The 71,485-nt window shown below is 39.4% G+C and overlaps 2 protein-coding genes across 7 annotated transcripts; one reads left to right on the top strand and one right to left on the bottom strand.

Annotated features, from left to right (window-relative positions):
• Nucleotides 1-1,768: 1,768 nt before the first annotated feature.
• On the top strand, nucleotides 1,769-37,731 carry Myef2 (myelin expression factor 2). 6 transcript variants are annotated; one of them, XM_038329689.2, is made up of 17 exons: nucleotides 1,769-1,973; nucleotides 8,294-8,502; nucleotides 9,703-9,755; nucleotides 11,152-11,159; nucleotides 11,259-11,352; nucleotides 16,133-16,324; nucleotides 16,913-17,066; nucleotides 17,519-17,568; nucleotides 17,670-17,733; nucleotides 26,517-26,618; nucleotides 28,065-28,115; nucleotides 28,392-28,460; nucleotides 28,766-28,864; nucleotides 29,146-29,217; nucleotides 30,750-30,958; nucleotides 31,142-31,193; nucleotides 37,404-37,731. In XM_038329689.2, exons 1-17 carry the CDS (start codon nucleotides 1,840-1,842, stop codon nucleotides 37,565-37,567), a joined length of 1,776 nt encoding a protein of 591 aa, XP_038185617.1. In that variant the 5' UTR covers nucleotides 1,769-1,839; the 3' UTR covers nucleotides 37,568-37,731. The 6 variants fall into 6 exon arrangements, with proteins under 6 accessions (XP_038185617.1, XP_038185618.1, XP_038185621.1 ...); XM_038329690.2 differs by lacking the exon at nucleotides 28,065-28,115 and having other exon boundaries at nucleotides 1,770-1,973; XM_038329691.2 differs by lacking the exon at nucleotides 29,146-29,217 and having other exon boundaries at nucleotides 1,772-1,973.
• A 418-nt stretch (nucleotides 37,732-38,149) lies between these two features.
• Nucleotides 38,150-58,337, bottom strand: Slc24a5 (solute carrier family 24 member 5). Its single transcript, XM_038331377.1, has 9 exons — nucleotides 58,206-58,337; nucleotides 57,438-57,617; nucleotides 45,452-45,535; nucleotides 45,260-45,363; nucleotides 44,836-44,936; nucleotides 43,250-43,530; nucleotides 40,819-41,025; nucleotides 38,942-39,043; nucleotides 38,150-38,472 (listed from the first exon to the last, which is right to left on the bottom strand). Exons 1-9 carry the CDS (start codon nucleotides 58,324-58,326, stop codon nucleotides 38,150-38,152), a joined length of 1,503 nt encoding a protein of 500 aa, XP_038187305.1. The 5' UTR covers nucleotides 58,327-58,337.
• Nucleotides 58,338-71,485: the final 13,148 nt, after the last annotated feature.

Below are 71,485 nucleotides of genomic sequence, written 5' to 3' on the forward strand. Positions count from 1 at the left end.
TCTGGCAGGGCTCTAGTATTCCTCCGGTACCTTTTATATACCGATTATGCTTCGGTCACAAAGAACTCTTAAAAAGCATTGAAATGAGGGGGCTGGAGAGATGGCTCAGAGGTTAAGAGCACTGGCTGCTCTTCCAAAGGTCCTGAGTTCAATTCCCAGCAACCACATGGTGGCTCACAACCATCTGCAATGAGGTCTGGTGCCCTCTCTGGCCTTCAGGCATATACACAGACAGAATATTGTATACTAAATAAATAACTTTTTTTTTTAAAAAAAGTATTGAAATGAGAAAAAGGTCTTGCAAGAATCTACTAGACCAGGGACTGCCAGACTGAGTTTCTTGGTGAAATTCAAGGATAGAAAAAGAATAACGGGATGATGAATACCTGGAAAGGCATGGCAATTTACCAACTATTTAAGGGAAACCAATCTGGCTTCTCCTTGACTGAAACGCCATGGGAGTCTTAAGAGATAGAGACCGGAATACTGTAGCAGTTGGCTCCTCTGTGAATGCTTTCTTTAAATCCTTACCCTGCAAGGGAGGTATTGCTATCCTCCCTGCGAGGGAGGTTGAGAAGCAAGGAGACTTATCCAAGGAGTTAGAAGCAGAAAGAGCAGTGGTGGGCTCCAGCTCCGACTGTCCCGGCCTGATTCCATCCCAGCACCTCTCTAACTGCGAACACTAGCCCCCAGGGGTGACTGGAGAGAAACACAAGCTGAGCGCGCAGTAGCACCGGCTGTGTTAGGAGACTATGTGGACAGTGCCGTAAAGGCAGCATTTTACAGAGCATTTCATCGCTTATAAAATATGCTTGCAGTGTGCCACTCACTTTTTAATGGAAGGAAACGTTTGGAGAGGTCTTTGCATTTTTCAACTGAAAAGTTCACTTTAGTGTGAAGTCCAATTACAGCACTGAAGTTAAATTTGTGTTTTTCATAAGGAAAAAAAATCTATAATCAAAACCCAGAATGTACATTTGTAGCTAATCTTGTAAAATTCTTTGTTTCGAGACAGGGTTTTTACTGTGTAACAGCGTCAACTGGCGTGAACTCGCTCGGTAGACCAGGCTGACCTTGAACTCACAGAGATCTGCCCGTCTCTGCCTCCTGGGTGACAGGATTAAAGGCGTGTACCACCACCGCCCGACTTTGTTTTATAAACATTTACTTTTATTCCACGCGTACGCGTTTTGCTCGCTCTGTTTACGTGCACCAAGTGCACGCCTAGTGCCTGTGGGGTCAGAAGAGGGAGTTGGCGCTTCTCCATGTGGGTGCTGGGAACCGAACCTGGGTCCTCTGCAAGAGCAGCCCGTTATCCTAACTGCGGGGCTCTCCCTCTGGGCCCCTTGTACAACAGTTCTTAAGAAAATTACAGATTGTCGGCTGCTGCCTCGAGAATTTAGAAACTTCAACTTCCTAGCTGATTGCTAAGGTCTACAGAGATCTTGAGACCTCAAAGAAAGTAGTCAACCGGTGCGGCCACCAGTCACGGATGCACCGGACTGAAGGTCCCCGGGTGACCCGGGGGCACGGCGTCTACGTAGAGCATCCCTCTCCAGAGACGACGCTGGCGTACTTCCTGTATCCAATCGCCCCTCCCCCGGAGGACCCCCATGCCCGCGCCCCTTGGCTGCCGGCGCGCTCTCCGCAGGTGGCCGCGCAGGAGCCCCGCCCCCCGCTCGCTCCCTAAGTCGCGGGGCCTCGTCCGCTCGCTCTCGCGAGATCCGGGCCGCCGAGCGCTCGGGGCCTTTTCAAATCGCGATCCGTTACCGCTCCGCCGGCCGCCGCCATTGTAGCGCACGGAGCCCTCAGCGCGGCCGAGGCGGAGCCCGCGGCGGGATGGCCGATGCCGACAAGCCCGAGGCGGCCGCGGGTGACGACGGTCCGCAGCAGCAGCCGGCCGAGCCGCGGCGAGACCCGCACCCCGCCGAGCCCGAGAAGCCGCCGCGCAGCAGCGCCAACGGCGTTAAAATGTATTGTCTCCCCCGGACGGGCGGGAGGGCCGGCGGGCGGGCGGGGCGGGAGGCGCGGGCGGCCCCGGGGCGGGAGCAGGTGCGGCGCGGGCGGCCCCGGCCTCCGGCGCGCGGAAAACGGTCCCCTTTAAAGGCCCGAGGTTAGCCTCATCTCGGGGGAGGACCTAGGGATGACATCATCGGACCTTTCCCCTCCCGGCCCGGTTCCGAGCCCCGCTGGGGGCCGCGTGTGCCGTGGTGGTGTCTGAAGTGTTAGAGCTCACCGAACCCATTGTGTTCCCCTTGATTGGCGCTCTTTAAAAGGGAGACTCGGTCTCCTCCACTCACCCGATGATGTTTGCCGTCTATGCAGGCTTTTTTAAAAAACACAAACTCAGTGTATGGTGGCCTTCATTTTACTATAATGCAGCATAAGGTGATACAATTAAATTACTAGAATATAAGTGTTTTTGACAGAGCTGGAATGGAACCCTGGGCCTTGTGTATGCTAGGCAGGCGCTAGGCCACAAAATGATACCCCCCCCCAACCCACGAAATACAGTGTTTTTTAGAAGAAGACTCTCGACTTTAAGGTCGGATCTTTCACTGTAGAGAATTCAGTTGGCGTTAATCTATAAATACGGCGGTAGGATAGAGGCATATTGCATTGCCTCTCGTCACGTGGGGTGATGTGAAGGCAAGCATTTTCTATGTTCCGTTCTATGAAGTTAAATATGTCTGTAATGTAGGGAAAACACCCTGCACTCTGAGTTCTGCCTCGATAGAAAACAGTGAACTCATGAGCTTATGGGGAACGTCTGGCCTTTTTGTGTGGAAATACTTGCGATAGTGATGGTACCCTTTGGACCAGTTTCTTGGAATGCACTTAATTGATTTGGTTGCACATTAGATGGGGTAGCTCTCTTCAGCATCATTACGACAGTCTTGCTCTTTGGATGACATCATTGGATATTTTCTCTTAACCACTGACAGTGTATTTAAGAGGAATTATCCCATTTCCCTGGGGCCCATCCTGAACTTTGGAAGTTCAGTGGTTGGTGTTTGCTGAAGCGTATATTCGTTTTTGAAATGATGTATGTTGAGAGGCATCTTACTAATGTGCCATTATTTAGAATCCATTGTGTTACCTTTAAGTTGGCTAGACATTAACTGGGGACTTTAGCGTCCCTACCATCCTGGTGACATTTGGACAGGCAGCATTTTCAGAGCAGAACCGAGTTTAGCAGGTATCCAAGATTAGAACTCAGTGCAGTTTGTTCCTGGTTGGAACGTGTGCATGTTGCTCCACCATCGAGAGGTCAGAGCACAAGTGAGGCTTAGAGCTGCTGGATTGTGGGCCTTCATGGACTTGCCATTAAAATAGAAAGAAAAAAAACATTGGAATAAGTACTAGTCAGCCTGCGTGCCTTTGGATTCTGTCTCCATAGATTTGGTCATGATTTAAAAATACCCCCATATTGTATCTGTATGGAAAGTAAGCATAAGAAACAAAGAGCTTAGAGTATGTGCTGTGTTTTAAGTCACATGTAAACACTGCCATTTTGGGTAAAGGTACTAGAGCTTATGTGAACTTTGTCTGTGGGGCGGAATGGGGCTCAGGGATGGCAGGTGTGTATCATTAATTTCTGTCTTAAGCATGGGAGTGTCACCCCTTTACTCTGGAAGAGAATAATTTTTGAATCCTATGATGTTGGTACTTGTGAAGCTGGTCTCTACACCTCTATTAGATCTGAAAACATAGCGCCAACAACAGTTGTATTGCAGGATGGGAAAAGGTGGGAAAGAACCATTTTCTAATTTCAGGAGACAAAATATGAGGGGTGGGGTGTCAACAGTAAATATAGAATGTTTCCATTTTCTAATTCATTCTTTCCCTTTCTTCCCAGTGTTGAGTAGAGATCAGTATGCTCCTGAAGGATTTATTGTTATCTGATGGGCCATCATGAGATACTCATAGTGAAAAAGTAGAGTCTTAAATCTTAATGTCCATCTACTGAGAACCTTAGGGATGGTTGACAACCCTAAACCTTGGGCTGATTGCCATGCTTTTAATGATAACAATTCATTAAAATAATTGTGATGACCAGATGCTGCTTTACAACATGCGCTGCTTAGAAGTGAACTAAGTGCTACTGTCATCAGGATTGAATTTAAATTAATCCATAGTCTTTTTCATTGTTGTACCTTGAGGCCTTAAATGTTAAAGGTCCAGTGAGTATCTGTTGAAGACATACAGGGAGAACTTTTGGGATCATGAAGCTCATGTAAAAGATTTAGTTGGCTTGTTCTTTAGAAAGGAATTAAAGATACTTGTTCCCTTCCCCAAACTAAGTAAGTTGGAAGAAAAGCAGCAATTGTATTGTGACTCTTCATTAATTTTGTGTAATTATAAATGTATTTCTGTTGTGCTACTTAAAATATCCAGCAATGTGAAGTGTTTACTAATAAAGCATCAGTTTTATCATGAGTGAAGATCACAACTGTGATCTTTGTCCCTCAGCTTTGCTGAGTTATAATTAGAAAATAAAAATTGTGTATATTGAAGATAAATAGCATGTTTTGATTTGCTCTAAATATTAGCTAATTAATATAAAAGTGTTGCAAATATTTATGATGTATTCTCTGATTTTCTAGTGTACAATGTATCATTATTAACTAGTTATTGTACTACATATTGGCTCTAGAACTCAATTTGGTAACTGGAACTTTATTTTCGTAGGCAGACATCTTATACTTCTAGTAATGATCGTTGTACTCTGATTTAGTTATCATGCAATATTTGGTTTTTCTGTGTCTGGCTTACTTCACTTAGCACATGGTCCTCCAGGCTTTCCTTCTAAAGACTGGATCTCTCTCTCTCTCTCTCTCTCTCTCTCTCTCTCTCTCTCTCTCTCTCTCTCTCTCTCTCTCTCTCTCTCTCTCTCTCTCTCTTTCTCTCTTTCTCTCTCTCGTGTTTGTATGTGTGTGTGTGTTTGTTTGTGCCTGTATGTATACATCCAGAATATATACATTCTCACACCTTTCTTTTCTTTAACAATTAATGGATTAGCAGACTTTTAGTTCAGTTTCATATCTTAAGTTACTGTGAGTAATACAGTATGAGTTCAGAATGGTGAGATGATTTTATTTCCTTTGTTTATATTCAAAAAGTGGGATTACTAGGTCCATTATTTAATAGTTTGGTTTCTGTTTTTTTGAGAAACCTTTAGTTGCTCCCTGGTTATCCTTTAAGTAAACAAAAAAATTCCTTAATAATATATTTTTTTAATGAATGACCAAGAGCAAATGGTTATCACAGTCATATAACCTTCAGCAAGGTGAATAAGGGAGGAAGTTAGTACTTCAGAATTCTGTGCATTTTTTGATTTCATCAAGGATAAAAGCAGCTTGGAAGGCTACTTATCAAAAGGCTAGATATCTTCTTACCTGACCCCAGACTGGAAACATTCAGTGAATTCAGTGGAAGCGCATTATTATGCAGATAGTTCTTCAGGGGAATTAAAAAGAAAGGTTTGTTATGTCTGCTGGAGCTAGGAACCAGAGAAGAGGCCTTGTACATTTTGGCTGCTTGCTTCTATTCTCAGAAATGCCACTCTGTTCACACACAGATATATTCTAGAATTGAACAGTGAGAAGACCCCTTTCAGGTCTTGCCATTTTTTTATGAAAGAATAAGATTGATAGGGAAATGTCCCTGTCGAAATAAGAATAGGTGGTGAAGCAAGTAGTTTGGTACTAATGTTTCTTTCTTGATTGTTTGAGCATTTCTCTCTTTGGCTTTTTTTTTTTTTTTTTTTTTTTTTTTTTTGGTTTTTCGAGACAGGGTTTCTCTGTAGCTTTGGAGCCTGTCCTGGAACTAGCTCTTGTAGACCAGGCTGGTCTCGAACTCACAGTCTCTCTTTGTTTTTGAGATCAGGTCCTGGCTAGGTTGGGCTGCATAGTCCAGACTGGCCCTCAACTCTTGGCAGTCTTTTTGCTTCTACCTCTTGAGTGCTGGTATTACTGTCATGTATCACCATTTTCAGTGAGTTTGGGTGTGTGCTTGCATGTGTGTGTGTGTGTGTGTGTGTGTGTGTACGTGTGTACAGGTGTACTTTCTGAGGTTTCTCACGGTACCTAAAGCTCACTGATTTGGCTAGCCTGACTGGACAGTGAGGTTCAGGAATCCATCTGTCTCTACCCCCAAGCTGTGGAGTTACAGATGTGTATTTCCATGTCCAGTTTCTTATGTGGGTGCGGGAGAGCCAAACCTTGGCACTCAGTTTTGCTTATCGAGAGTTTACCGACTGAGCCAGGAGCCGTCTTCCCAGTCTCCAAAGTCTGGGTCTTTAACTGATAATAGAAAATTGCAGTTTATCCAGCACAAGTCATAGTCAGTCACCATGCTAGATACAGTGTGGATACCAAAGGATATAGGTTTTATTCTCATAGACCTTATGCAGTTCATTTATGGTAGTATTGTTACCCTTCAGGAGAGTGGTGTCTTAAGAAGTAAAATTCCCATATTAATGCTGTAAGAAGTTTGTTTATGGCTTTCTAAAATTGCTCATCTTAGACTTCATAGCCTAGATTATGATACTTGGTTTGTTGTTAGGATAATCCATTAAGTTTTTAAAAATCTGTTTTCTTGCTCATTATTCTTAGAGATTTTGACACATTAAAGTTCATAAAAATTGCCTTAAAATGATTTTGTTGACGAAGTTATCTTAGATTGACTAAAGCAATCCGTGAGTTAAATCCACTGTTGTTTATGTAATATGATTGCTTTCAAGGCTTGGGGAGCTAGCCCAGTTGAAAAGTGCTTGCTTTATGTGCAGTGAAGACCTAGTGTGAGCTCCAGTGTCATATGAAAGTTCTGGGCATGGAAGTGTGTCCTTGTAATGCCAGTACTGGGGAGAAGGAGACAGGAGGATGCCTGCATCTCCCTAGCTAGCCAGTCTAACCAATTTGGTGAGCGTCAGTCCAAAGGCAGACATTATCTCAAAGACAAGAATGATATTCCTGAGGCTGGCTGTCTTCTGGTCTCCATATACTTGCTCACAGGTGTGCATGTGCACTTGCATACTTGTACTTGCATATTACTTTAAAAATATAAATTGTATTTTAAATCTAACCCAGATTTTTATCTGCAGGGATTGTTTTATATATATACCCATATCTTATCTATTCCTATGTTGATACGTGACATCATAAAACTTGCATTGCAAGAAAAGTCTTATAAATTAATTTTTCCCAATTAGCCCCATTTAAAAAATTGGTAGATTCTGCCTCATGATGTGTTTAATTATCTCCCCCTCCTCAACTCTATCCTTGCATTATAAATAGCATTACTAGTAAAAGAGATAATTCTATCAAGTGTCCTAGCCTATGTTCAACATGAAGATATTAGGATACCTTTTAAATTTTCTGTTTATCAAAGTAGGGAATAAATAAAACTTGACATGTAGTGAATATGAGTGTATGGATGTATTAAATAGGTAGATAGAGGTGACTGTATTTTGATTATGGTTTTACGGGAAGGAGAAAATTCTAGGGAAAATTTACTAATCTGTAAGTAATAAAAATTTTCAGATAATCATCTTAGTTTGTTTATTCATTTATTTTCTTTTGGAAAGAGGGGTGCAGAATCTTGACTATCTCATTGTTTGGCTGACTAGCTTAGAACTTATTGTGTAGACCAGGCTGTCTTGAAACTTGTGGTAGTCTTTCTGTTTCTGTCTCCCTGAGTGCTGGAATTATAAGTGTCACCATGCATCAAGTAGGAGCTAGTTTTTAAATTTTCATTTAGTTAAAATACTAATTTTTTATCATTTTGCACATTTGTGTGAGTGGGGGTGTTTGATTATATGATGTATGTGTGTGACGTATGAACATATTGACACCAGAGGAAAGATTTGTATAGTCAATTCTCTCCTTCCATCTTTTACATGGGTTCTGGTTTTGAACTCAGGTCATAAGGTTCCTGCTTAAGTGTCCTCTTGATGGCCCTAATTGGGTTTAGAGTTGAATGAAGCCCCAAATTAATTCTTCCGTAAATGTGATGTTGAGATAACTCACATGCCTCTGCTTTAGGGTCTAATAATATTTATTGAATAGTATGCTGGGAAAAACTGGGTTTGGGGATGCTTGCAACAATTAACAGAGAAGAAAATTGCCAACTGTTAACTGAAAAATTGATACGCTTACACAGCATGGGGCCCCAGGCTGACCTCCAGCTTCTAGCTTAAGTGAGATTTGTGGAGCCACAGATGTGAGTGATTGAAGAGCTCCGTTCTTAGAAGTTCAGTTGAAGATGCTTTTATTTGTCTTATAATTCACAGGGAGAATGATGAATCAGTGAAAGAAGAAAAATCTGATTTAAAAGAAAAGTCGATGGGAAATAAGAAGGCCAATCGATTTCATCCCTATTCAAAAGATAAGAATTCGGGTACTGGAGAAAAGAAAGGTCCAAATCGGAACCGAGTGTTTATTAGCAACATCCCCTATGACATGAAATGGCAGGCTATTAAAGACCTGATGAGAGAAAAAGGTAACGGTTTCTGCAGTAACTTACTGTTGTAATCGTCATCTAGGAGGGGGAGGAGATAAGCAAACTTTTTATTCCTCTTAGCCACACAGACTCAGAAAAAAAAAAAAGACTTTTCTTTCTTGACATGTGAATTAATCTTTTCTTTTTCTTCCACTTGGCAATTTCGTTACAAGGAAGTATGGATAAATGACGTATTTTTCTTTTTGCCATTTTAGTGGATAGTGAAGCCAGCATCTGCATGCCACCAAGAATTTTGTTAAAGTGATTGCTTTGTCTAGTTGAAGTTTTTATAGATTTTAAAGGACTGTTGCTTTAGTTAAGCAATGCATCTCGCTTGTTAATGTATGTATAATAAGGTCGATTCTTTTTTTCCCCCAAAGATGTTTTTGGTGGAGTCTGGAATCTGGCTGTGGAATTCATTTTGCTTGCATTGTTACGACTGCCATGATGCTGTCTTTGCAGTTCTGTACTAAATTTGTGTTACTGCTGCTGCAGTTGTTTTCAGGATAACCTGAAAACCTTCATCTTATGCACATGCTTGGTTTTGGGGGAAAATAATTTCAATATTTGATCTTGTAAAAGTTAGTTCTGTTATCTCTTGAAAAATTGAGGTTCAACAGTCCTGCAAACTATGTACTTGGCTTTGAGGGTGATCTTCTCTAATAATTTTTTTAATTGCATTGGTGTATCTGTTGTAAGGTGACAACTATTTGACTGGTTTTATTCACTGACTTTATTTAGAAGTGTGTGGCTTGCTGTGAAGCATGACTTGTAAATTTAGTTTACTGATGGCAAACATGATTGAAGACATTCAGGTAGGAAGTCACCTTAAAACAGCTGTTGTGTGTAGGCTGACCAAAGCTATTTGAAAAGTGCTAATGTTGTTAATATGACAGGCTGAGGGGTCATTTGTATGTATATGTGCATTTGTTCACCAACCACATCATGCTGGCCAAATATGATCTGCTGTATGAATTGGGTTAATATGGTTGTTAGCTTTTTTAGAGAATGTGGATGATGTAATTTCTGAAAATTAGTTAAATTTCTATAGCTATTGATAGGAGGTACGTTGATCTGGTCCTGATTGCTGGTGAATAATAGGTGCTTTCTGTAGAGTTGTGCACAGGTGTGCAGTAAAGCAAGATACTGGTGTTTAAATGTATTGTTTCTTGGTATCTTCCTTTTGTATGTCTTATGTAGTTGGTGAGGTTACATACGTGGAGCTCTTTAAGGATGCGGAAGGAAAATCAAGGGTAAGTGCTATGGGCCACAATCTGCTCGAGGTTTAAAAGTTCCTCAGCAGTTTACTTTTGTATAATACTCTATCAGACTTTTGGAAACTTAAGTTTCATTTTGTTTTACTTTAAGATTTGAGGTTTTTATACTAGCAAGTCTGACATGCCAACCAAACCAGCTTCCTGAAAGGAATGATGGGTTTTGCAAATATTCATAAAGGGCATTCATTTTTCTAATGCTTTAAGGTATGCTTTTCTTAGCTAATAAAACTTTAATATAGTTATTTTTGTTGTATTTTGATGTCTTCAGGGATATTTTACAAGTCACTGAATTGATAATATTTCTAAGAGTTTCATGAGAGGCCTGTGGCTTAAAGGTGTTAATTTCGAATATAATTTTGAAACTTTTTTGAAAAGCTTAATTTGGTAGCCTTCAGGACCATACAAGCGGCAGTGCTCTGACCAATTGTTAGGAATGATGTCTATGATTAAGTTGACCTAGAAGGCTGATGATAGATTTTGACTTAGCAGCATGTGCATACGGAAGAATATAATGGAAAACTCTTCTAGCGTCTCATCATATTCATAAAATGATTGGGTACATGAGAGATACAAACTTTGTCATCACATTCAAATGGCACTTTGAATAGTAATCACAGGAATTGTTTTTAAAGAATGATTTTGTACATTCCCTTAGCATGGGTAATTTGTTTTACATGCTTCCAACTACATGCTCCTCAGTTGTGTGCAGCCAGTTTTAATCTAATAGATAACTTTATTTAACATAAAATTCATGGGGGCTGGAGAGATGACTCATCATTTAAGAGTACTGGCTGCTCTTCCAGGGGACCTGGGCTCAATTTCTAATACCACATGGCAGCTCACAATCATCTGAAACTCAAGTTCCAGGGTATTTGACATCCTCATCCAGCCTCTCTTGCCACTAGACCCATATATTGTGTATAGCCCTACATGCAGGCAAAACATCCATACACATAAAATAATAATTTTTTTAAAAAATTCATGTTTATTTGCTATTTTAATTAGATTTCAATACATATTGTATGCATTGCATCTTTTTGAAATACTCATGTGTAAGAACATGTATACTGGAATCTTCAGTTTCTTCCTTTATTTATTGTTGATTGAATTTGTACAGTGGTACTAGTTTTAATTTTAAGCAGAGTCACTTGAAAGTAGAAGTGTACTCCAAATTTGTAACATATTAGATGGATTTAAAAATTTGTAGAAAATGCATGGTCACTTGCCTATTACATTCTGGAGGTATATAAAAAAAGAAAACATGTTCTTGATTACATGTAATGACTTAAATATTAGAGTCTTCCAATAACTTCAATTACTGACCTAAAATGTTTTTTTTCTTTTGCATATATTGACAATCTACTGGATATAGGGTTGTGGGTAAGATTTTTTTTAAAGTATCTTAAGTCAAATTAATCTTGTGATTAGAATAAGAAATCTTTTTACATGAGCATTTCTTATATATTTTTCCCTATTAAGTGTGGTTGAATTCAAAGATGAAGAATTTGTAAAGAAAGCACTAGAAACTATGAACAAATATGACCTTAGTGGAAGACCTCTGAATATTAAAGAGGTGAGTTATTTTTTGTATTTGGGATTTAAATATTATATGGACATGCTTCCTTTCACTTTTCATTTTTTTTCTCACTTAGCTCTGGCAACTCGTCTTTTAAGGATAGAATCTTATTAAAGAATTGTAGCTAGTGATAGTTTCTCTTATAGATGATTTGCTAGTACTCCTAATAAGAGTTATGCTGTATATTTAATTTTGTGTCACAGGTAAATAGAGGCCCCCAATTAAGAAAATAATCAGGACCCATAAATTTTAAGATGATAAACTTAAGATGAAGACTTTATTTTCTGTAAACATTTTTAGTTTTAGACTATTGTTTAATTTGAAAATCCAATAGGTATTATAATTGATTACTGGTTGCTTGATAATACACTAGCTTGTGGATTTGAATAAGATTGGTGTTCATCTTGAATAAAATTAATTTAGATTCTATAAGATTAGCATATAGAGTCTAGGATTTAGAATAATCTATAATGGGAATTTTCTTGTAGTAGTATGAATGAATTGAAAAATGACCAGAAGGTCCATTACATAATACCACTTACAGGGGTCATTGATCTTGGTGGTAATTAGCTTGAATAACTCTCAATTTCATGAGTTCTTTTTTTTATGTTGTTAATTTTACCATAATAGTTAGAACATAGGTGCGTTTGCATACATATCCTTGCTAAGTCTGTGTTGAAAGAAATAGGCAGCCTCGTGATGGGGTGCACACCTCTCTCTGATCCTAGCATTTGGCAGAGGCAGGCAGATCTGTGTGAGTTTGAGGCTAGCCTGGTCTACAGAGTGAGTTTCAGGACAGCCAGGGTTACATAGAGATATCCTGTCTTGAAAAACTGAAAGAAAAAAGAAAGAAGGAAGGAAAGAAAGAGGTAATGTTATTTTGAGTATTTGAAATGTTGTGCTAATACTGATTCTGCTCGTTCATTGACTGGCATTCAACAGGAGAACAGTGATTTTGAGTTCCAGCTTACCCTTTTCTTGCCGGGTGACAGGGTGTATGACTGCTCTTCTCTAGTCTCTAGTACTTATACCACCACCAATAATACCTGTGGGAATTGTATGCAGATGACGTGTGATAAGTAGGTTGTAACTCACTCTCTGTCACTAGAACAGCCAGGTGACCCAGGCAGAGCAATTCACTTAACCTTTGTGAAGTTTCCTTGTCACTGAGATAGGAGAAATATTAGAATATCTCTGGAAGTGTTGTAAAGACTCAAAGTGTTAACTAGTGTTTTCTAGTTACTATACTTGTGATATTATATAAAGTGTTAACTAGTGTTTTCTAGTTACTATACTTGTGATATTATATAAAGTGTTAACTAGTGTTTTCTAGTTACTATACTTGTGATATTATATAAAGTGTTAACTAGTGTTTTCTAGTTACTATACTTGTGATATTATATAAAGTGTTAACTAGTGTTTTCTAGTTACTATACTTGTGATATTATATAAAGTGTTAACTAGTGTTTTCTAGTTACTATACTTGTGATATTATATAAAGCTGTTAGCACAGTGCTTAAAATAGTCTAACTGTATTGTAAATGTAAGCTGTAAAAATTATTCCTGTTAGTGATTGTTGATATCTTGTTCTTTAGAGTGATGATAGTTTGAATGGCTTGATACCAAAATATTTGTGTGTCCTGTATTCTTTACTGGAATTAACTTCCAAATTCCTTGAATCCTGTTTGATCCTGGGATTATGATTATAAAAAAAAAAAACTGACAGAGAGCTAGAGATTTCGTAGGGAGTGTTTTAAGCTTTGTGCTTTGACTAGTCATTTATTTGCTGCTTTTATGAATAAACCAGGGCTAAGGTTTTAGAAATGTGCTGGCATCCTAAATAATTTGTCATAATTTATAATCCTCTAAGAATTTAATGATCATAATTTGCTATTTTATGATCCTGCTTCTCTTTAAAGGAAACGAGTATCATAAAGGCTCCATAGAGACACTATAGGCATTAAGCATACTGTGTTTATAGTATCTTTCTTTCTTTTTTTTTTTTTTTTTTTTTTTTTTTTTGTTTTTTTTTTTTTTTTTTTTTTTTTTTGTTTTTCGAGACAGGGTTTCTCTGTGGCTTTGGAGCCTGTCCTGGAACTAGCTCTTGTAGACCAGGCTGGTCTCGAACTCACAGAGATCCGCCTGCCTCTGCTCTATTTTTAATTGACAAAATTTGATTGGGTGTTAAAGGCTTAGGTCATGTGATTGTTGCAGCATATTGTAGAGCCCAGATCTGTAGTGGAAACCCTAGAATGAAGTTGTAGGATGCCTCTATTTTTAAGTATTTTAGAAGGTTATAAAGAAAGGTCAGATTTAACTTTACTAAGTAATGAAGGGTTTATTTAACTCTTCAGCTAATGTTCAGTAAAGGTAGTCATTTTCCTGGGAATATCTGATTTACAAACTAGTGACTGGTAAAACTGCTGAGGACTGCTTACATGGTTATCTAATGAAGGGGTATTTGCAGCATTCTCTAGCAGGTCTTTAGAATTCTCTCCAGTTGCATGAAGATCAGTAGGAGTCATACATGTATTATTAGTAGATCCACTAATAGCATTAACAGTTAATGATTGGCAGGCTGGACAGCAAGGAGAAAAGAGGAATAAAAACTAAGTGAGATGATAATGCGATTTGTTTATGTGTAATGTATATAGTGCTTGCTTACGTGTGACAAGACAAATGTACCACTGTTAACACAGACAGCCTCTGTGCTTTAACAGTTGAAGGAGCTTCCTCTCTTTTAATCCTCCTGTGTAGGTAACAATTTTTTTTGTACAAGTTTTTCACTTTTCAAACCTGAAACATTTATGGCTGTCTTAATTTCTTTTCTGTCACTGTAACAAAATACTCAACTAAAATCAACTTAGGAGAGTTTATTTTGGCTCTCAGTTTGAAGTGTGGTCTATCATTATGGGGAGTTGAAGGCAGCAGGAGCCTGCAACAGCTGAGTTCATAGTCAGGAAGCAGAGAGATATGAATGCATGCTCTGCTCACTTCCTTCATTCTATGTGTTTCAGGAACCAGTACAGGAAATGGTCCTGCTCACAATTAAAAGCAGTTATTAGTCTAATCCAGTTTATTCCTCACAAGCATGCCCAGAAATCATTCCCCAGGTGATTCTAAAGCCTGTCAAGTGACAGAGTGAGCAGTAACAATCCTATTTTTTTTTTTTTTTTTTTTTTGTTTTTTTTTTTTTTTGTTTTTCGAGACAGGGTTTCTCTGCAGCTTTTTTTAAAGCCTGTCCTGGAACTAGCTCTTGTAGACCAGGCTGGCCTCGAACTCACAGAGATCCGCCTGCCTCTGCCTCCCGAGTGCTGGGATTAAAAACAATCCTATTTATTAACTGAAAATCTTAGAGCATTCTTGGGTAACAGTTTCTTTACTTTTGTAATCCTTTTAATTTTTTCATTATGAAGAAACACATTAGAGTCTGGCATACTTTTATTCTTCCGTTCATTCTTTTTCCTTCTTTTGTTCTTCCAACTATGCTGGAGAATTTCTTAAAGTCATCCTTCCTTATATTATTCCACTTTTTTTAAAATCAGTATTTACAGACTGAACACAGCAGGAAAGATTTTGATAGAATATTTTTATTCTTTGAGAATTTCATTTAATGTATTTTGATCATTTTTACTTCCTTCTCCCCCAGCTCCTAGATCCACTCCTACCTCCCTGCTCTCCCAGCTTTCTTTGTGTCCCTCCCAAATAATTTTTAAAACCTGAGTCCGATTTGCACTTACCATATTCTCCTGTGAGTGTGTGGTGGTGGGGAGTCATCCACTGTTACATGACTGGCCTGCCAGGGATTAGACCCTTTAAGAAAACTGAGTCTCTTCCCCAGAAGCTGTCAGCTGCTGCTGATAGATCCTTCCTGGTAGGAGCTCTGAGTCCATTATCCTTGATATGTTAGAATGTTGGCTGGACTGATCTTATGCAGGCAAGCACAAGTGCTGTGAGTTCATGAATGAGAAAGTAGAATTTTTGGCATAATAATTTACATGCAAATGATAATCCTCTCATTTTACGTAGTCTTAACATGAGTTTTGTTGTTGGCTTTCCCCTTAGTGGAATGAGTGGGCGAAATAATTTGTACTTGCCTTTTGTTTTAATAAAAGATATTTCTTTTATTAGAAGATATTTCTTCTAATGAACCTAAAAATATTCGCTATAATTCTTTATTGGATACTTGGTCTTCTGATATCCCTCCCCTTTTCCTGTCACAGGTCCTTTTCATTGTTGAGGAAGCTATTATAAAATGGATTATTGTGTTTTGTTCAGGAGTGATGTTAACCGGTGATATCTCTGTATTCCTGAGTTTACAGCAGTATGTTCTTCTAGGCAGAGGCTGTGAATTAGTCTGAATCTATTTTGACTATCTAATGGTGAGAGTTCACTTTTGCTGTATTGTGCAAAGAAGAGGCACAGTAAGTGTTTAGCTACTCTTTGAGTTAAGGGCATTTATATATGTTGCAGCACACTTCTGCATCAGTATAAGAACAAAACAAAACTAATTTCAGGTTTCTATGTGGCCTCAGTGACAGGAAAAAAGTACTTGAAACTCCCAGCTTTTGAGTCTGAAATCTTTTGTCTATCCTTAGGTTTTTTTTATGAGACTCACTTCCTGTACGGGAGAAAAAAACGAATAAACAAAACCTTAGTCCTCAAAGATGTCAGTACTTTGGTCCAGATGGGTTAGCTGTTGTTGAGTTTAAACCACTTGAATTATATATATTCACTGATGTATTTGCTAGCAATTAACATTTAGTGTGCGTTGTAGGATCCCGATGGAGAAAATGCTCGCCGGGCACTGCAGCGAACGGGAACATCATTTCAAGGATCACATACCTCTGATGTGGGATCTGGGTTGGTGAATTTGCCACCTTCCATTCTCAATAATCCAAACATTCCTCCTGAGGTTATCAGCAATTTGCAGGCTGGTAGACTTGGTTCCACAATTTTTGTTGCTAATGTAAGTTTAAGCTTTTGTTCTTCTGATACTTAACTCTCATCATGATATTATTTTGTGAGATGTATGCTGATAGGTTTGTAGGTCATTCTGTTTATTTTTAGCTTAGGTAAGTAAAAACATAACTATTCTAAACTCAAACCTAAATTATGTAAGTAGTCTGAGGTTAGACTTTAAATGCTAAGCGATTGCTTAACATTTTAAGACAGAACTGTGGCATTCTTAGATATTTAACTTTAAGTCAGTTAGGTGTTTTGTTCATCTTCATAGTTTTATTTTGTTCTTGTAGTCTTGGTGTTTTAAGTGCCTATTGTGGTTGGTTTGCCATTTGTTTTATGCTCTTGAAAGTTAGTGAGATGGACATATGTTTTCCAAATACAAATTTTCCTTAGTCAAAATAGATGCCAAGTTTCATGTGTACCCAACAGGATAGAGGAATTTAAAGATTGGGGGAATTTCAATGAAGGTAGATATAGGTGATTTTCAGCAAGACCTTTTTTAGTTTATATTATTGAAGAATTAGTTTATAGTTTTATAAGTTTGTAAAAGATAATTTTGTTTGTAAGTAACTTTATACAATTTTATATTAAGCTTGACTTCAAAGTTGGTTGGAAGAAGCTAAAAGAAGTGTTCAGCATAGCTGGAACTGTAAAGCGGGCAGATATTAAAGAAGACAAGGATGGCAAGAGCAGAGGCATGGGCACTGTCACTTTTGAGCAAGCAATTGAAGCAGTTCAAGCAATTTGTATCCTGATATGTATTTTAGCATTAAATGAAGTTGGTGAGGCTTAATACCTTTGCATGTTTCTTGTTCATGTTGTGTAATATTGCATCGCTTAGAAATTAGGCTTTTATCTGCAGTTCTAGGACTTGTTCCTTGTTAGGTACTAGAGTCCTTCTTCAAACTTGAACTAGCCATGCTGTCGAGGGCTGTAGGAACTTGTTTTCTGCTCTCCCTTCCTGCTGCAGCATGGGTGTGTGCATACTTTGACACTCCATTGTATGTCATTTCAGTGGCTTTTGATGAAACCTAGTCAATCTTGGTGAATTAAGGTATAAATCAAAGAAAGAGACTAGTATGAGTAAAGTCTAATAATAAAATAGTAGAGAAAGTTTCAGACTCTTTAAATATGAGAATTTTTCTGCAAGCATAATTTTGCTGTCATCTTAACTGGCTTTCCTTGACTGACTCAACAGCCATGTTCAATGGGCAGTTTTTATTTGATAGACCTATGCATGTGAAAATGGTGAGTTTCTCCTTCTCATCCCGGCCTTCACTGCTTCAGACGTAGCACAGCAGTTCTTAGGAGCTGTGTTTTAACTATAATAATTTTTCTTTTATAATTAGGATGACAAATCTGTCCCTCATGAAGACTACCGTTCACATGATAGTAAGACATCACAGTTACCACGTAAGTAGAAACTGTTGTTAGAAAACAGCCGGAGTTTTTTGTTTGTGTGTTTGTTTGTGTTGCACTATGTACAAAGCAGAAGTTTGTTTTTATGCCCAGATTGAAGTCGCTCTCACACTCCTTTGAGATTAGTTTCAAATTTTGCACAGTTTGCTGCTTCTCATTAGGTAAAGAGTAAAAAAATAAATATGAGACTTACCAATGAATTTTTAAATTTTTATTTGTTTGTTTTTGACTAGCTAGTTAATAAGTACTAATGTATTTGGTGAGTTCATATACAAGAAAGGGAAAAAAAAACCTATAATTTTACCATAAGATATCTACCATTTTTAACAGTTTTTAACATATATTCTTGCTATCTTATGTGTTATGTATATATATATGCATTTAAGTAGCTTCAGACTATTATATCAGTTATTTAGAGGTTGGGCTTAATAATAAATTATAACCATTTTTCCATGTTGAAAATTCGTCCCAGATATTTTTTTTTAAGATTTATTTATTATATATACAACCTTCTGCCTTGATATATGCCCGCATACCAGAGGAGGGCGCCAGATGTCAGTACAGATGGTTGTAAGCCACCATGTGGTTGCTGGGAATTGAACTCAGGAACTCTGGAAGAGCAGCCAGTGCTCTTAACCTCTGAGCCATCTCTCCAGCCCCTCGTCCCAGATATTTTTATTGGTGTTCCATGATCATTTTGCTGTTCTGTGTTTTACATGTTTTAACCTTTATTTCTCTAATAATCAACAGAGTATGATGCAATCTTATGAATATACTTTGCATTTAAAGAGAGTGAACTTTTATTGGACCTTAATTCCCCTCATGGACTTTAATACTTGTACTTAACCTGCTCTCCTACTATGTACTCAGCCAGATTTTTAACCTGTCTTTAAGAGATTAGTGCAATAACCAACCTCATTATACACTGGATCTCCCGTGCAATTTTACAACCTAACCTACCTTTAATCTTAAATTTTGTATTCTTTCATGTCCTTAATCCAGAATGTGTCTGTAGATACTGTGGTAATCATTTCTGAAAGTAGCCAACAGGTTGAAATCACCCTTAAAACAAATATCCACCATAAAAGTTGGAGCAACATAGGATATTGTTTGATAATGTATGTTTGCAGTGTTGTTTACTATTCTAGGTCAGTTAAGTCTCTTTCTTTGTACAAGTTCTGTTAAAGATTTCTGAAGAACCTTTTATCCCATCCCCATTCCATACTTTCTGTGTTGGTTGATGAATACAGGGCAGAAATCTGTGTTAAAGACAGGCAGACAGGGGTAATCAGACATCAGAACAGTGTTCAGGCAGTCACAGACACATAGACAAACTGTAGACAGTCTAGTGACTACAAACTGCAGACAGATGGAAGGTACAGAGACAAGTGGAGAATTCAAATTTGGTCTCACTCTTGGTCAGATTAATTCAAGAGAAAGTCTGTGTTTAATGTGACATTGATACATTTTCTTATCTCTGAGATTATCTTAAATATAGTAGCCAGCACAACAGTGAATTACACTTTTTTATATAAAACTTTTCATATTTTTTTTTTTTTTGGTTTTTCGAGACAGGGTTTCCCTGTAGTTTCTAGAGCCTGTCCTGGAGCTAGCTCTTGTAGACCAGGCTGGCCTCGAACTCAGAGATCCGCCTGCCTCTGCCTCCCGAGTGCTGGGATTAAAGGCGTGCGCCACCACCGCCCGTCATATTTTCTTTAGATGTCCTTAGCCATGCCTTGCAGCACAGGCCTATGATCCTTAAGAGGCTATGACAGGAGAATCTAAAGTCTGCCTCAGCTGTAGAGTGAGTTCCAAGCCAGTCTGAACAACTTAGTGTGACCTGGAGCTGGACTCAGTGTAGAGCTAGCACTTCGAACAAAGTGTCTGTTGAGATAGTGCTGGTATTCGTCAGTGGTAGAGCACTTGATTAGCATGCATGGGGTCCCGAGTTCAGTCCCAGTAGTGAAAACAAATCTTGGAGTAGATTTAGATCTACAGATTCTCAAGATTCCTCTGATTGCTATATTCTAAAGCATTATAAAACAGCAATGTAAGTGCTCTGTGGTCGCTATTGCTCTTGCAACATTACTGGACGTTGCTGTTTCTCTTCATGTTCTTTCATCATCATCGTCATCATTATTATTATTATTATTATAGCTTTTAACAAAATATTTTAAATAAGCAGACAGAAGTAAAATTATTTTTGTAACTCTTGTATGGCATACATTTATTAGATTATTCTAATTAAATAAAATTTTATCAATAGACTTGAAATGCCCCAACTCCACATTTACTTCTCAATGTCTTCCTCTTAATGAGAGGACAACTGATGAATTGTTTATTATATAAATTTTAGTAATGTGAGTGCATATTTGTACATCCATAAACATAAAAATAGCTTCCCTGACTTTAAGATTTAGTGTAACATCATATGTTATTTCATGATTCACTGTTTTGTGTTTTGTTCTTGATTCTGTTTTATTAATAAAGCTGATATCTTCATTTTAATGCATGATACTCCTTTTATACATTTTTCTGCTTTTCAGATTGATTTACATTTTAAATTATTAGAAGTAATACTAAATTAAAATATTCTTTTTCTTTAAGAATTACCTATTTTTTAATATTTGCTAAAAATTGTGTAAACTGGCCTTTACATATGTTTGGGGGTGACTTATTTACTGTTAATATTTTTTATTGCTGCTTGATATCTTCTATTTCTCTAAGGCTTTCCCCCACTTTTGTCTATCTTCAACATTAAAGTGCTTACTGTTTTAACCATGGATTTTGTGTATATGCTTGCTGTGGCACATGTGGGAAGTCAGAGGACAGCCCTTGGTAATCAGGTCTCTTCTAGTTTATGGGTTTCAGAGATTGAATTTAGGATCTCAGGATTAGCAGCAAGCACCTTTACCCACTGATGCTTGGTGTTAACTTTATTAGTATAGCACTATCTTAAATTTTCTCTATATTCATAGTTCTATTTGCTCTTGATGAAGATGTTATTTTAATTATGTGTATATATGTGTGTCAGTACATAGGTTTGTGCATATTATTTCAGTGCTTGCAGAGGCCAGAAGAGGATGTTGGATCCCCTAGTGCTGGAGGTGCAGGTGGTTGTAAGTGGTACAATATGGATGCTGGGAACCAAATTTGGGTCCTTCTGTAAAAGCACCACATGCTCTTTACGGCTGAGCTGTCTCTTTTGCCCAATATTGTTTTTCCATTTACTGGCTCATTATCATTAGAAATTGCCAGTTCATTAGTGTTTGTGAAGAATGAGCTTTGTTTTCAGTATATTTAATTTTTGAATTATTATTTCTTCCCTTCCTCTTTTTTAGGTTTAGTCTAATTTTTGCCCTGATTCTAAGTTGATTGCTTATTTCACTAATTTTCATTCTCTCTTTTCTAACATAAGCAATTAGGATTATAAATTTAACTACTGTACATAGGTCCTTCTATGGATTAATTTTTATTGTAGTTCAGTGTTTAAAAATTACCACTACAATATTCTTGTATCTTGTATATTTGAAAATATAAAATTTGAATTTCCAAATGCATAAGTTATTTATTTTCTTTATTTTGTACTAGTTTCTAACTTAGGTTCAATATAGTAATATAACATAGTTGATATAATTGTGATTCTATGAAACAGTTAAATTTTACTGTGGGTGGCATACCATGGGCCCCTTTTTATGTCTTCTATGTTTACTAAATCAGGCTTGTTAATCATTTAAATTGTTTTCTGTCCTTTCTCATAAATTTTATCTTTTTGGGTTATCAATTATTGAGAAGTGTTCAATGGTAAAATTTCTTAGTACATTGATAGATGTACCCATTTTTTTCTTGTTGAAAATATTTTGAAGGTAAATTATCAAGTGCATCTAAGAATTGATGAATAGAGATTAGAATTGATAAATAATGAAAAATTCTTGGTGAATAAAATAATTTATTATGAGGTGATTTTGTAATTACTCTGTCCTTGTATAATATTCAGTGTAATAGTTGTGTGTTGTTTCTTCATTTTATTTTATATTACTGTTTTTGATGTATATGTATGTAAATTTTAGTTATAATATTTTTTAAAAAATCGCTTGAGTCTTTATGTGATGTTGGATTCAGTGTCCTCACATTGGTCATTTTGTTGGATTTGCATTTTCTTATTTTGTGTTTCACTTTTGGTACTTAATAAATACTTGTCTTTCTCTGTTTTTGTTATGTATGTATAAATCTTGAAGTTAGCTTTCATGCCCTCTTTAATTCTAATGACTTTGCATGCGATTATCATTCAGGGTTTTCATTCTGTTACTTTTTCAGATCTCATAAAGTAGATGTTATTTTTATTTTTTCTGTTATCGTTTCTCTACCCTTAGGCCTGGTATTACTCATTTTCTTTTGGAGCATCTAGTAAGCTTTTTATTTTTTCAGTGAGGAGTTACTATAGGTTGACTGCTCTGTAAATGTTTCTGAAATAGTTTGACTTGTTAGAGGGTTTAAGGTAAAGTTACTATGTCTTAACACTTTGAAAATAGTTTATTCTTCTGGTTTCCATTGTTGAGAATTCATAGTTCAGATAAACTCCTTGTTAAATTGCCCCTCCCCCTTTATTGGTCGTCTGTTGTTCATGGAGCCATTTTGAAGTTGTGGTCTCTGGTAGACAGCTTCACTGCAGTGTGAGTGTGACTTGCTGTTTATCGAGATTTTACAATGGTTGAAGATTTAAAAGATAAATTCTGGAAAAAATGACCAACCACATGTCGTTGAACACTGCCCTTTCTCTCTGTGAGGCGGCCTTCTTCCCTCCCAGTTACCTGGTCAGCGTCACCATACCTCCATCAGCAGTAAATTGTAGTGCTCAAGCCCTGCCCAGATCTCAGCCTGGTGATTGCTGAAGGAACACATGCACCCCACCCCAGCTGAGTAACTAATGGTTGCTGGGGAAGAGAGAATTGATTTTCTTCAGGAATGCAGCCCCTGAGAGAATTCCCAGTCTCCAGTGGATGTCCTACACCCACGCCCATACATACGAAGTAAACAGTGGGGTTAAACAACAACAAAAGATGTGATGTTGGGAGGGAAAAGTTATGGGGGAGTTGGAAGGCCACTGGGGTAGTGATTTGATCAAAGCATGTTTATGAAATTCTCAAACAGTAAATGAAAAAATCTGTCCTATTATGTGTCCTTTACATTTTTAAGTAATTTGTATTTTCTTTTCTCTTGAGATATGAGGTGATGAACTTTTTTTGGTTTTTCGAGTCAGGGTTTCTCTGAAGCTTTGGTGCCTGTCCTGGAAATAGCTCTTGTAGTCCAGGCTGGCCTCAAACTCCCGAGTGCTGGGATTAAAGGCGTGTGCCACCATCGCCTGGCGAGGTGATGAACTTTAAATAGGTTTCTTAAGATGATTTTCAAACTCTTTGTTCTGTTTTTTCTTCCTTTCTTCATCTGTTTCACTCAAATTTTATTACAAATTTGAAAGTGGGAAGTTTCTCATTTCACATAACTCTCATATTAAGATTTTTTTCTTTTTTATAACTCTTTGAGATTAATGTAATTACTGAGCCGTCAAAGCGACAAAATGGTGCTTGTACATATGAGCATGACTGTGCTGTTGCTCCAAGTGGGTTGCAGTTAAGCGTAGGAATACATTTACTTCATATTGACCTGTGCAGTTTAAAATATGTGTCTATTTTTCTTATCCTCAAGCCCTAATTGCTACATTAGTGAGAATTTGAAAAAGATACTCAGGTTTATTAAATAGCCAACAAGAATTTAGTTTTTCTATCTTTAAGCTGCCTTCAATCAACTTAATCCTCCCTCCCTGCATCATTCATAGCCAGGGTTCAAAGTGGGTTTTATTAAGTCATTTTCTATCTCTCCTTGTCTCCCTTTATCTTCTCTCACTCCTTGTCCTCTCACTGGCCCTCTTCCTTGTCAGATAGTTTGTCTCCTTTCGTGCCACACATGTGTATGTTGTGTGTATGGAGAATTAAATTTGTATTAGACATACGAGAAAAGACCTGCAGTGTTTTGTCTTTCTTTCCCATTACTTTTTTTAGTCCTCCTCCTCTATAGCCTTCTTCTACTTCATATCACATGTTTATCTTTAAAATCTTCATGAAAGAAAAGTGTGGTATTTATTCGAGTCTAGTTTATTTCCTTTAACATGATAATGTCCAGTTCTGTTATCCTGAAAATAATTTCCTTCTTCTCTGTGGATGAGTAAAACTTCATTGTGTGTCTGCACCGTGCTTTTTCATTTCAACAAGAATCTCCATACTCTGTCTACAGTGGCGCCATTTTTACCTTGGACAGCACTATTAATAGAGTTTTAAAAAGAAGGAAAAGAAAGTTTTCATTCTGGTTACAGATCTCCATCCCCTAAAAAAAAAAATTGTAAATGGGTCAATGCAATGTAGCTGATAGACTTAGTGACTAGTCATGTCTGCTTCCTTTTGCGTTAGTGACCAGCGGCATTACAAAAATCCCAACCTCCATAATTATTGTCTCAAGGGAATAACACATGCTGGACTCTGGGAATGCATGAATGGTTATTGCTACCTCAGTGCACAGAAAGTTGGATCCACGTACACATCTTGAAAAATAGGAAATAGCTTTATAACCTCTTTCTTAGCTGATGTCTATACTCTGTCTCCCTTTGTCACCTAATATTACCTTTTAATAATAGGAAATTATTTAGTAATAACATTAAATATTTAATAATAGTTAAATATTCACTATATAATAATATTTAACTTATTAAATATTAAATATTTGATATTATTTCTGCAGTTTTGACTTGACCCCGCTTGCCTATCTACTTTGATCATGTTCACAATGTGGGCTGGGGTCTGCTGATGAGGGAGAAACATGAAGGGCTTGTTGTTCTGAGTTGGCTCACTACATTTAATATTAGACTTTACAGGGTCGCCAGGTTTTATTTCTCCAGATTTCATTTTTCTTTACAGCCAAGTAAATCTCCATTGTGTATATTAGCATGTTTTTATTATCTGTCTTTTGGTGGATATTTAGGCTGGTTTCTTTTTCTATGTTTATTTTCTTTCTTCCCATGGTGAATAGAGCAGTAATAAACATGGATGTGCAAGGATTTGAAGTTCTTTGGATATATGTCCAGTAGTAGTTATAGCTCCGGTTTTCTAAAGTTGCTTTTCAATATCTTTATTTACTTAAAGAGTATCAGTACAAAACAAAAAACCTGAATTTAAATATAAGACATAAAATCTAAATTTAATCACATTGGTAAATGGCAGTGTTCAGGTAACTTAAGGTCTCAAAAATTTCTTATATTTGCTTCATAGATATGAGAACATTTATTTTGTAAGTATAAATAAATGTTCATGATAAAGCCAGGCAATTAATGTTGGGTTTTTTTTCAATGTTATGGGTTTCTAAAAGATGTTTTATGTATATGGGCATTTTTCTCCATCAGCTGTGTGCAGTATCTGTGGAGGCCAGAAGAGGGCATCTGACCCTCGAACTGGAGTTATATATACTTGTGATCTGTTAAGTGGGTGCTGAGAACTGAACCTAGGTCCTCTGCAAGAGTAACAAGTGCTCTTAACCACTGAGCCAGCTCTCTAGACCCTCATTATTACGAATTTTAAAAGTAGATTTAGTGTTGGTTGATTGAGATGGGTCTTGTTAATGTATCTCTGGCCGGCCCTGAACTCACAGTTGTCTTGTGTCTCTGCCTTTGAGAGTGCTGACTAGAGGCTGTTTCCACTGCACGAGCTCAGTCTTAGGTCTTCAGTCATTGCCGACTTTTTCATTTGTACTATTTTGAAAGTAATACTGTTTTAGTGGTTCTAAAATCTGGGCAAGATGCTCATTTTCTGATGTGTATGTAATGCTGAAAATGCCTGACAAATCTCTCTTCACCCCAGAGAGGGTACCAGCAATAGACAAAGAAATTTACCCAAAGACTTCAACCCAAGTCTTATTTGGTGAATTGGTGAATTTAATTGTGGTTATTTACAGAAGCGCAGAAGGAAGAGGAACTTGCCAGCAAGAAATTGTCTTGTGTGTTATCCTCCCTTCCATTTCCCAAGCCAGTGGGTAACTCTTGTGAGGTATAAGTGCCGTTTTGTGAGGTCTCTTCCTTACACAAAGGAGTGTTAGTAATTTTGAAGCATCTGCAGTAATCACAATTGCTCTGACCTTAGGGCGCCGATGGCCCCATCGGCCTGGAGAAAAGCACAACAGTGGGGCACGAAGCAGTGTATTTCACATTTTCCTGGGGTGCATGTGTGTATGTGTGTGTTTCAGGGGTTAGAAATGAACAAGTGTGGAAGTAAGGCCAGAAAACAGCCTTCGGTATTTTTTCTTCAGGCAATGTCTACTATGTCACTCCCTGGAACTTGCCAAGTAAGCTAGACTAGCTGGCCAGCGAGTCCTAGCAATCTGTTATCTTACTAGCACTGAGAGTACACATGTCTAATACCATTTCTGGCTATAAAAATGTGTGCATTCTGGGTATTTAAGTCAGGTTTTCGTGTTTGCAAGGCAAGCCCTTTACTTACAGAGCCATTTCCTCAACCCAGCTCTTGTGAGTTTGTTAGGCCTCTCTTAGTACCTTAAACTGGAACATAAGCTGTACCTGCTTCATAAAATTCTGTTCATCTACAAATGATATTACAGTCTTTTTATATGGTGTTTTGTAATTGAACACAAGAACCCCTGCTATTTTTATGTAACCTTTTAGGGTAAAAGTTAGTAACAGTTTTGTATGAGTCTCAGTAATGTTGTTGTTTGTGATTTAGGCGGTCTTGGAGGCATTGGAATGGGACTTGGTCCAGGTGGACAACCTATTAGTGCCAGCCAGTTGAACATAAGTGGTGTAATGGGAAATTTGGGTCCAAGTGGTAAGTTTTTTCCTAAAACATTTCTGATTTATTTGCTATTTAATAAAGCTTATATGTATTAGTTCCGTTTTTCTAGGGAACTCTGTTTTAGAGATGTGGAGGATGTCAGTTGAGTTTAAAAAAGGAAACGAAGAAACCGTGAGAGAGCAGCTGACACGAAAAGAGGGCAGATGCAGGTGGGACCGCCTCCGGGGTCAGGCGCGAAAGCTAGCCCTGGGGCCTGCATATTGAAGTGCTTTAAGGTAGATGAATTCTTAGCAAAATACTATGCACATTGTGGAATACAGGGTTTGTGGAATGGGTAGCACCATGCCATAGCACAGGCTATTTGAATTTATTACATTTGGAAGGTAGCTTTGAAGTAGCTATTTGCCTGTTCCTTGGACCCAATTATCTTTAGAGATTGGTTTTCCAACTTTTAATTTTAAGTTCAGCAAACTTTATTCTTTCAGGTTTGAAAACTGTAACATGATTTTGCTAATGTTATGTTTCTTAATATTTACTGTATTTTAAAAAACTTAAAATTGTAAAAATTGACTTATTTAAAAGTCGTATTTAACCCTGATGCCAATCTTAGCCCTAAAAACTAAGTTTAAAGCATATAATATGAAACATGTAATTAACATAAGTACTATTTTTAAGAAAATAAAGTATTTCTAATAAAAAAAGGAAGAGTGATTCTGTTTTTGGCATCTCTATAGTGTTTGGGTTAATGTAGATAGCTGTACTGCTTGTTGTGTCTGCATCTGTTTGCTGTGATAGCATGCTCCTTGTAGTTTATGGAAAGTTCCACATTGTAGTTGTGAGAGGATGAGAGGAAGCAGCCCTGTAACCCAGCAGTATTTAGTGATGGAGATTATTTTGATCTCTTGGCCTTTCAAGGGTTCCCAGACCATCCTTTGAGAATTGCATTGCATTTTATGGGCAGATAAACTTGTCATAGTCTCCTTTTTGTTGAGTTGATACATATTTTATAAATTATAAGGTAGTGATGGAAATCATTCTCATTCTGAGGCAAAAATCATGTTCTCTTGTTTATTTTAGGATATCATACCGTTCCCTCCTAAACATAGGCTGTTTGTTATTTGACCAGCCTGTTAACTGCTGTGTTTAGAGGAGACTTTGCTTTGTACTCTATTGCTAATCTGCTATCGTGACATCACTGTATCTGAAAGAGTGCACACTGGTTCTAGATGCTCTCCAACTGGATGTTGTGTGTGACCAGTAAACTCCTTTTTTTTTTTTTTGTCTGATGTTCAGAGGCCTGTTTTGAAGACTGGTGACTAGTCAGCCACTATGACATAGCTCTATAAACCATCCTATAACCTGCACCTGCTTCTCTAGTGTTCCATTGTGACTAAACCAATGGTATTTATTTTGCTATAATGTCATTCGTTAGTCACAAAGAAAATTTACTGAAAGTACATACTGTGTATTTTATTTGAGGTATGGGAATGGATGGTCCGGGTTTTGGAGGAATGAATAGAATTGGAGGAGGTATGTATAAGTATTTGTTTTTGCATGTACTCATCGCCATTTTAAAGAAACTAGAAACTGTTGACAAATCTAGAAAAAAAGTCATAGTTTATTGTTGGCTCATGTTCTAAATGCTTTTGACCAAAACTGAGCGTAATATACCCTTAAAGGAAGGTGATGTGTTAAGTACCTGCAAAAGGTGGATGGAGGAAGCACTTACTGGTGACTTAACATTTCTAGAATGTACTGTTTATCTACAGAGCTACACTCAAGTTTCAAAATTACTCTATTTCATAGGAGTTGGGTTTGGTGGTCTGGAAGCAATGAATAGCATGGCTGGATTTGGTGGAGTTGGCCGAATGGGAGGTAAGAGAATGTACTCAGGGAGTTTCTGTTATCTTTACTTTCCCTTTTACTGAGATATGTACCTTCACACGCATGTAGGAATAGATTCTGTAGGGTCTTCAAAAGGCAGTTTGGCACTAGAGGACACTTGCAGGGAGGGGGGTGGGCTGTGTAGTGAGTGTATGAGGTAAGTTGGTATGCTACAGACTGTTTTGTATTGATAACTTTTGCTTTTTTTTCTTCAGTTTAGCTTAGACGTATTCCTGAATGGTTTTCCATGCATTGATGTACTTGAAGAAGGGTTAATTTGTTGCACATCTTTTCAGAGCTATACCGTGGTGCAATGACTAGTAGCATGGAGCGAGATTTCGGACGTGGTGATATTGGAATAAATCGAGGCTTTGGAGATTCCTTTGGTAGACTTGGTAGGGCTGGTTGCATACTTTTTTTCTTTTGCAGGTCATATTCTTAAAAGCTGATCTTTTTGGTGAAATTTTTTTTTAAAGTTATGTACATAGTTTGTTACTAGAAGAAAACACTTTAGGATTTTATTTTCATGGCTGTCTTTCATAGTATTTTAAATACTTGAACTTTTATTTCCAAAAAAATTCATAAATGTTTAGTTATTTGTGAGTATAGTACCTTGGGCATTTTGAAGTGTCATTATTTAAATTAATTAGTATATTATCTTTCCATCCTTGTTTAGGCAGTGCAATGATTGGAGGGTTTGCAGGAAGAATAGGAGCTTCTAACATGGGTCCAGTAGGAACTGGAATAAGTAGGTTTAAATTTTAATAGACTTACTGAGTAGTATTTGAGTGCTTGCAAGGAATTTGCAAGAGTAGTTACTGTAGTGCAGTAAATGTGTTAATGTGTCTTATCATATTTTGAGAAACTTTAATGAGTTAAAACATTTCTGTTTGGTTGTTTGAAAATTAACTTTGTTTTTGGTATTTCTCAACTAACACCAGAATGTGTATTCAGTAGCCAGTCCAAGAACTGTCTTTGCACGTCCCGTGTCACAAACAGCTGTTGCTTCCACACTGGCCTACTTCTGTTTTATTCCGCACAGCAGCTACTGGCTTGCTTCGTCTTTAAGCCTGATGCCTTCTGGCAGGTGGAGAAAAAAACACCAAATTTTAGGGACTTCCTGAAGTTGAGGGATAAAAATGAAGAGATGATTACTTTCCTCTCTTAGACCCTTCAAAACCTTGAACGTGTTGCAGCACGAGAGAGTGCCAAGTACCTCCCCTCAGCCTCCACGTAGTAAACCTCACATAAAGCCTGCACACATGACTGAGATTCTGACCGGTATTGCCAACTTGGCTGTGCCTGAGAAATCTCCATACTGTACTAACTTCCTTTGGGTGCTGAAATTTCAGGAAATAGGAAGCAAACTTACTAAACAGATTCTAAAATTCTGTCCGCTGGATACATTTGTTTACCATGTGCTTCTCATCTTATTTCTTGCTCTGCCATCTTTCAACATTCATTTTCCTCTCGGTAACATCCTTCCCTTCCCCTTTTATCTCAGTGTTTGCATCTCTGTTTCCCCAGTTACATTTGTTATTAACAGAAAACCACTTGGAAAGTCACAGTACTGGATTTTCATGTAGAGATAATAGGTATGAGAAAAGAGCTACATTTTGAGGATGAGATCAGGATAATTAAGGGAAACAGGAATTAATCCCACCACATAAGAAGATGAATGAGGAAATAAATTCTCAAGCTTTGTTTAAAGGAGAGTAATAATAGTTTTTGTTTTTCACTTTGCAAGTTCTGTGTAATATTGAGTTACTGTTGTCTATGATTACTGAAAGTTGAATTGATAGCAAAGTAGAAGTGTGGGAAACAGAGGTGCACATACTGCGGTACAGGGTGAGCAAGGAAAGGAGTGATGTGTAGGGAGTGTGATGTGGGAGCAACATGTGTGCTAAGTTAACAATTTGTATTATCTCTAAATTTTGTTTTCAAGTTGTTATATTTGCTATTATTGCAAACATAAATATAAGAATTAAAAGTATTATAATATGCAAGTAATAGAGGATTTAAGTGTTTGTGTGATATTTTTATTATTATATTGTGACTAAAGTTAACTTTTCTCAACTAACCAAATGTATACCAAACTATTACTTGTTTTGTTTTCTGTGTGAAAATAATTTCCTGTTATAAAAATGAATTTTTCTCACCTTTTCAAAAACTGATTGTTCTTTTTCCTTTTCTCTTGTCTTTCCTTTTAATGTTTTTTTTTTTTTTTTTTTTTTAAAAACTTGAAACTCCCAAATCCTCCCGCCCTTCTCCACACTGCAGGTGGCAGTATGGGTGGCATGAGCAGTGTGACTGGAGGCATGGGGATGGGACTGGACCGCATGAGCTCCAGCTTTGACAGGATGGGGCCGGGAATTGGAGCAATACTGGAAAGGAGCATCGACGTAGATCGAGGTTTTTTATCGGGTCCCATGGGAAGCGGAATGAGAGACAGATTAGGCTCCAAAGGCAACCAGATATTTGTTAGAAATGTAAGCAAATAAATATATTGGAAAGTTAAAATTCTTTTTATATCTTTACACACACATGCACACACACGCACACAAATTTGGAGACTATTGTTAATAATTGTTCATTTTATTTCCATATGTATGGAAAATATAAGTATTATGTATAGAATATATATATGTTACTAATTTCTCTTTTCATTCCAGCTGCCTTTTGACTTGACTTGGCAGAAACTAAAAGAGAAATTCAGCCAATGTGGTAAGTATACCAGTAGCTACAGATTATGCTGATATTTTGGGGGTGGGACATTTTGAATCCTAAACTTTAAAACACCATGATTAGATCTTGGCTTATCCCAGTCGTATTCCTGTCTGACTCAACTTTAGATAAGTAATAGTTTTACTGTCTGGTGACTTGGAACAAACAACAGGGCTTAGTGCAGACTTGGCAGGATAGCCCATCATTACCTGTTGTAAAGAAGTTTTCTTAATTACCATATTTTAAAGAGGTTGATATGTTTTTCCATTAGAATATTTTTTTCTCATAAGAAACATTAGTAAAAGGCATGTTTACTTCCTTCCTGTTGTAGTTGACGGGACAGTCCGTTCTGTACACTATATTGCCTGCATAACATAGGAACCTTAAGGTAGTAAGAAGCATAGAACCCAGCTAGACACAGATAGATTTTGGTGGCTCTTCTAGTCCTTTGGGAACTCTTTTTGGCTATAAGGAGACTAGCTACAGACCTTAGTTATTCATCAGGTCTGTCTATTATTGGCTGGTTGATTACTTTCAAATAAAGCTTTTTCTGTGCCATACTCATAGGTAAAGTGTCCCCTGTCCTTCCCCTGCTCCTCCTCCCGGTGTATGGTAATGGAGTAATAGTGTGATATGGGGTAATTAATTGTGTGACTCACCCAGCGCCACAGTTTTCTTTCTATTATATAGAATCCCCAACTAAAATCACAATAAGATACACATGCAGTATGTTACATTGAAAGGGGGGCTGAAAGTAGTGCATTTCCCCTCTTACAGTTAACAGAAAACTAAGATCTATTCACCTGCCTCTTCTCCAGAGTTCTGGTATTAAAGGCATGTGCCTTCATGCCCAGCATCTTTAGTATTTTAAGGCATAAAAAACAAACAAACAAGTAAGTTTAGTGTTCTTCCACAAAAACAACCTTTCTAGTTGAGCCTGGTGGTACAGCCTGTAATTTCAGCTACTTGGGAGGCTAAGACAGGATGCCACAGGTTCAAGACGTGCCTGGGTTACGGAGTCAATTCAGAGTTAGCTTGGACAGTTTATTGAGATTGTCTCATAAAAAAACAACACCAAGAGGGAATGGAGGACACCAGAAAAACATGGCCTATGGAATCAACTAAGCAGGGCTTACATGAACTCACAGAGACTAAAACAGCAGACCTGGGGCCTGCATTTTGGCTGTTTGGTCAGTGTTTTTGTAGGACTCATAACAGTGGAAGCGGTTGTATCCCTGACTGTTTGCCTGCTGTTGGGTTGCCTTGTCCATCCCCTATATAAGGGCTTTTGCCCTGCCTTGCTTTATTGTGTCTTGTTTTGTCCTGTTTGGTTTTTGTCTCTCGGAGGCCTGCTGTTTTCTGAAGAGGAAGTGGAGGAGGAGTGGATCTGGAAGAGAGAAAGGAGGTGGAGGGAAGGTTGGGAGGAATTGAGGGACTCTGATTGGGATGTATTGAATGAGAGAAGAATCTCTTTTCAATAGATAAAACAACAGCAAAACGTTACTCAGAATAAAAAAATTAGGTAAAAAACCAGGAGAGACTGGATGTTGCTCAGTGGTAGGGTGTTTGCCTATCATGCACGACTCTTGAGCAGTTCCTAATACTGGAGGCAAAGAAAGAAAAAAGTAAAAAAAGAAAAAAAAGGGAAAAGTCTTTGTAGACTACTGTCAGGAATACTATTCCTATATATAGTTCTTTATATTTAATTTCCTTTCAGCTTTTCTTATAATGATCTACTAATTTTCTTTCACCCCGGATGAGGCTCTTTAGGGTAATTCTCACCTATTTAAGCGAGCACCTTTTATTTCTGTACATATAGAAGAGTTATAAAATGTTCATAAGCACTCTGATTAAATCTTCATTCAGTTACTCATTTACTCATTAAATCTAGGATCATTGGTGTTTTTGCAGTCTGCTAGACCTTTGGAGAGGAACAAATTCAGATATTGAAGTTTTTAAAGAACTTGCACTATGAATCTGTCTAGGATGTTCTGTTGATGACCCTTTTATTTTACATTAACTTAAAATTTGAAGAAGAGACAGTTCTTACAAAAACCTTGTTAAATACAAGTGACTTGGCAGTTGTTCACTACTGAGAGAAAGAAGCATAGTGCATTATTTGGAAGGGCGTTGGGAGCTTGTGTAGAGGAAGTGCATATGCTGAAAGCAGGCACTCTCTTGAGGTCAGGCAGGAGTAACATTGAACAGCCAAAGCTAGGGCTGGGGTAGCATTGACAGTAATGGAAGGTATTTTGTAAAAAGAGAAAGTATCCAAGTCTGCATTTAAAATAGTGACTCACTTATATAGGAGTCCTATTTCCCTCTCTTCTTTCCCTTTTGAATTATCTGATAGTTAAAAGGTTAATGAGTTTGGTCTTTTACTTCCAAATTAGTATAAAAACTGCTTTTCAATTTTATATTTAGTGCCATACTTACAAATCTCCATATCATTCCATGTTCTAATAGGAGTTACATTGATGGCAAAGAAAATAATTTATAGTAATACAGAACTAAATCTCCATTATTGCCAGAGTACTATCTAACATGTTTGAACTGAACCATCTGTTTCCTGCCATCTTACATTATTTATAAATATTAGAGTTTTTCTGTTTTAATAGTGTTTTTAACCTGACAAACAAATACTGACCTTTAGCCATAAAAGCAGGTTTGTTTGATTGCTGATTTGCTGTGTTTTGTTTTCCTGAGCCCAAGCTAGCTAAGTAAATGTTTTTCCTTTCTTAGCAGGAATCTAGTGGTACACTAGACACATCCGCCAGGAAATAACTCACTGGCAGGTGTCTTACTAATATAAACCCCAAAGGCAACATTCCGGATAGAAATGTCATAGTTTTATTTTGACAGACTTTGTTAATTATTTACGAATGTATTAATTTGGCTTATATTTAGTTATGGTCTATGCCAGCATTTCCCCAAATATATGCCATTTTCAAAAGCAATAGCCTGGGCTAAATAAAGTGGAAAGCTTTCTTTCATTGTGTACTAAGTAGTTCTCACACCTGCTCTGTGACCGCAGTGTGTCTGATCTCCTTATGGTAGAACTTAGTTCTATACAACTGATAAAATGCCGGTCTGGTTGGTTTTGTTTTTCCTTGAAATTTTGCTAAACAGTAGGCCATTTGAAGACTTCTTCAGCATGTAAAAAGTTAGGCAGATTAATTTTAATTATTTGAAACTTTCCCTCCTAAATTACTTTTTTTTTTTTTTTTAAAGAAAGAAAATACTTTGTGTTTCCATAGATAGGGTCAGAAAATGTAGAGTCTCACCTCAGTGTGGCCGTGAATGTCTGTAGTCTTAACACTCAGAGTGGCTGAGGTGGGAAGGCTGCTTGGGCTGTTCAATAAATTACAGACCATCCTGGGCATGTTAGTGAGACTGTCTCAAAAAGTTAAAAAAAATTAAAACGAATCCAGAAGTTGACACTGTCACGTGGCTCAGCATTTTAGCATTTGCCTGGTGTGTGCAAGGCCCTGATGTGTCTCAATCCCCAGGTTCTAGAAATAACCAAGCCAGCCAGCAACTTGGGATTCTTTTCCTTCTTGGGGTAGTCTAACTGTAAATAGGTGTGTATGGGCTGACTCTAGAATCTAAGTCTCCAAACTGAGAAGGTTCTGGTGCCCTAGCTGAGAGGTCAAGGGGAAGGTGAAACCACTGTGAGATGAGGAGTTTGGATGCCTAAATGATGACTTCCTGAGCTGCATCAATTTAAGAGGAAAGTGAAATAAAATTTTGTCTGAAATATTGAAAGATGGTTTATGCAAAAAGATAGTAACTTGTTTTCAAGAATCTAGATCAAGTAAAACCCATTGTTGATTATCACCCTATGCTGTAGAACTCAGAAAAATTAAATTTTTAGGTAAAGCTAGCATAGCTTCAAAGCTTGTAAAATTACCATGGCCCTTGGAGATAACTGTAAGTGCCACCACGTGCCAAAGCATTCTGCCTTAATGGAGTTGCTTCTTCCTGGTGCCAGTTCCCTACATGCTGGTGTATTTTGGAAGTTGCTGTGATTACCACTGTACTGGCTAATTTTGTGTCAACTTGACAAAAGCTGGAATCATTTGAGAGAAAGGAGCCTCAGTTGAAAAGTGAGTGGGCTGGAGGCAGCCATGTGGGGCACTTTCTTAATTCGTGATTGATGTGGGAGGGCCCAGCCCATTATGTATGATTTCATCCCTGGGCTGCTGGTTTTGGGTTCTGTAAGAAAGCAGGCCGAGCAAGCTGCAAGGAACAAGCTAGCACCCTCCATGGCCTCCACATCAGCTCTTACCTCCAGATACCTGCTCTGCTTGAGTTCCTTTCCTGACTTTGATGATGAACACTTGTAGCATGACTAATAAAAACCCAGATATGGGGGTTCAAGCTGAAAGATCAGAGAAACAAAGCAGCCAACCACTAAAGCACTTTTACCTCTACAAAATCTTTCAGACTGAAAGAGGATGTGTTCCTGTCTCATCCTGTCTTATCTTCCTCTTTAGTGCTTGGACTAAAGGTGTGTACCACCACTGCCTGACTTATATGATTGACTAGTGTGACTAGCTTTGCGCTCTGATCTTCAGGCAGACTTTGTTAGATCATAAATAAAATATCACTATAAACAGTGATTTGAAAATACAAACTAAATAAATCCCTTTTCTCTTCAACTTTCTTTTGGTCTTGTGTTTCATTGTAGCAATAGTAACCCTGACTAAGACAACCACTAATGTTTCTTTTAGCATATATCTCTCAGTGCCATGCTGTGGGGTTTTTTTTGTTTTGTTTTGTTTTTCCACTAGAAAATATGATTACCATTTTTCCTGTTTTAGTAGTTGTAGTCTAAATATTATTTCAATCTACTTTATGTAATTTTTCTGGGATTAGTATGTTTTACAACTCTTAGGGGTATACTCAAGAATTTCCTGATTTGCTTTATAAGACATGGTTTTGAATCAGTCTGACATTGTCTTTGCATATTTAGTGTTCAGAAGGTAAAAGATTAGTTATCAGTTGACTTTGAAAGGAAATGCAATAACAGGAAGTGAATGGAAACACAAAAGTAGCCTAGGATCATGTAAATCAGAGGTCCCTCAGCTCATTCATGCCCTTAACAGGAAAGCAGTCTAGCTTATTCATTCAGAGTAATACTCATTTTCTTCATCTGGAATGGTCTTTACTTGACAGACCCTTGCCCTTTACTTTTCTCTTTCTTCTTTTTTGTCCCTTTTGGCCCAAAATATGTTTGATTGTCTGGTTTGATTGAGAGACTAAAATTAACACATAGTAATCTAGCTGCTGTAATATTCAAAGTCTAGCATGATTTGATTGATAACAGGTACATCCTGGGAGGGGGAAGTATTACATAAATAGTTGTCCCCTTAAGTTACAGTCTGTTTGGGTTGGTTATATGCATCCCAGTTGGCCTGAGCTGTGGTCTTACTGCTCTGTCTTTGCTTACATGTGCTTATCACTCACTCCTCTTTACTCTTAGGCGTACTCTGCTTTCACTGATGGGTTTTCAGGCTACTTTGTATTTCAGTGTTACTGATCATACAGAAACTATAGATTTATTCTAGAGTTAACAGTGATGTTAATTGTATAAAAACAGTTGTCCGGTTTCGTTGTCCTTTCCAGAAGTTTCTTTGAGATTTCTCTTTTAACATCATTTTTATCTTTACTATTTTAAATCTGCTGTCTTTCATAATCATTTTCTTATTTGATGCCATCTTTAATATTTGAATACAAATTGTGATACTGAATAAAAAGTAGATTTGATGGTGGAACTTAGATTTATGAATATTTGCTCTTGTAAAGATAAAAGTGAAATGAAGATAAAAGAGAAGGAAGAAGATCCAGGAGTTTGAACAGTGAGCAACTGTATAATTTTGATTAAAAGTGTCATCTTGTTAGGGCCATAATGAGTTGGTGGTATTTGTGCTACCTAGCCTTATTGTTATAACATCCACTTAAGAAATTGGGAATTTAAAATCAAACTCAATGTCCAGTCCAATTTTGTGTAATATGTATGTATTCATAGTCATTTTATAGGAATTGTATTCAGAGTATAAATTGATAATTCTCATATATATATTTTATATTATTAATATGTTTAACCAAATTACCAGTGATCTCCATTGCTATGAGGAGTTCAAAACTTGTCTAGTGAACTGAAATCCATTTAAATGGACTAGTAATTGTGTAACTCTCGTTTTACAGGTCATGTAATGTTTGCAGAAATAAAGATGGAGAATGGCAAGTCAAAAGGCTGTGGGACAGTTAGGTTTGAATCCCCAGAGTCAGCTGAAAAGGCCTGCAGAATAATGAACGGCATCAAAATCAGTGGCAGGGAAATCGATGTTCGCTTGGATCGTAATGCGTAATTTCAAGCATGGGTGGAACATTCCTTCATCTGTTTATTGAATCTCCTAGTAAAAGTCATTTTTTAGTAATGTTGTATGCTTACAAATGCTGTAAAAATGAACTTTTAAAACTCCCACCAGCTTTTAACAGTATAATGTTGAAAAATATACTGTGATTTTCGTTATCTCAAGTTTGCGTTTCTAAAGTTGGCAAGTCTGGTCATTCAGTTTCAATGGATGGACACATCATTTTTAATCAAATAAGCCATTTAATTGTTCCCAGTAATAGGGTTTGTTTGTTCCAATTTTCCCAATCTTATTGTAAGTTATCAGGACGCCCACCCCCCACGCCCAGTCTCTGCTCTATATCTAGTTGTTAATGAAAAGAAAGGGCTCAGACAAATTAGGATGTGGTTTTGGTTTGGTGTGAATCACTTTTCTCTGCCTATAAAGAATAATAGTTAAGGGTTACACTATAAAGTCAAGAGTGTTTTTTATTTGACCTAAATGAAGACATGGGGTTTTTGTTTTTGTTTTTTCTTTTTTTTTTTTTTTTTGCCCCTCTACCACTTCCACCTTTCCCACATAACACTATTATAAATATCAATCTCCACAGCCCCTTATTCTGTTACTTCCAATAATTCCAAGTTCATATAGAACTGATAAGGTAGCAAGTCCTAAGTATAACATTAGGCAGACCACCCCCAACTTTCGGTCTAGTTTCCAGCCATTAAAATGAACTGCTAAGAACAAAAAAATAATGGAAATGTTGAGAGAGATGGTCACATAAGTGAGTCCCTTGCTGTTCACCTCTACAGGAGCAGATGCATTCGTAAATACAGTCTTAATAAACCAGGGAAGACCTAGGCATAGCATATCAAACACATTGGATCCCACGATGTTAGATATAGCCATGTCTCCTTTACCTGCAAAAGAGCAGCATGTTGTTAAAATGTGCACACCGATACTATATTTTATTAATAATCTTCATAAGACAAACACTGGATACTTTTTGTTGGTTAGTTTTAGAAAACTGTTATTGTTAGAGCAAGACTCTTACTGAATTTGTATTTCCTTGAGTTAGTATTTAAAGTTTTAACATTTATTTAATAATTACCTTTATTTATTAAACCATTTTTAATAAGGTATGCAGCTTATTTGTTGCTTTTCATTCTCATTTGACAGTGAATTACCATCTAATGCACATTTTAGGTGAGCAGTCTTTGGGGGACTGGGTCGTTGGAACTAACCTGCTGTTAAAAACTAAATGCTTCCCGTGAGTCAGTTCTTTTTTCTTCAAAGTATGCTACTGAGGAAGTGTTATTTACTTTCACTTGCCTTGTGGTAATCAAACTTAAAGGCCAGCCAGTGCGTCTGGGAGACCTCCAGTCTTACCTTTTCTTGCAACTAACACACTTGCGACTGTGTCTGGTATGCTTGTACCTGCTGCCAATAAAGTAAGGCCCATTACTGTGTCTGGGATTCCTAGTATTTCCCCTGTAATAGGCACAGAGACTACAGGTTACAAATCATAAATCTCATATGAACCAGTTTTTGAAGACAGCTTGAATGCTTCCCTATTCAGGAAAAATATTTAGGTATGTTTAGATTTTTACCCAATATATGTTTGTGTAGCTTCTAGATGGCAAAGTATTTGAAACAGGTTGATAGTTTGGGTAACCAGAGCAGCACACATTTTTAATGACAGATATCAGAAGATACCAAACAACCAAAATTCTTTCAATGAGAAAATCCTCATATTTGGTATCTGGGGGAAGCTATGGGTGTCACTGTTTGTTGCTGTATGGTGAAACTGATCTTTTACTTATTTTCTCTTTGCTTGAGGTTTCTTAGAGTACTTGACAGTTGAGTGTCTCACCCCTATTTCATCCATTACTGGATTGAAGTGAGGACTTTGAAAGTGCTACTTCATTTACTGGGTCTTTGTTTGTTTGTGTCAGGGACTCTGAGGTAGACAGGGACCTCCTTTCCCGCCTGAGTCTTCACATGTCCCCAATCTCTTAATGCTTGTGTGAAACAGTTCATTCTGAGAAATAAAACCAGAGGGCAGGTAACTTTTCTCTTAATGTTGTAATTGAAAACATGGTTAGAAGTAAGTGGAGTGTTGTTTTTCATCTTAGTTACTCATCTGTGATCTTGTTTGATTCTCCTCTCTTCCTATTGTCAAATATTCTTTTTTTTTTTGTTGTTTTTGTTTTTGTTTTTTCGAGACAGGGTTTCTCTGCGGCTTTAGAGCCTGTCCTGGAGCTAGCTCTTGTAGACCAGGCTGGTCTCGAACTCACAGAGATCCGCCTGCCTCTGCCTCCCGAGTGCTGGGATTAAAGGCGTGCGCCACCACCACCCGGCCTGATTGTCAAATATTCTTGAATACAGTGAATATGCAAGCTACCTGGACATTCTTATCATTTCACAAAAAGAAAACTATTCTGTTTTTGTTTGTTAGTATACAGTTATAAGAAAGTTATCTGGGAGAAGTCAGAGTCAGACAGTTTGGAGAAGGGGCCAGGTAGTAATTATTTCAACTTCGCAGTCCTTGTGGTTTCTGTTGTAATTCTTTAGTCCCACCAGTGTAAACCAGCAGTCTATACACATGAGTAGATGACTGGGTTCAACTCTGGTCAGTGAGTTTCATTGCTACAAACAGATTGGGTAACTTAGGCATGGCAGAAGGAGATTGTTCATTTCTAATGTAAATTAGTTCAGCTTAATCTTTTTGAGAGAAAGACCCTCATTTTCTTTTCTATTTATAATCAGTATTTCATGGGGGGGGAGCAAAACATATGGCTAAGCATTAAAACTTATTTGCGTAGATACTAGAAACCTAAAACAAGACTTTTATACTCAGTCATCTGCATTGTATTGCCATTGCCATATTGTAAAACAAAATACCATCTAGTTAAATAGCAAGCACCTACCTCTTACCCCAAACCCAGTTAGTTTCTTTCTTTGTTTTCCACGTGAATCTAGAATTCAGTATGAAGAGTTCTTATGAACCCTGTGTAATTATAAAGATAGCCCATGAATTATACTCTAGACTGTGTAATAGTGGGAAATGCCCTTGGTATGTAACTCACAAAACCTGAATGAACTTGTTGGGTTGTGATATTAAACTTTTATCTTTTGTAAAACAACACCAGGTTTTAGTCTTGCTGAAAAGATGTATGCTCCCTAGATTACTTTAAATGAATATTTGCAGTTTCTTCTTACATGAAGTAATTTTCTTGTTGTGCTGTTATACTTAAAATACATACCTGTTACTGTGACCATCCAAACCAGGATGTATGTGAATGCAGATATCCATAGTGCAGACATGAAAAAGGTTATCACAAAGTAATTTTTCCAAAACTTTCTTCTGCAATCTGGTGTTGTCAGAAAAAGTAATGTAATAATAGGAAGAGAGAGTACCCAAAAAATTCTTTTCAAGTCTGCTTCAGGCATGCTGAAAACACTTGGTGGATCTGTTGTGGAAAAAAAATTAAACAATTTTGAGTTTTCTCAATGAACAGTTATGTTAGAAAGGCCCATTTAGAGGCTGTGTTGAAATAATTTCACTGTATACGTTTTTGAAAGACTGTCTACAACAGTGGTTCTCAACCTGTGGGTTTTGACCCCTTTGGAGGATGAACGACTTTTCATAGGGTTTGCCTAGGACCATTGGAAAGCACAGTTATTTATGATTCATAATAGTAGCAAAGTTATCGCTATGAAGTAGCAACAAAATGTTTAAGGGTCACCACAACAGTGAGGATTAAGGGGTTGCAACATTAGGAAGGTTAGAACCACGGATCCTAGAACATTTGAATACTTCATTACTGTTATTGCTGGTCAAAAGAAGCTTAATTGAACTACGCAGACAACATAAGCTGTGATGCTCAACTTCTTCTTCACCGAGGGCTTGACTCATATGTCTTGAACTGTGTGCTGAATGTTCTGTGACATTGTTTACAGAGTAAGAGTTAAGACTCCTCACTGCTATGTGCATCGTTAGGATTAACCTGCCTCCAGCTGTTTCACCCCCTCCCTTTTCCAAAATTGATGGGGCTTATGGTTTTTTATATATTAGTACATGCTTAGGGAATGTTCCCTGTATTTCTCATTGTATCTTATCATTTACTAAATTCATGCTTCACAGTTGCTAGAAGGAATCTAGAGAAAGTTGGGCGTAGTAGTCTCCTGGTATAGTTCCAGAGTGTGTGCTCAGGGGACAGGATGAAAAGAATGGATAAAAGTGGGACCATGCTGTGGACTAATTTATATAGTACTTACGCAAAAACTGGGTCAAATCACACAAACAATGCACCATGAATTTAGATACAATTTTAGCATGAACAGTTTGACTGGTGCTTTTGAGGTTTTGTTGTTGTTATAAATCTCTTCTTCCTTAAAGATTGCAAAGTATATTTTGTAAGGATGAAAAAAGCCATGTGTCATTTTTTTTTTTAAGTGATAAACTAGAAGCTTCCTTCCTAATCACTTAACTGAAATTGGAATTGCTTTTATAAAGTTTTCTGGTCAGGATGTCATTGTCATAGTGAACATACCAAGCTCATGTTTAACTTCCGCTCCACACGTTTCAGTTTCATCTGCTGTTTTTCTTTCTGCTCATCCCAACCATTCCCTTTTCCTCAACTGTCGGTTGTTACAGAGATGGTCTCATTTCTCTCAGTGAAGATGCACGTCCTAGCCTTATATCTTCTCCTGCTTCTCCTGCTTCTGCCAGGTCCTCTTTTTTGCTGCTGATGTTGGGTGATGCTTCTCCATGGTCTCGCCTGGGTTTGCTTTGTCCCCACTGCCTTCTCTGTGTGGTTCATGTCCTATCATTTCAGTTCAGTCCCCTGTGAATACTGTGTGCAGCTCTGTGACTTCCCTCCTCATAACCTGCCTTGCTGTGCTTCCCTCCTCTCAACCCGTTCCTGTGCTTCCTCGTTGTGCATGTGTTGCCTTAGCTCTGTCTATGCCCACGTTCAAGCAAGTCTTTCAGTGTCCACTGACCTCAGTCCATAGAGTGTGCTCACATCCCTGGATCATCTGGGCAGTAAAGGTGCCAGTTGTTGCTTCCTGACTACAATATCAGATTCTTGAGTTAAAACCTTTTCTATCCTACAAGACCCAGTTCAAATGCTCTTTTCTCCATGTGTTATCTAAGTTTATTCACTGCCTAAGGTATGGACCATAGTAGTAACAGTTTATTTTTTATGGTACTTAAACTTTGAAATTTTAGCTGATTTTGGATCTGGGGAGGTGACTCAGTAGGTAAAAGTGTTTGGGGCATTAGGCATATGGAGTTTAGCTTCCCATCACCCATGTTAAAAGCATGGAAGCCCATCTGTGTAATCCCAGTGCTCTGAAGGCAGAGACAGACAGATTTCTAGAACTCGTTGGCAGCTGGTCTAGCCTAATGAGTGCGCTCCAAGCTCAGTGAAAGACTGGTCTCAATGAGGTAGAGAAAGATTGAGGTGCAGCATCCGGTACTGTACTGACTTCTGTCCTCCACATCTGTGTGTACTCCCCTTCCCCCACTCTTTTAGCTGATTGTAAAAATGTTTATTGGAAGCTCTTAAAAGACCAGGATTTACACTTCATTATCTTTGACTCCAGAGTGTGTTTCATAAGCATGTGCTAATTACTAACTTGAAATGAGAACTTTTTCTAGTGGCTGGGTGGGCCAGATGTTGTCATTACCTTCAGAAGCATGACTAAGACCATGTAAACTTAGAGAAAGTTGGGAGTAACCAGAATCTTCCTGAAATATTCCACTGTCTGTCCTTGATTGGCGACGAGTGAAGAATTGGCTCTCGTCTTCCCATCCCAGCAGGGTCTGTTGTTCACTTCTCTCCATAGTTCTGGCAAGGCAGGGACAGCAAGGACTGCATTTCCTCATGACACATCGGCTGATCTTAGTGTCAAAACACAGCAGCAAAACATAGAGCCCATAAATCAGCAGCAACAGCGCTCCTTCGTACCTATAAATGAGAAGTTTGTGTGTGATTGAAACCAATCTAGAATAATTTTAAACAGTATTTTCTAACAAAAACAGCATTAAAAAAAAATCAAGGAACCATTCTGAAACACTTTTATTTGCCTAGCCTTGTTTATACAAACTCATTGTTAAAAGCCTGGCACTTTCTTTTTTTAAAAAAAGGATTATAAGATCCATTGTCTATCTTTACAGATTCCTTTTTTTTTAAATGCCTTTGAAAATAGAGATTTTTTTTTGAACTAAAACTAAATTTTTGAACATTTTTCAACATTTCTTCATTGGCACACTTAATACCTTCCCTAGATATTTAATAATTAGAAAAGAATACACTTATATTTTAGTATGTAGTAATTTGGTGTGAAGTATTCAAAATATGTTTCATGGTCCCTGTCGCTTATAGATTACAGCTGAATCCCAGGGTCTGTGCTGTACTAGCAGCCTGGCTTTTTATTTATCTTGATTTTCTCCCTGTTTGGATACCCTCTGGACACATACATGGGTGGCCATGTGTGTTATGTTTCTTTATTGTGGTGCCCAGCATAGTGATAAGCACCTAGGACAGTGGGTCGAAACCTTTTGGTGTCGAATAACCCTATCACAGGGGTCTCCTAAGACAACCTGCTTATCAGGTACTTACATTGTGATTCATAACAGTAGCAAAATCACAGCTACAAAGTAATAACAAATAATTTTATGGTTGAGGATCACCACAACATGAACTATGTTACAGGGTTGCAGCGTTAGGAAGGTTGACCATTGGATCATTGCTTGGGCCTATTTGGGAAGTTTATGTTTGCTCACTGAGTCACTTGCTTTTTTTCATTTTCTTGGGCCAGCTGGGTGTGGAGAGATTTTTGGAAAGCAACAGTTTTTTAGTAATGGCATGTAACATTCTTGGTTGTTAGCCAAGGCTGCGGTTCTTCTGTTCTGGGAGGATGGGAAAAATTGTAGAAATGAAGGGGCTTCTACTTGTTCTCCAAGCTTTTATGGCTCTGAGCACGTGAAGGCCAGGCAAGCCACAGCGTAGTGTAAGAGTGACAGCAAGCAAAGTTGTGGGGGGGGAGGGGGGCATGCTAAGAGAGAGTGCTGTCTTCAGTGCTAGGAGAGGGAAGCGGCTCATGACGGGGAGGACGTGACACCCGAGAAGGAAGAAGCCATGACTGGAGTAGCTGCTGAAATGAGAAGTGAGTTGAAGTAACATTTTTGAAAAACTATCCTACTAAGCCATCAGGCTTGAAGCATTCTCTCTGTAATTGTTTTACATTAGAGTGAGTTACTTGAAGCTTACCAGTAAACTCGGTTGTCAAATATTATGCCGAAAACTGCCCCAACACTGACCGCGTACACTGCGCTGTCTCGGAACAGGGGCCAACATGAGAGCGTTGAAACCTGGAAAACGGTGGTGTCTGCATTACAGCGTAAGTCATCCAAGAACAGTGCTTAGTAGAGTAACAAAATGCTTGTATATTTGTGGGAAAATATTGTTATGTTTTACATATTATATAGAGTAAAAAATTTAAGATTGTTCTAAACCTGTACTGACTTTATAAATTTGATTAATAAAAGGTATTTGTGGGTTAAATAAATTGAATAAATGTTTTTCTCCTGGTTATTATTTTGATTGAACGCATTTCCAGTGTTATATTGTTCATCCGGGCAGTTTAATTTTAGAATCTGTCAAGACAATGCATCTTACCGAATAGATTTCTTACCATGTTGGATAGCAAGCCACAGGCAGCACAGATGCCAAGCAGATTGTAAATTGCAGATCCAAGAATGGTGCTGATACCAATGTCTCCCTTTGTGATAAAAACACCTAGGAGCAGGTATTAGGAGCTAAGTTAAAGCTGATTTGAAGAAACTAAAATCACACCAAATAAGCAGCGAGTCAAAGGAATATTTACCCAAGAACGCGGTAACTAGTTCCGGGGCGGAGCTACCTGCTGCCATGAAAGTTGCACCTGCAACGTCCTGTGACAGTCCAAGGGCTAAAGACAAAGAAAATGATTACTTTGGCTGACAGAATGACAAGAAGGATACAACAAAGCTGCATAAAGTGGTCAGAAATCATGCCTTTAACACTACACCAGTACTGACCAAAGCTGGAATGGGAAACATTTGGGGTTAGAAAATGGAGGAATCTTGTTTTCTTACGAATTCATGAAAGAAGGCAGGTGAGATGGCTCAGTGGATGAAGATGTTTGCCATGAGGCAACCTGAGTTCAATTCCCGGTTGCACCATGACGTGTGTGCATATACGCACATACACAAAAAAATAAACATGAAAGGACCAGAGATGTCTCGGGGTAAGGGCGTTTGCCACTAACCCTGATAGCCTGAATTCTATTCCCAGAACCCACATAGCAGGAGATAACTGACTGCAAAATGGTGTCCTCTGACCTAAATACGTGTGACAGCATGCTTCTATTTCCAAACAAATAAATGTAAAAAGGAGACAGAAAAGTTGGGGCTATTAGCCAGTTCAGAGTTGATGGCTTCCAGCTATAGGTGAGCTGCAAAACAGCTTCTTTGAAAAATAGATTTCTAACTTGGAAGAAGAAAAGTTCTTAAGATCTACAATGAGTTTGGATTGAGTTCTTTTATATACTTACACTATCTAATGGAAAATAAGGAGTCAATAAACTAAAAGCTCAGTCTAGCATTACAGAAAATACACAAAAGCATGAGAAAGTACTGTGCTATTTGAATAGTTTGTGGGTATCTTCCAGGCCTGGCCTGCAAATCTGTTCATGTAATTGATGTTGGGAAGTCTTGTGTAACTCTTTCAGTATTATAGCTGAGAGACCTATTTAAGGAGGGAAAGAAAGCTGTGTTGAAGAAACAGCCTTTTCTTTCAGAAATTTCTAGCACTGGTAATGTTTGCCCGTGGAGGTAGGTATGCTAGATGGTAAATACTTCAACTGGGACTCGGGTGTGCGGGCAAGTACCTGTGTGTGTACATGCTTATGAATGCATGTGAAGGCCAATGTCCCTTTCAGGTGTCTTTCCTTAAACTGAGAGAGTCTCACTGAACCTGCAGCTCATTGCGAGGCTCAGGAAGCTTCAGGGATCCTCCTGTTTTTGCATCCCCAGTGTTGGGATTACAGTTAAGCTATAACACTCCTGGCTTTTTGTTTGATCCTGGGGATTTAAACTCAAGCTTGTGTGCTAAGTATACCATCACCAGCCACTAGAATTCCAATTTCTAAGACTTGATGGCAGTCTCTCCTTAATGGTAACTCCTTTGACTGTTCCTGCTGCTTTGTGATTAGATTTTTGGTTCTCATACTCTGGTGTACTTGGATCAGTCTGCTGTGGATAACAGTTTCCCTACACTTGCCTATGTGCTGCCGCTAACAGTGTTTCCCTAGGCTTGCCTATGAAGACTGCTCTTAAGTCCACATTTATTTTCTGTTGCAACATTGATATTTGGCCTTAGAAATACCTTGTTTGCAGTGTAGCAGATTGAATTTTCTAAAACTCAAAACAATATTTCTATTCCACATCCTTTCTAATAACTTTTCTGTCTCATTAAAAATGGGAACTAGCATATGGTTCGGCAGTAAGAGCACCTGGCTAGTATGTGAACACAGATGAGTCTTTGTGACTGTTTTGACTAATGGGGCCATGCAGAATAGTAATGTTTTCAAGGCCAGGACACTAAGATGGTAGAATTTCCTCAAGTGTCCTCTCTGAGTCAGTCCCACGGAACCTGCAGCTCATTGGCTAGACTGGATGCTCAGGAAGCCTCAGGGATCCACCTGGCTCCTGGCTTGGTTGGATCCTGGGGATCTGAACTCCTTCAAGCCTGTGTGCTAAGCATACCGTCCCCAGCCACATGTCCCAGTCTTGGCACATTTGTTTTGTAGTGCCCTAGACACATAAGTATCTTGAAACCTCCATCGAGGTGAGACCTCATGAACTCATATTGAAAGACAGACAAACTGCTAATACCCTTGCTTTCTCTTCCTCCAGGTTTTGAGTCTTCCAGACTTAGGTACCAGGCATGTGGTAGAGCAAGGCTTCAATGATTCCCTATCAATCCTCACACTATAACTGCAGTAGGGACCCTAAGCAGTAACCAGCTAGCTGAGCTCAGCACGGCCCCCCACACTATGAAGGACAATAAAAATGGTGCTTCTTCATTTTAACTACTAGTTTTGGAGGCAGTTTGTTAGACAGCTATAATCACCTGACTTTCACTGCTGAGTACCAATACCAACTATGCCAGATGCTTGTGTGCCGGAACACGACAGTGAACGGACAAAAGCTCCCGCTTTCGTAGCTTTATAGTGTGTGTTTGTGTTTGGAGGGGAAGGGACAGACAAAATATGGAAGCAGCAAGGAATGAAAATAGAGATCTAAAATGTCATGGAATGAAAAGTAACTTTGGAAGAGAGGCTTCGAAATGAAGGTTTCTTAGCCCACTCATGTGGGTAAGGGTATTATAGGCAGGTTAAGTGGCTACAGTATCATGAGGCAGCATCTATACAGCCTGTCTGTATATTTGAAACAGACCCAGGTCTGGAATGAAGCACCAAGGGAGAACTATAGGTAGTAAGAAGGTACATTGTGTATTGCCTTGTGGACCCTAAAAACTAAGGACTTTGGCTTTTCTTCCAAAACAGACAAAGTGGAAAGGCCCCAGCCACCATTTTTATCCTTTGGAACTATTTGTTGTGAGGCTCTAAACAGTTCCTCTGAGTCTTCTGCCACCTTATAACTTAATTGTGAACAGGGTTGAGAACAGTTGGAAGGAGACAATTCCAGGCCTCATCTATTTCTATTTGTGTTTGTGTCACTTAAACATTTGACTTTAGCAAACAATGAAGGGAGAAAAAAGTAGTGACTTGTGGGCTTTCATAATGTTTCTTAATGCTTAAGAGTGGCCTACATAGGGGACTTACATACATACTTATCCCTGTTCCCACAGGTTTCATAGCCTCAGATTCAACCACCCATGCATCAAAAATATTCAAAGAAAAAAATTACCTTCCTTCTGAATATGGAGAAGACACTTATTTTCCCCTGAACAATACAGTGTAGAGCTATTTGCACACTATGCATATTGTATTAGTTATGAATAATTTAGAAATTATATGAAATACACAGGAGAGTGCTGAATACCATGCACACAAAATAGACAATTTTATATGCTGGACCTGAGTGTCCTCGGAATTCGGTGTTCTTGGAGATTTCCCAGGGCCAAACCCCCAGGGATCCTGACTTATGCTTGTTTGTCTTAATGTGTACCAATATGTACATATATAGATGTACACACATGTTGAAGGAGACAGTGACTTGGTTCCTGGCCACTTAGCCCCGAAATAACACAAAAACTATTCATTAAATCACTGCATGGCCCTTTGGCTCTAGCTTCTTATTGGCTAGCTCTTACATATTAATTTAACCCATTTTTATTAATCTGTGTATGGCCACGTGGCTGTGGCTTACTGGCTAAAGTTCCGACGTCCGTCTTTGACGGGGCTACATGATGTCTCTCTCACTCCGCCCTTCTTTCTCCCAGCACACAGCCTAGCTTTCCCCGCCTAGTTCTTTTCTTCCCTGCCATAGGCTCAAATTAACCAATAAATTTATTAACCAATTATTTATTAACCAATAAAAGCAACACATAGACAGAAGAACCTCCCACACCACACACACACACACACACACACACACACACATATAAATATATTACTAACTTGCTGTAGAATCTTAAACTTCAACAAAAAGGCAAAGCAAATTGCTCTATAATTCAATATTTCATTTTAGAAATGAAGGAACTATTTGGTTTTTTTTAAATATTTATTTATTATGTATACAATATTCTGTCTGTGTATGTCTGCAGGTCAGAAGAGGGCACCAGACCTCATCTCAGATGGTTGTGAGCCACCATGTGGTTGCTGGGAATTGAACTCAGGACCTTTGGAAGAGCAGGCAATGCTCTGAACCACTGAGCCATATCTCCAGCCCCGAAGGAACTATTTTATAATATGGTATTCAACTTACTTTCATATTCATAATGTCAACTCTCAGATGTGAGTTTGGGACTTTATATTTTACAAAGAAACAGCATTTGCCTACTATGCATGAGTTCCTGGCTTTAATACCCAGCACATCTGAACAAACAAATCAGGACCTGGGAATAAAGAAACAAAGTCTAGTCTTGTGAATTGTAAAGACTATAAATGTGGGAATTAGGTGCAGATCTATGTGGGCAATAGAGTTGCCATGGCTTCATGCTATTGGTACCATTAACTATCTCTATTTGATGCTTTTTTGAATACACACACACATATACATATACTTTTTGGAATGATCTCAAGTATCCCACGTTGGCCTAGAATTCACTGTGTCGCCAAAGATGGCCTTTAACCTCTGATCTCCCTGCCTCTGCCTCCCAAATGCTTGGACTATAGTCACGGCAATACTCCTGGATTGTGCAGTGCTGGGGATTGAATGCAGGCAGGGTTTTGTGCAAGGGAGGCAAGCACTCTACCAACTGAGCCCATCCTAGCCCCCCCCCCCCACTTCTGTTCTTAAGTAGGAGAAAATTAGTTATTGGGAGCCAAGAACCCTTGACAGTTTTCTAGCCCATTTCCAAGAACTTAAAAATTTATGTTACAAATTCTTAGGCTTTGCCTTCCAAAGGCAGTGAAGGAAGACCCTGGAGTGATGACAGCGTCTCATCCTACGGTGATGGCAGACGCTCAGTGACTGGTCTTCCCTTACTGCTGCCTGAAGACTGCCTCATTACACATTGTTCTCTATCAGAGTGGGTAAAGCAGTGGCCTTCTGGAGTTTTTCTGATCATAAAAGGCATTGTTGCTATTCCCTGGGCTCTAATTATAGTTATGAAAGGAAGGGTTCTGCTAGGTGGCTGAATGAAACTTTAAGGGTATTTGTACAAACCCTGTTGTACTGTAAGAGTGTCTTGTAAAGTGCTTTATACCTCTGAACTTTACAGTAGATTGGCATTGTCTTTCTTGACCTTTGGGTAACATTTTCCTCGGCTGTAGTTTATTATTAAAGATAAATGGTTCCGTTTTCCCCCTATTGCTATTGTTCTTTTTCTCTGAAAGAGCAACCACATTTACTTCAAGATATAGTAGATATAGATGTCCAATGAAGCCTTTTTTTTTTCATAGGTTCAGGTGCCAACATATTGTTTACCTAATGTACAGCATTGTGGGAATGAGATGGTTTTCAAATTCACCAGATTTTCTCCTAAGTGTATTCTTTTCTGTAATGCCCAGTTGGAAATTTTGTGATAGTTTTTGGAAATAAGCTTCCATATCATGTAGTAAAAAGAACAAAACTAAAATGGAGACCCAAATTTTGGTGCTGCCAAATAATTTGATGTGAGACTTTAGAGATGTCTCAGTGAAAGTTTATATTCATTGCCTCATATTGTAAACAAAGTGAATTCTGAAATATATCTATAATGCTTTTAAAAGTCTGATTCTTCTGAAAAGAGATTTCCCCTAAACCACTAGCTGCTCATTACAGTACATTCACCTGTCCTCTGAACCTTGTGGTTACTCTTGCCCAAGGTCAGAGATGGAATAGGACCTACATCTTTCTGCTGCCAAAGAAATGGTCCTTTTGGCCACTTACTGAGAAAGCGATTAGTACACAGCCCGATTTTTATCATTTCTGACCGCTCATGCACCGGCATTTTAGAAGTACACAGAATACTTAGCTCCTACTATAGATGCAGATGCAGTGCACAAGTATCACAGTTCAGGGCAGAGTGGGGGGAAGCACCAGTGGAGCTTCCGCCAGGCTCTCAGGAATCTGAGCTCACACAGCAGGGAAGCGGAAGAGGCGCTATGCTGCCTCTTTGTTCTTTGAGACTGCCTTTGCCTCTGTAAATTTCATGAGGCTTAAAAGCCAGATAATCCCCGCAAACAGTAGACCATCCAAATGTCAGACTCGGAGTTTCTAAATCCTAGCTTCACCAGTTAGAGTCGGCTCTATCTGGAATTAAAACTTACCTTTTTAAAAAATCATCTATCTCTGAAACATAGTGTAGAAACATTGGCAAACATTGATTCAAGGCAGAGGTAGTGAAAGTAATTTTTAAAAAACAAAAAGCAAATATTTTAAGTGTTTTTCTAAAACAGGAAGATCATTTTCACTTAGAACGTGTTAGCATGGTGGAGAGATTAGATGCTGTAATTGAATAGCATCTTGGAGTAACATTTGAATCAAAGGTTTTATAGCTAGCTCCCTGGAATTTGGGCTGAAGCAAGTGACTATAAAGAGCTCCACTCTACTTTCCATGTAGATATTTTAACCTGTAAAGGAAGGGGCTCAAGAGCGATTCAGTATGCCTGAGATGCCTGTGATACAGCAAGAGGATACTGCTTTTATACTGTGTTCTGTTTCGACAGATGCATTTCTCACTGGTGTAGACAGGAGAGGGAATCTTAGTTGAGCTGTGTGTTCATGTGTGTACTATAAAGATGTATGTTTATGTTTAGAGATAGCTTTTTGAACAAAGATTACTAAAATACAATAATATGATATTCAAGAAAAAAACCCAAAGGAACTCTCTTATAGTGTAAAGTTGCCACATAGGTTGTTAGATAAAGGTTTTATAAGCTTGCATCTTGCCCTGTGAGACTGTATGACGTTTTCTACCCTAAGATGGGCTTCAGGCTGTCATAGATGCACCATAGATTTGGTATTTGCTCTAAGCATATTTTTATTGACTTATTTCCTTTCTATACCTTGATTTTTCCTTGGTAAAGGACTCTTAACAGCCTTCTAAGTATATTCTGAGATAGCACTCAGTGGCTGTTGCCTTTGTTCCATTTATTGATACCGCTCATGTACATAGGACAGAGTTCTTTGAACTAAACCATAATTACCTGTTTCCCAGCTGACATACTTGAGGCAGACAGATGTTAAATCTTGCCCAAGAGCTAGCACCTTGCACAGCTGGGAGTTAGACTCAGACATGTCTGTCTTTAGGCTGGATGCTTCCAACCATTTCTACTCTAGGAATTATGCCACCGCTACATGTGGTCACCAGGGCTCCCCCTCAAGCCCTCCTGTATGCTCAGCAGTGTCATAGGCCTTTCAGGGAGCACATGTACATATAGGAGGAAAAGATAGAGGGGAAAAAGCCCCAAGCAAGTAAGGTGAATGTAACTAACTTCACAAACCAAGCATGACAGTCATTGACATAGCTTCTTGAGCCAGTCTTACTTAACGACCAGATACCACCGAGGCCCCATTCCTCCTTGTCATTTTGAGTCCCTTACCTCTTCGCTGTCTCTTGCACCCCCACCCACTCCTTAGCCTCCTCCAAGACCAGGTCTAGAGATCACAACTGGTGGGGATGAGGAGAGTCTTTGAGGTTATAACATCATGTCCTACCTAGTTCCCTTGGCTCTAGGCTGAACTGATCTTTTGCCTCCCTTTGCAGAATCTACATTCTGCTTCTCCCTCACAGAAGCCAGGTCTTTTCTCCAGTTAAAACATCATGGACAGCTCTTCTCCATGTATAGTAATGTAGACCTCTGTGTTCAGAGAATCTTCTGTAATTCCCCTTACACACCAACCTAAACGAGAGGGAGAAGATGCCGAATTGGAATCCATGTCAGAATGGGCAGAGGAGGAGGGCGATGATGACAGCATCAGAGGAAGGGATAGAGCCAGCCGTACTTTCTTGCGGTGGTTTCACATAACCAAGATACCGGCAGGCTGTTTCGGCTGTCTAGTGGAGATAAATACATGTTTTTCTAGGGTTGAAGGTTATGGAAGAGGCTGTGTGGCTTTTATGGCTCTCCTTCCTGGAAGCCTCTAGTGGTAGCAGCTCTAGGAGAAATTGCCAGCACACCATAGCTAGGCAGAATGAACAAGAGCACCTGTTGACTAGGGTCTTGCCATATTGTCAGGAAGAGGCTCTGTTTCCCATGGCTTCTGACCCTTCCTTTGCACGGAGTCTAGTCTTGAGGCCCCTACACTTTCACCTGACTGAAGACTGCGCTAACCCAATAACTCACTGGGGATTAGAGGACAGAGAACACTAGGATGATGGCACTGGACTGGACAGGAGCCCACCAGTTCTTCACCACAGCCTTATTTGAGCTACAGCATACATGCCAACAGGAAGTTACAACGTTATATGTGACCATTGAACTCCATACTATTGTACAGTAATCCCATATGTACTTTAGGCATCTTGCTAGGTTGAGAACCTAGATATCTTGGAAAATGTTTATAAAATTAATTTATAACCCTCACTAGGTTTCTAAGAGTCTAAACCTATTTCAGAAAACAACTCTTGCTTTTGTAGTGTGCTTCATAGTTACAGTGAATGTCTCATACATTTTTTTTTTGTTAAAATTTTCTGTGCCCTTGGGAAAATTGCTTATGAAATTGTTCAAATAGAACTGGCCTTCTGAAACAACCATATGATGGTAACTAATCTCAAGAGAGGATGTGGAAAATCATAGCACGTAGCATGTGACATCATGCTTGGGTTGTGGGACACCGGGGTGGGGGTGGGGGACTCTCTTTGCCCTGGCTGTGTACTTAGCTTCACTTTCCTCCTCAGCATTAGTCCCTATTTTGTAAGACACTTATGTAGCTGAAACCATACACACATGCACACACACACACACACACACACACACACACACGTGTGCATACACACACATATACAACTACATGCTGTGCTTGGGCTTCCATGATTGCGCCGTGACAGGTATCCGAGTAAGGGACTGCAGCAGTTGAATGTGGAGTATTCGTGGGAGACTCTGAGGGTTGCTATTGCTCGTTAGCTAATGAGATGATTGCAAGTGGACAAGTCTGTGCTTGTCAAGAAGTGTGGAGGAAGGGCTTGCTGACTCCGGAAGTCAGGTCCCTGTGGATAGAAGCAAACTGTGGGGATTGTTTCTTAGGTTGCTCAACATTTCAAAGCAGACCTTGAAAGAGGAATGATAAGTAAGACTTTAACAAATGGGTTGGACAACCACTATTTCTGTCTCATGTTGTTGATGGTCATTTTAATACTAAAGAGCAGAGTCACATGCTACAGCTGAGGAAGACTGTCTTCTCTCTGTGTCATGTCATGTGGGCATCCATCGGTCACACGTTCCTAATAGCTACTGTGCTGTGTGGACAACACCGATTTTCTTGAGAAATGCCTATTTGCTGAAGTTTCGAAGATTGTGCAAGGGGTGTTGTGGGCGTGTTATGAGAGATGGAGGAAGTCACTTCACCGAGAATATGTGGAGAGCATGATCTAACTTCAATGCAGTAAGTTATGTCTTCTGCAGGACTGGAATTTTTTTTTTTTTTTTTTTTACTATTTTGCCCCTTACAGGCAACTTTTATAAACTGAAATCTTGCTAGATTTATTCCATCAACTCAGCTGAGTCATTGAACTTTATAGTTCTTAGTGGAGGTGTGAATGATATTTGGCATTCTCAGTTTTTCCCATTTTCTGACTAAATGTGTAGTGCTGACATAAAAATGAAAAGATCACTACAGTTAGGATTATGGAAACATACATACACACACACATACATAAATACTTTGTATGTGAGACTTGATCAAGTTTGTAAGACGATGTAGTCTACGAAGACGGGGATTGGGCTAGAGGACTAAATGCAGAAGAAAAACAAGTGAGCAGAAGCAGCAACTTTAAGAGGCGCAGTTAAAGAGATCTTTTCATATGTAAGACCAAAGGAAAGTCAGGCAGGCTTCCTAATGTTAAAATATCTCAACTTCAACGCTATGAATGCGTACAACTTGAAAGGAAGTGAAATACTATGAAAAAGTATACAAATTATGTTAGTATTAATATCTGTGTAAACTTTTTTAAAATTCTGAACTGGAAAAGTTAGTAAGAAAAACAAGATAAACACTCCCCAACCAAATGCTGGCAAGAAAGTGCAAAAGTAAGGCTATGGTTTTCAGTAAACACAATCAGTCTTACAAATGGGAGAATTACGAGTTCTGTAGCATGAAGTTTTAGCTTAACATAATTAACAAATATTTTTAAAGTGCTGCAGGGTAGTATTGGTGCATGCCTTTAATCTCAGCCCTCAGGGAGGCAGGCAGGAAGATCTCTGTGAGTTTGAGGCCAACCTGGTCTCTAGTGTGAGTTCCAGGACAGCCAGAGCTACATAGAGAAACCCTGTCCCTAAAAACAAACAAAAAAAAGTTGTACTCATTTCCAGGAATGGACACTGCTGTGTGCTATGGAGGTTCAAATTGACACACCCTTCATGGAATATGTATAGCAATATTTATCACAAGGCTTGAATATGCATAGCTTTGTCCTTTAATTAAAGAAGAATCAGAATTGTGCTAAGAATTTATACAATATGGACACAATATTATTTAAAGCAATCCTATGATATTAATAGCTTAAAATGATAAAATTTCACTGACACTATAATAAGTAAAATCTAATGTTAGGTTCTCAAATTGCTTATAGGCTCATGGACTGTCATGCTAGCATTGAAAATCATTGTTTTGAAGATATGCAATAGGGGAAAATCTCTACCAGAAAATATATAAGAATATATATGGAAAAGTAAAGACCCTTGGATGGATGGATGGATGGATGGATGGATGGATGGATGGATGGATGGGTGGATGGATGGGTGGGTGGGTGGATGGATGGATAGAAGGATAGATATATGGACGGGTGCATGGATGGATAGGCACATAATAGCAGTACTCAAGTCTGACAGAAAATACTCGTGCAAAATGATGGGCCTAGAAATCCTTGGGAATCTTCAAGAGATGAAAATGTAGGTGGGTTGGCTTACTGCATTTCATTAAGTGAAAGTAATGTACTAAAATAATCTAATATTAAAGTAATAATGTATTATCAACATGAAATATACTACTGATATAAAAAACTTCACTTTCATCTACTTAAATATTAATCATTATGATAAGCTTCTTACTCTTCTTGAACAAGTAGAGGCTTCATTCCTCTGCCGTTACAGGTACTGTTTTAGTTCTTAAAGATACTGCTGGTGTATGTAAAAGGGAAAATAATTAGTCTAACATTCCAGCATGTGTAGAGAATGGAAGGATGGGAAAAAGAGAATCGACACTCAGTTTGTGTGTGTGTGTGTGTGTGTGTGTGTGTGTGTGTGTGTGTGCATGTGTGGGATGGAGTTGGGGAGAATGCTGTGCCCTGTAGTCTTACAATAGGACACAGCTCTTAACTTTGATTTTGTTGTGAGATGAAGATACTTAATGATTTAGCCAACCTTGAGACAGACTTCAGGCACTGACCGTGTAGATGGCATAACCATTGCTTTCCCTTGTTCAGGAAAGAATGCACCCGCAAAAGCCTATGCTCAGTTCTGGGAAATCTACAGTGTCAGAGGCTCTGACTATCTCATCTTGTTTCTAGAAGCTATCAACACTTAATGCTTAATATCTAAATTTGTTGTTCTCTGATGGCTAAGATCACTTTACATGGAATTTAGGATTTATTTATTTATTGGTTTATCAGTTTTCTTAATGGCAGGATGCCAGCAAAGGAGCAGAGAGTCACATCTCTGTGTGAGTCAGAATAAAAACGAAGAAGGTTTTGACATAGGAAACTGAGTACCAGGCATTCAGGGTACCAGGAGCACACTGAGGACACATTCTTGGGGCCAATTCTCTAACAGCCACCTAGGTTCTAAGACAGACAGGAAGCTTCTGGAAGTGAGCAATGCATAATAATAACTGCAAGCTGCGCTCCTGCCTACACTCCCAGAATGAACCACATGGGACCCCAGGACAGACACTGGCGCTCTGCGGCCAGCTGAAACGGACAGAGCTGTTACTGAGCTGTTTCCACCCCATCTGTGTGACAGCCCTTCTGGAAGGTCACAGGAGAGCGTCCCAGCCCCTTACCATCACTGATGATTTCCAGGGAGGGCAAGAAGTACTTGTCACAGACGATAGACACTGCCATGAGCATGTAGACGATAATGAGGAAGTAGATTACTATGCCCCCGTCTGTGCTCTCCTGCCTCGTGAAGAACCCTGCAGGAAACTCCGATGCTGGAGAGGTCGCGCACTGCGTGCTGTTTTCTACGAAGGAAAGGGAGAAGATCGCAAGATGTTGGAGTCACACATCTCAAATCCACAAAGACAAATGTGGGGCTTTTGGTTGGAATATGGAGAAATCGGTGGAAATGTGAAGTATGAGTATGATGATAAGCCTTCCATAGTCCTCGAAAGACATTATTTCATGAAACAAGCTGGTCAGGGAGAATTAAAGGAAAGAATGTTAAGAGTGCTTCTGTGTGTTGCCTCTAAGCGGCTCTTCTGAAATTGCCTGCATCCCCAAGAAGAAACCAGAGCCCCGATGAATAAATATTTCAGGCTACTGGCCTCTGTCATTTTCTGTGTCAGAGCCCAAGCTGTCCTCAGACCTCCAAAGAGTTATCCCCTGCTGCAGAGTTTCTAGGAGAGAACACTCTGATCATTTCTCCAACAAATAAACGTGCAGCCCAGTCCACCCTGGTCTGTGAACTACCGCAGAACACTGGGGAGCACACACTGGCTTGTCAAGAAGCGGAGCAGAGCCAGGAAGCAGAACAGACAGAGCAGGAGTGAGGGCATTCCCCTCTCATATTTAGATGTGAGGTCGGGGTGTCTAACCCGCTGTCTACCTACCTGTGGCCCTTCGGAGGCGCTTGGGTAGGGAGACACCCCGGACAGGCAGTTGTGCGGAGACCCAGCAGATCCCCAGCAGCAGGACCCTTCTTCTCCAACTTGTGCCCCATTTTGTCTGCATTTCCAGCGTGCTCTTTGCAGTGTGTGGCTCAGGAAGGGAGCAACCGAGGCTTATGCTGAATCATGTGAGGAGTGGCCTTCCTGCCCAGTGCCTGCCCGGGGGGTGAGGGGCACAGCTTAGGAGGCCAGCACAGGAGCCCAGCTCCTCTGATCAGAAGACCCAAGCCCCAAGGAGGTTGGAGGAGTTAGGGAGGGGCAGACAAATGTCTACAGCTGTTTCCAGGCTGGGTCTCTGAGGGCAGGCCCCGAAAGCCTGCGTCTGTGCCCAGGCTGGATCATATTTAATGCCTTCACACTGACTCTGCCTTTGACTTCCTCTAGACTTGTGAGGATCTGGGGCTTTGCCTGACGCTGCCCCCGCTTTCTCTCCAGCCCTTGCTTCTAGGAATTGTCTGGGCTGGCATATGCGTGCCTCTTGGCTACCGTGGCATCTTTTGTGTTTTTATTTGGATCGCTCATCTTCATCCACAGTTAGAACTAGAGGCAGAAAGGTCAAGGAGGAGGGGACTCTAACAGCTGAACTGGGAAATGAGGGCGGCATGAAAGAAGGCAGCAGCGGTGGGGATGGCGGGAAGCCCGCACGCCATGAACTATTAAGGAGACAGGATGGATGCTGTTTGATCATAGATCAGCTGTGCCTTCTCGCCAGAAGGAGCTGTATGAAACGCTGACTGGACAAGGCAGCCAGCATTCAAATGCATCCTGCAGCTTGCCAAGAGCCTGGAAAACCTGTGGCAGGGGCACAACCTGTGGCTGACGGCAGAGGGCCTGGAGGAGACCTCACAAGTTCACTCTAGCAATGTTTATGAGCTGTGTGACCTAGGGCAAGGTAATTAACCCCTCTGTTCCTCCTTTCCACTCTCTGTAAAGCCTCTGTTTGGGCTGGGTGAGTACTGCATCACAAATGCATGTAACCTGTTGAGGACAGTCTCTTTTGCGTGGTCAGTGTTCTGTCATCCTGTCACTGTCTGTCTGTCATGATTTCTTGGGTTGAGATAAAAGCTGTCACAGAGAAACCCTGTAGCTTTGCAACTGCCATGGTTCCTTTGCTTTGCATATAAAATTGGTGTGGTGAGAGTGTGCCATATACACGTATGCAATTATCAAATAGTAAATTAACTGAAAAACTTCAAAAATCGACGTGCCAAGCCTTTGATGGAGAAACGGCTTCATCTGGTGAAGAGAGCAAGCCGCTTCCCGCTTCTCATGAGCTTGTGTTGTTTAAAAACACCCCGGCACGCTGTGGCTTTGCTGGGAGCCTTCCTGGTGTAAACTCTCTGCCCCTCAGCTCTCCGGATGTGCCACGTGGTGCTCAGGCTGAGGTGTCATCCAAATGTCGACCAGAAGGGTCTGTTCTCCACAAGTGGTACACTAGCTGCCCGTGCGCTCACAGAAGCCGGACCAGGAAATAATGGGGCGGGGCCAGGAAATAACGGGGCGGGGCCAAGTCATGATGAGGCGGGGCCGGGAAAGCAGGCCACTAGGTGCTGGATGGATGCCCTGTATGATCTCCGAAACATACAAACCAGTTCATACAACAAAGCCTCGCTCACAGTTGGAGTGTCAGCCATAGCAGGAGACCAAACACAGTGAGACCTTTCAACGCATGTCCCCCAAGCTTAGAAAGGAAGCAAGTGCCAGAAGGTCCAAGTTCACGCATGACACAGAGCAGAAATTCATGGCACACAGTAGGCACACAGGGAACATTAGTTGGTTGCTCAAACACTAATGATTCTTGGGAAAAGCCCCAGAAACGTGCAAATGCCCAGTCTAAATAAAGTAACCTATTACACGTGAATTTACCAAGAAAAAAGCATTGGAGGTTAGATTTGCTTTAGATCCTTATTACTGCCTTTGCATCGGTCTTAAGAATCTGTGAATCCAAATAGATAAAGCCACATAAGTAAAGTGTACAGCTTCTGTTATAGTATTATATACAACAAAGGTCTTTGTGAACACCTAGTTAAGAACTAGAACTTGGCAGTCGTCCCAAGTGCCCCTTCATACACCTCAATGTGTGCTTCGCTAAATAAACCACCCTCCTGACCTGTGCACTGGTTACTTTAGTGTGCTTGTATCTGGTCAGCAGTATAATGCTCCTCACTGGGGACACCCCCAGGAAGCCACAGTCTAGTCTTGTCTCCCTCGATGCCCTCTATGTGCAGTTTGGGCTGCTGTCCTCCCCCTCCCCCCCCCCCCCCCCACACACACACTTCTCTTACAGCTTACTCAGCAGCCTCCCATTGTTCTTACTCCGGTATACGTGTGCCATCCTTCAGGCTGCTCCTGTGCGTGTCCTTGCTGCAGGTGGACAGCTCCATGCAGAGTCAGCCTCACACCCACTCCCACTGTCCCAGCAGAGCAGAGATGGGATGCTCACAGGAAGCACACACCCCAGGCCTGCTGCTGTCTGTCTCTCTGCAGCATGAGCAGCCCATTCATGCTGATTTGTTAGATGCTGGAGTTCAAGAGAGGAGAAGGTTTCAAGGTCCTGCAGCATTTTTCAGAGATGGCTCCTACTACCATCTGCTCTTTGTACAAAAAGCTGAGCAGTGAAAGATAAAGCATGCTCGAGTCTTTCCCGCCAACCACTAGTTCTCAAGGCCTTTATCTTCCTCCAAAATAGCTAGCCAGATTAACATGATTTGAATTAACTAATTCGTTTAGAATTGATGGGGTCTGATCAATTTTGAAGGCTGAGTTGTCTTGGTTAGGGGGAGCCTCTTCATCATGCCTCAGGAGAGTCCTGGCATGGTCTCAACTGTGTTCGGTAGCTTCCCTTGTCAACTGGTAAAAAAAGATGTCCCAAGCTTACCTTAGAGATTGACCCTTTCCTCCAAAACGCCTTTTTATTTTTTCAAATGAAAACATTTCAAGGTCAGGGGCTGGTGAGAGGGCAGGTGGTGATGCCTGCCACCATCCCTGATCACCTGACTGTGATCCTGGGAACCATATGATGCAAGGGGAGAATGGACTCTTCGGGTTGTCCTCTGACTGCCACGTGTGCACCGTGGCACACTCATATGCACACAGGCAAATATTGCAATTGAGACAATTTAAGAAGCATGGCAAGAGCGGGATCTAAGTGTATGTTGTTAGAGATGCTTATTGCTACTTTGTTTCCAGTCTCTCTTCATTTTCCTTCTCGGTGTCTGTGTATCTCTCTCACATGAAAACTCAAAGCCCTCTTTTTCTGTTGGTTTTTGGGACACAGGGCTTCTTCACTACCTAGCCTAGCCTGCTTGTCATTCGGCACGTAGCCCAGGCTGGCCTGGCACCCATGACCCTCCTGCCTTTTCTGACAACTCTGCTTTCTAATAAAGACACCCCATGATACCTCGCTTTGAGTTCACAACTAAAGCTATAAATCGAGTCTTTTCTGTTCTTATCTGTATGCCCCTTCTTTCATTTATATTATTTTTTTATTGAGCTATATATTTTTCTTCACTCCCCTCCCTTCCTCTCCACCCCTCGTTTCCCATGATCCCCATGCTCCCAATTTACTCAGGAGATCTTGTCTATTTCTACTCCCCATGAAGATTAGATCTATGTATGTTTCTCTTAGGGTCCTCTTTGTTGTCTAGGGTCTCTGGGATTGTGAATTGTAGGCTGGTTTCCTTTGCTTTATGTCTGAAAGCCATTTATGAGTGAGTACATGTATTTGTCTTTCTGTGTCTGGGTTACTTAACTCAATATGATGTTTTCTAAGTCCATCCATTTGTCCACAAATTTCAAGATGTCATTATTTTTTTTTCTGCTATGTAGTACTCCATTGTGTAAATGTACTACATCTTTGCTCATTCTTCAGTTGAGGGGCATTTAGGTTGCTTCCAAGTTTGGACTATGATAAATATTGCTACTATAAACATTGTTGAACACATGTCCTTGTGGTATGGTTGAGCATCCTTTGGGTATATACCCAAAACTGATATTTCTGGGTATGGAGGTAGGTTGTTCCTAATTTTCTGAGAAATCACCATACTGATTTACACAGTGGTTGTACCAGCTTGCATTCCCACCAGAAATGCAGAAGTATTCTTTTTACCCCACCTACTCTCCAGCATAAGCTATTATTAGTGTTTTTTTTTTTTTTTTTATTTTGGCCATTCTGACAGGTGTAAGATGGAATCTCAGAGTTGTTTTGATTTGCATTTCTCTGATGGCTAAGGATGTTGAGCATTTCCTTAAGGGTCTTTCAGCCATTTTAGATTTCTCTGTCGAGAGTTCTCTGTTTAGGTCTGTATGCCATTTTTTTAAAAATTGGATTATTTGTTTTTTTGATGACCAATTTTTGAGTTCTTTGCATATTTTGGAGATCAGCCCTCTGTTTGATGTGGGGTTGGTGAAGATCTTTTCCCATTCTGTAGGCCGTCGTTTTGTCTTGTTGACCGTGTCCTTTGCTTTACAGAAGCTTTTCAGTTTCAGGATGTCCCATTTATTAATTGTTTCTCTCAGTGTCTGTGCTGCTGGGGTTATATTTAGGAAGTGGTCTCCTGTGCCAATGCATTCAAGTGTACTTTCCACTTCTCTTCAGTGTGGTTGGCTTTATGTTGAGGTCTTTGATCCATCTGGACTTGAGTATTGTGCATGGCAAAAGATATGGATCTATTTTCATTCTTCTACATGTTGATACCCAGTTATGCCAGCACCATTTGTTAAATATGCTTTCTTTGTTCCATTTGATATGTTTTGCTTCTTTGTCAAAACTCAGGTGTTTGTAGGTGTGTTGATTGATATATGGGTCTTTGATTCAGTTCCATTGGTCCTCCTGCCTGTTTTTATGTCGATACCAGGCTGTTTTTAGTACTGTAGCTCAGTAGTAAAGTTTGAATTGATGCCTCCAGAAGTTCTTTTATTGTACAGGATTGTTTTGGCTATCCTGGGTTTTTTACTTTTCCATATGAAGTTGAGTATTGTTTTTTTGAGGTCTGTGAAGATTTTTGCTGGGATTTTGATGGGCATTGCATTGAATCTGTAGATTGCTTTTGGGAAGATTGCCATTTTTACGATATTAATTCTACCTACCCAAGAGCATGGGAGATCTTTCCATTTTCTGGTATCTTCTTCAATTTCTTTCTTCAGAGATTTAAAGTTCTTGTCATGAGCCGGGTGGTGGTGGCGCATGCCTTTAATCCTAGCACTCGGGAGGCAGAGGCAGGCGGATCTCTGAGTTCGAGGCCAGCCTGCTCTAGAAACTACAGGGAAACACTGTCTCAAAAAAACCAAAAATAAAAAATAAAAATAAAAAATAAAGTTCTTATCATACAGGTCTTCCACTTGTTTGGTTAGAGTTAGTCCAAGATATTTTATGTTATTTTTGGCTATTGTGAAGGCTGATATTTCTCTGATTTCTTTCTCAGCCCATTTATCATCTGTATAAAGAAGGGCTACTGATTTTTTGTTGTTGTTGTTGTTAATCTTGTATCCTGCTACATTATTGAAGGTGTTTATGAGTTGTAGAAGTTCCTTGGTAGAATTTTGGGGTCACTTATGTAAACTATGATATCATCAGCAAATAGTGAGAGTTTGACTTCTTTTCTGATTTGTATTCCCTTGATCTCCTTTTGTTGTCTTATTGTTCTAGCTAGAACCTCAAGAACTATATTGAATAGATATGGAGAGAGCGGACAACTTTGTCTTGTTCCTGACTTCAGTGGAATCACTGGGAGTTTTTCTCCATTTAGTTTGGTGTTGGCTGTTGGCTTGCTGTATATTGCCTTTGTTATGTTTAGGTATGTTCCTTGTATCCCTGTTCTCTCCAAGACCTTTATCATGAAGGGATGTTGTATTTTGTCAAAGGCTTTTCCAGCATCTAATGAGATTAATCACGTGGGTTGTCTTTTTTTCCAGTTTGTTTATATGATGGGTTACAGTGACAGATGTTGAAGCACCCTGCATCTCTGGGATTGAGCCAACTTGAATGGTGGATGAAGGTTCTGATGTGTTCTTGAATTCGGTTTGCCAATATTTCATTGATTATTTTTTATTTTTGCATCAATGTTCATGAGTGAGATTGGTCTGTAATTCTCTTTCTTAGTAATGTCTTGGTGTGGTTTGGGTATCAGGGTAATTGTAGCCTTGTAAAAAAAGTTTGGCAATGTTCCTTCAGTTTCTATTGTGTGGAACAATGTGAGAAGTATTGGTATTAGTTCTTTGAAAATCTTATAGAATTCTGTGTTGAAACCATCTGGTCCTGGACTTTTTTTGATTGGAAAACTTTTGATGACTGTTTTTATTTATTTAGCAGTATGGGTCTCTTTAATTTGCTTATCTACTCTTGATTTAATTTTGGCAAGTGATATTTATCCAGAAAATTGTCCATTTCCAATTTTGTGGAGTACAGATTTTTGAAGTATGAACTGATGAGTCTCTGGATTTCCTCCATGTCTGTTGTTATGTTCCCCTTTTTGTTTCTGATTTTGTTAATTTGGATATTCTCTCTGTCTTTTGGTTAGTTTGCATAAAGGCTTGTCTATTTTGTTGATTTTCTTGAAGAACCAGCTCTTGGTCTCATTGATTCTTTGAATTGTTTTCTTTTTCTATTTTGTTGATTTCAGCTCTCAATTTGATTACTTCCTGCCATCTAGTCCTTCTGGGTGAGTTTGCTTCTTTTTGGTCTACAGTTTTCAGATGTTCTGTTAACTCACTAGTGTGAGATATTTCCAGCTTCTTTATGTAGGCATTTAGTGCTATGAAATTTCCTTTTAACACTGTTTTGAGTTTGTCCCATAAATTTGGGTATGTTGTGTGGTCATTTTCATTGAATTTAGGAAATATTTAATTTCTTCCTTTATTTCTTATTTGACCCATTAGTAATTCAGGTGATCATTGTTTAATTTCTATGTGTCTGTGCATTTTCTGAAATTAGTATTGGCGTTGAATTCTATTTTTAAACCATGCTGATTTGATAAGGTACATGGGGTTATTCCAGTTTTTTTGTATCTGTTAAGGTTTGCTTTGTTACCTAGTATGTGGTCAATTTTTGAGAAGGTTCCATGGGGTGCTGAGAAGGTACATTCTTTTTTGTTTGGGTAGACTGTTCTATAAATGTCTGTTAAGTCCATTTGAGTCATAGCATCTGTTAGATTCCTTATTTCTCTGTTAAGTTTCTGTCTGGCAGACTTGTCCAGTGGTGAGAATGGAGTGTTGAAGTCTCCCACTATTAGTGTGTGGGGTTTAATGTGTGATTTAAGCTTTAGAAGTGTTTCTTTGACATATGCCCCTTGTATTTGGGGCATAGATGCTCAGTATTGAGATTTCCTCTTGATGGATTTTTTTTCCTGTGACAAATATGAAATGTCCTTCTTTGTCTCTTTTGATTGATTTTAGTTTTAAGTCTATTTTGGTAGATATTAGGATAACTACACCAACTTGTTTCTTGAGTTCATTTGATTGGAATTTTTCCCCAACCCTTTACTCTGAGTTAATGTCTGTCTTTGAGGTTGAGGTGTGTGTTTGTATGCAGCAGAAGGATGGATTCTTTTTTCGTATCAAATCTGCTAGCCTGTGTTTTTTTATAGTTCAGTTGATATTAAGAGATATTAATGACCAGTAATTTCTCCTTCCTGCTATTTTAGTTTTCATTCTTAGTGATGTTATTTTGTGTGTGTTTTTCCTTCTTTGGGATTTGCTGCTGTGAGATCATCTATTGTCTGTGTTTTTTTGATTGTAGGTAACTTCCTTGGGTTGGAAATTTTTTTCCTAGTACTTTGTGTAGGGCTGAGGTTATGGTTAGGTATTGATTAAATCTGGTTCTGTCATGGAATATCTTATTTTGTCCATTTATGGTGATTGAAAGTTTTGCTGGGTATTGTAGTCCTGGCTGGCTTCTGTGGTCTTCTAATATCTACATAATGCTTGACCAGGACCTTCTGGCTTTCATTGTTTCCATCAAGAAGTCAGGTGTAACTCTGATAGGTCTGCCTTTGTATGTTAGTTGGCCTTTTTCCTTTGCAGCTCTTAATATTCTATCTTTATCTTTCTTCCCCCTTTTCCTTCTGCCCCTTCACCCCCACTGTCGAACACCCCTCTCCCCTAATAAACAGCCTTTCCACGCACGTGGTTGTGTCCCAGGTCTCTCCCTCTGACTCTGCGGTAAACAAAACCGCAAAAAAAAAAAAAAAAAAAACCCACAACACCTCTCCCCCTCCCCCTCTCCCTCTTCCTCCCTCCTTCTCTCCTTTCTCTCTTTGTGGGTGTGTGTATGTCTCACTGTTTTTCTCTTCCTTTTCCTTTATCTCTCTCCTTCTCTTTTAAAATAATGACTACCCTATTTAAATTCCAGCCTTTCTGGCTGTTGCTGTTGGTACGTGCCTATAATTCTATTACTTGGGGAGGCTGCGGCTGGAGAATAAATTCAAGGTTCACCTGGGCTGCATGGCGTATATATGAAAATTAAGTAAACAAACCACAATCCTGTTCTCCCAGTTTATCCTCATTCCTGTTATCTTTCCCCAGGATTTACTCTCGTCTAATATATGTCATTGTTGCTGCTTTGTGTGTGTGGTGCTTGTGTAGGAACCCAGAAAGCTGCGTTTTCAGACCTTGGTGTTTTGTTTACCTTTCGGCTCTTGTTCCTCCTTCCCTTGGTGTCCTGAGTTCTGTGACTGCAGATGCGCATCACCAGACCTCGGTGACACTTTAGAGCTATGTGCAGTTTAGAGTCTGGATCTGTGATAAGATGGTGACGTAGTTTCGAAGTTTGAGAGATGACTGACAAACTTAGGAAAGCAGCCAAACGTGTCCCCGGGAAATGCTGGGATACCCAGATAAATGATACTGCTAGGCTTATTTTGTCTGTCTTTTATATTGAATTATTAGGTGTTTTAGGGGTTTGAGAAAAGAGTAGGGTTTAACTCAACTCTTCTTCCTGCTCTGCCTGGTGTTTTCTCCAGTCTCTAGAGGTCTCTGACATTGAACCTCTGGGTTGTTTTGGGAACATCTCAGTCATAAAACCCCAACATTTTAATGGCTTTTGGTGCTCTTTGAAGAAGATAAATTTTGTATCCATTTACCAAGTAGAGGAAATGCTGCAGGCAACAAACCAAAAGTATCCAAAGCTGAAAGAAGTGGATGATGTGCTTGGTGGAGCAGCTACCTGGGAGAACGTGGACTCTACTGCAGAGCCATGTCCCAAATGTGAACATCCGCGTGCCTATTTTATGTAGCTTCAGACCCGTTCTGCAGATGAGCCAATGACCACTTTCTACAAGTGCTGCAATGCTCAGTGTGGATATCGCTGGAGAGACTAGGGGCAGGACTTCCCAGCTGCAGCCCTGACTTTGTGTGCTGAAGGTCTTTGTTGTGTGATAGGAAGCTAACTCTTCTGTGGTGGAAGACCAGGGTGAAACAGGTCATCTGCAGGTCAGCAGATAAAGACCTTAATGCACAGGGGCCTCGGGTCATTGGGAAATACACATGAGGATATTCAAAAAAAATATTCTATCTTTATTCTGTATGATTAATGTTTTGATTATTATGTGATGAGGAGACATTTTTTGGTCTAGTCTGTTTGGTGTTTTGTAAGTTTCTAGTATCTTCATATGCATATCTTTCTTTAGGTTGGGAAAGTTTTCTTCTATGATTTTGTTGAATATATTTTCTGTGCTTTTTAGTTGGACTTCTTCTATTTTATTATTCTTAGGTTTGGTCTTTTCATGGTGTCCTATATTTCCTGGATACTTCATTTTAGGTTTTTGTTAGATTTAACTTTTTCTTTGACTGATAAGTTTATTTCCTCTATTGTATCTTCAACGTTTGAGATTCTCCTTGCATTTGTGGTTCCTGATCATTTCCCCATATTTTCTGCTTCCAGAATTCCCTTGGTTTGTGTTTTCTTTATTGTCTCTATTTCAGTTTTTATGTCTTGAATCATTTCTTTTACCTGTTTGATTGCTTTTTCTTGGTTTTCTTTAAGGATTTTGTTGATTTCTTCCAATTTTTTGTTTGTCTTTTCCTTCATTTCCTTGAGAGAATTTTTCATTTCCTTTTTAAGAGCTGGAAACATTCTCTTAAAGTTATTTTTAGGTCATTTCCTTCTGCTTCATCTGTATTGGGGGTGTTCAAGTCTTGCTGTTTTAGAACCACTAGTTTTTGTTGGTGTCATGCTGTTCTTTGTGGTCTTGAGTGTGTTCATACCTTGTCTACCCATCTTTTCCTCTGATTGGTGTATTTGGAGCCGTGTCTCTGGTGATCACTCATCCAGGTGCCAGTAGATCCAAGGTGCAGATAGTTGTTCCTTGTGGTGGTGTTGGGGCCACGGTTCAAGTCACCATGAAGGTCACTCAGTGTTCCCAGAGGTTAGTCTGCAATCTTGGAGGTTTTTTGGGCCTGCTCTCACAGAGATCACTGGCTTGGGCCTGCTCCTGCAGAGGTTGCTTGCCACTCGCTGGGGCCTGCCTGGAGGAGGTTGCTGACTTGGGCGGCTCCTGTGGGTGTTCCTGTCTCCGGCCTGCTCTAGCCGAGGTCATGTGCTTGAGCCCACCCTGTCCACAGAGGTTGCTGGCTCAGGCCTGCACCCTTGGTGGTGTCTCCCTCATACCTGCTCCCTAGGTGGTCACTGGATCGGGCTTGCCCCAGTGGAGGTCACTGGCTCGGGCCTGCTCCAGCGGAGGTTGCATGCCCCTTCTTTCCTACACAAGGAGCCTGTTCTCACTAACATGGGAAATAATGGCATTAGACTGGACTCAGGTTACCACGAGAGAGTCTCGATATAATAAATGCATCCAGGAGGGATGCCAGTAGAACTGCTCGGGAGTCCAGCCTTCTGCTGATGCCCTCTACCACCCCCCCCCCCCCCCGTGCTGTTTGAGCAGCGCTCTTTACCTGCATAGCTCGTCCTTCCCAGTAGCTTTATTGGCCCAGAACTCACAAGTGTGCTTGTGTGGTGTTCACCTAGTCCTCGGGCTCATGCCCCTTTAAATATCTGGTGTCAGAAACTTATTATCTTGATTTCTTGGTAGGACAGATGGAATGATAATCTTTGAGTTCTACAATGCTGAGGGTTTTTCAAGGGATTCCTTCTTATTTTCTTTAATTGAAGTCTCTTCTCTCATACAATGCATCCCCACCTTCACTTCCCCTCTCCACTCCTTCTAGCTCTCCCACATCTCCTCTCCCCTAGATCCACCCTTCCTTTGTTTCCTCTTCAGAAAAGAGAAGTCCTTCAAGGGATAACAGAACAAACCAAGATACAGTAAGACAAAGTGAAAACCATCCGAGCTGGCCAAGGTAACCTAATAGGAGGAAAAAGCGTCTCAAGAGCGGCGCTGCTGGACAGAAACTGTTTGCTCACACTGGTCCCTTGGGTGTCGTAGATATGTTACCTGTTTTCTCCATCATAAAGCATTGTTGGTGAGAAGCTGATAACACCTTTCTTTCCTTTATGAACCATGTGCCCCCTTTTTTGTATACTTCGAGGATTATTTTCTCGACCTTTTAAGCATTGACTGTTCTGAGCTCATATTCTTCGGTGTGCAATGTGTTCTTTTTCTGTATCATTTTTGAGAATATCTCAATAGTGATTTTTAGTGTTTTCCTATTCGCCTTTCTTTGGATTTCTTCTTTCACAGACTTCTATAATTTCAGTAATTCTTACCATGGGGATTTGAGTACCCAGCCTTCAAACTTGCTCACTGATGCTTTCTCTTTACCTGCTTCTCCATTCTCTTCCTCACACTCCTTCTGTGTTTTCCTTTCAGATGAGGTCTCCCATGAAGCACAGGCTAGCCCACTCGCTCCCCTTCTGCCTCTGCTCCACTCTCCCAGTGTTGTGGTCCTGTTTTGTCACACACACTCATTTTGTTTACCTGCCTTTCTCCTCTCTATTTTTCTTAAGATGTCTTATGATAGTATCTGTTGTGTCTGTTTCTCTTTAGTTTCTTCTGGCTTAAGATTCATTTTTGAAGTCCTCCCCCACTTTTTGCACCACCTCATTCTGAGTTTTCCCCTATCACATTCTGGTTTACATTCATGTCTTTTGATTTCTTTTGTGTCTTGGAGTGCAGACTCCAGAGCTATGACTGTTCCAGGGTGTGTCTCTTGCTTCTTTGAAGGGCTATTGCTTAGCTTCTATTCTCATACGTTTTGTGGGATTTCACCGGTTCTGATTTTTTACACAGGATTATTATTTTCCCCTAAACTTATAGAAGAATGTCTTTGTTCAGCCTGGATTTTCTTAATCCATGGAACTCCCTCTTTCACTGTTTTCCGAGCATGTTTATCTTGTTTAGAGAGGCCATCTGCTGGAGCCCAGGCTGTCCTGGATCTCGCTGGGTAGCAGAGGATATCTTTTCGCTTCTTTTGCCTCCAGCTCCCAGGTGCTAGGATTACAGGCATGAACCACATCTCCTGGTTTATGTCCCGAAGCTTGGACCCTAGCTGGGGGCACTGTTTGGAAAGGTTATGCAATCCCTAGGGTTAGAGCCTTGCTGGAGGATATGCATCATTGGATATGAGCTTTGAGTTTTTGTAGCCTGGTCCCCTTTCTGCTCCCTGCTTCCTGTGTGTGCCTGCAGTGTGGCCTGCTAGCCCCTGTTTCTGCCATCCCTTCCCTGCAATTGTAATCCAAAGCAAAAGCACTGTCTCTTAAAGTTCCTTTTTTAGAGTATTTGATGACAGCCGCAGAAATGAACAAGGCAAGAAGTCACTGCATTTTGATCAGGTTGTAAAAGGGAAGGTCTTTTTTTTCTCCCTTGGTAAGAAAGCTATCAGAATTCAGTGCTCTCTGCTCATTGATCACTTTTGTATAAAGGCTCTGGGTACCTCACATTTACTGACGTAGGAAGCCACTATTTGTACTTGGGCATCAAAGCCAATGGCTGCACGTTCATTAAGCAGGCGGCGCTGGTGTGTGTTGCTCAACACCCAACTCTGAAAAGGAAAGGATTTCTCATGGCTCCTCAGTAGACATACATGTGACTTTGGAAACTACTGACGATTTGGTATTTACTTAGGCCAACTGAACCAAAATTTAGAAGGGGCCCAGGCTTGAGGCTTTAAAGTGAAACCTCCAGGTGACATTTGAAGATGGAGAACCAGTCCTTGCTTCATGTGCGATGACAAATCTGTTTCCTAAAGTCTCAGATTCTCCACATGGCAGTCAGAATGAGAACAAGCCCTGCCTGGTGCCAGAGTACTCGAAAGAAGACTGTATTGTGCTC

The sequence above is a fragment of the Arvicola amphibius genome, chromosome 5 (genome assembly GCF_903992535.2).
Source record: "Arvicola amphibius chromosome 5, mArvAmp1.2, whole genome shotgun sequence".
In the NCBI taxonomy this organism is placed as follows: domain Eukaryota; kingdom Metazoa; phylum Chordata; class Mammalia; order Rodentia; family Cricetidae; genus Arvicola; species Arvicola amphibius.

What these genes read in the sequence shown, in the direction of transcription:
- Myef2 (XM_038329689.2), top strand. Translation starts at nt 1,840, where the DNA reads ATGGCCGATGCCGACAAGCCCGAGGCGGCCGCGGGTGACGACGGTCCG. An exon ending in AGCGCCAACGGCGTTAAAAT is followed by an intron (nt 1,974 to 8,293) that starts GTATTGTCTCCC and finishes TATAATTCACAG; the next exon opens with GGAGAATGATGAATCAGTGA. An exon ending in TAAGACATCACAGTTACCAC is followed by an intron (nt 17,734 to 26,516) that starts GTAAGTAGAAAC and finishes TTTGTGATTTAG; the next exon opens with GCGGTCTTGGAGGCATTGGA.
- Slc24a5 (XM_038331377.1), bottom strand. Translation starts at nt 58,326, where the DNA reads ATGCAGACAAAATGGGGCACAAGTTGGAGAAGAAGGGTCCTGCTGCTG. An exon ending in TTTGACAACCGAGTTTACTG is followed by an intron (nt 43,531 to 44,835) that starts GTAAGCTTCAAG and finishes TCTCATTTATAG; the next exon opens with GTACGAAGGAGCGCTGTTGC. An exon ending in TTGGATGGTCACAGTAACAG is followed by an intron (nt 39,044 to 40,818) that starts GTATGTATTTTA and finishes TGCCTATTACAG; the next exon opens with GGGAAATACTAGGAATCCCA.